The sequence below is a fragment of the Panicum virgatum genome, chromosome 4K, assembly GCF_016808335.1.
Source record: "Panicum virgatum strain AP13 chromosome 4K, P.virgatum_v5, whole genome shotgun sequence".
Taxonomy (NCBI): Eukaryota; Viridiplantae; Streptophyta; class Magnoliopsida; order Poales; family Poaceae; genus Panicum; species Panicum virgatum.
Window position 1 is genome coordinate 36,142,188 of NC_053139.1, and position 60,948 is coordinate 36,203,135.

General features: G+C 47.8%; 3 protein-coding genes and 1 non-coding gene across 7 annotated transcripts in view; 1 reads left to right on the top strand and 3 right to left on the bottom strand.

Annotated features, from left to right (window-relative positions):
- Positions 1-4,265, top strand: part of LOC120703754 — a 4,999-nt gene extending 734 nt beyond the window's left edge. For 2 of the 3 annotated variants that reach the window (XM_039987921.1, XM_039987923.1), the window contains exon 2: positions 3,562-4,265. In XM_039987921.1, the coding sequence (XP_039843855.1) occupies positions 3,600-4,076 (477 nt within the window). In that variant the 5' untranslated portion in view covers positions 3,562-3,599 and the 3' untranslated portion in view covers positions 4,077-4,265. Of the gene's footprint in view, positions 1-2,237 lie in introns of all 3 variants that reach the window. The other variant, XM_039987922.1, reaches the window with a different exon arrangement.
- A 28,838-nt stretch (positions 4,266-33,103) lies between these two features.
- Positions 33,104-33,242, bottom strand: LOC120705317. The gene has a single exon (XR_005687904.1). It is a non-coding gene; the product is annotated as a small nucleolar RNA Z247 (small nucleolar RNA).
- Positions 33,243-45,656: 12,414 nt separating this feature from the next.
- LOC120703755 (probable glutathione S-transferase GSTU1) lies at positions 45,657-47,120 on the bottom strand. Of its 2 annotated transcripts, none has more exons than XM_039987925.1 (2): positions 46,230-47,120; positions 45,657-45,960 (listed from the first exon to the last, which is right to left on the bottom strand). In XM_039987925.1, exons 1-2 carry the CDS (start codon positions 46,906-46,908, stop codon positions 45,956-45,958), a joined length of 684 nt encoding a protein of 227 aa, XP_039843859.1. In that variant the 5' UTR covers positions 46,909-47,120; the 3' UTR covers positions 45,657-45,955. The 2 variants fall into 2 exon arrangements, with proteins under 2 accessions (XP_039843859.1, XP_039843858.1); XM_039987924.1 differs by having other exon boundaries at positions 45,657-45,973; positions 46,240-47,117.
- Positions 47,121-58,913: 11,793 nt separating this feature from the next.
- LOC120703756 lies at positions 58,914-60,462 on the bottom strand. Its single transcript, XM_039987926.1, has 2 exons — positions 59,720-60,462; positions 58,914-59,603 (listed from the first exon to the last, which is right to left on the bottom strand). The coding sequence occupies exons 1-2, from the start codon at positions 60,041-60,043 to the stop codon at positions 59,232-59,234; spliced, it is 696 nt and encodes a 231-aa protein (XP_039843860.1). The 5' UTR covers positions 60,044-60,462; the 3' UTR covers positions 58,914-59,231.
- Between the last annotated feature and the right edge of the window lie 486 nt (positions 60,463-60,948).

Genomic DNA, 60,948 nt, shown 5'->3' on the forward strand with positions numbered 1-60,948 from the left:
GAACGTACTTGATTTATTATTTTATTTTGTTAAACATTAATAAGTATAGTAGGTAATTGATTTTCAAAATATAATTAGCTAATTTATTTGTCCCAAGGGCCATATTTTTTAAATGGGGTGTTATATGTACTATCACCCTCCTTCATTATAGATCTTATGAGACACCGAGAGATATCCTTGCTAGCGCCACTAGCTGCGGTAAGAGGCCTCAAATTTTAGTCAGACAATCTAAATGCCAGACTCTAAAAAGTTCAGACTTTTGTTTTATAAAATTTTAAGCTAAAAATATATAAGTATTAAGTAGGAGTGTGAAGAGATCACTAGAACTACGATCCATTATCACCCTTAAAGTGCCATACTCTAATGATCCAAAAATACAATTTTGTTGATTGAACAATATATATATATATATATATATATATATACACACACACATATACACACATACACACATATACACACATATATATATATGACTTGAGAGCAGGGATGCAAGTTATATTTATTTTGGGTCAGTGGGTCGACCCAAAAATTTGATAAAATAAACTAAAATAGCATTGTGCGTAATTAATTTTGGAAGAGAAATGAATTAGAATGGCTTGCTATCGTAATTATTTAGTTGATCCAAAAAAATTCTTGGATACCTACTTGTATCCCTACCTGAGAGCTTTGGGCAGGATGCAGCGTCTGTCTCTAAGCACAATTCTTGGGAACCAAGACACCTAATAAGGCGGATTTATTATGCACCGTCTCCGGTTCGGTGCATGATAAACCGTGCATAGGCTGTCCTGGTAATCTTAGAGCACGTCTCCAGCTCAAACACCTTAATCAAGCGCTCGCGCTCACTCTCTATATATCTTCCTGTACATTGGTCAGAACGAACGATTCCAAGTCATCTTCCATCACTCGTTCACCAAGGATTGAAGCTTCCTGATTAAAAAGAGGAGAAATTCCCTATCTAACACCAAAAAAAGTTGCTTTTCCTTATTTAACACCTAAACTTTAGAACTTCCCTATCTAGCTCCAACTGAAAAATTTGTTCCCTATCTAGGACTACTGTTGCTTCCGTTGGTCTCTACCGTTAACTGACGTGTGGACCCGACCTGTCATCTCTTTCCTCCTTCCTCCGCCCTTTCTTCCCCAACCCATCCATTGTCTGCCCTTGCCGCTGCCGACTCCTCTCTTCCCCTCCCCTCTTCTACCGCCGGCGACTCCTTCCCTCCCCTCCCTTCCCTTCTGCGGCGCCGCCTCCCCTTCTCTCTGCGGCGGCAGTACGGCGCGGCCTCGCGGGCGGCACGGAGGCCCGAATAGTGGCGCTAGCGCGGGCCTCGCAGGTGCGGCGCGCGCGGGGCACGGAGTAGGGGTGGCGGTGTGTTCGGGCCACGGAGGTGCGACCACGCGGGCGAGGCACGGCGGCGCTGGTGCGGGCCTCGCAGGGGCGGCGGCTCGTTCGGGGCACGGCAGTGCGGGCGCAAAGCAGGGGCAGCGCGGAGGCGTGGCCTCGCGGCCGCAGCACGGAGCAGGGGCGGCAACGCGTTTGGGGCACGGCAGTGTGGGCGCGGCGTGGGGGCGTGGCACGGCGGCGCTAGTGCAGGCCCCAGATCAGCGTGAGCTTCTCGACGGATGGGAGGCGGAGTTTATGGCCTGGTGGCAAGTCGAGGAAGCACGAGCCGAGGCACAGCGTCCGCACGCCGGCGCCGGCAGCGAAGGAGGAGTAGAGCCACCTCCGGACGTGGTACGCGCGGTCATGGGTCTCGGGGTTGCGGAAGTCATCGGCGGCGTCGCCGTCGGACTCCGGTGAAGGCGACGGTGTGGACGCCGGTGAAGGCGTGGCGGTAGCGGCAGGCGAGCACGGCCAACTTGGGGCTCAGGAACGAGAGGATGTGGCTGAGGACGAGGTCGGGGATGTCGCTCAGGTCAGGTGGTCCTCCAGCGGGCAGCGGCTCGTGGTAGTTCTAGTCTTCTGGACCCACACGTCTGTTAACAGTAGAGACCAACGGAAGCAACGGTAGTGCTAGATAGGTAGTGCTAGATAGGGAATAAATTTTTCAGTTGGAGCTAGATTTAAAGTTTGGGTGCTAAATAAGAAAGAGCAACTTTTTTTGGTGCTAAATAGGGATTTTTCTCTAAAAAGAGCTTGAAGCCTCCAGCTTGCACTTGTACAGAACTGGTATTTGGTTTTGCATATTTATCTCAGCTGTTGTTGGGTCTGGAACTGATAAAATCTTTAATCTTAGGTTCAACAGCTAGCCGGGCGGCTGGGGGTGCAGTGACTATTAGTTCCGGTTGGACCCACCAACCGAGATAAAAAAAATTTCTTATTTGTTCTGGTTGGTGACTCCAACTCGAATAAAAAGTCTCTAGGCCCATTGGTCCCGTTGGTGTTACCAACCGGAAAAAAATTATTTTTATCCTGATTGCCTGACCCGGAACTAAAGACCTAGTTCCGGATTGGCTATTTGGGTTGGGAGGGGTTTTAGTCTTGGATTGGCGGTCCCGATTGCGAAATCGGGACAACAAAAGTTTCCCAATAGGTAGAAATCAAGCTTTCTTTACTATTGTTGTATTCAACAACTGGGCAACACATATACTTGGACTTTGGTACAAATTGTTGAGCAAGTTACAGCATAACGTGAAAATTCAGTATGGAAACATTAGCTGGCAAGACACCAGAGTACAAGACGAAACTTCAGGAAAGATATGGCACCGTATCTGTCCAACAAGGCCTTCAGTTGACCTGAGAGCTTTGGACAGGATGCAGCGTCTGTCTCTAAGCACAATTCTCGAAAACCAAGACACCTAACAAGGCGGATTTATACGAAGCAAAACCATAATGAACGCTGTGACGAAGAAGAAAAATTACATTTTTTTAGATAAGGGATTGAACCAGCCGCTTTCGAGACTCACGGGCTTTCGAGACTAATTTCACAAACTCGCAGGCATGGCCGGCCGTATTGTCCACGGCTCGAGCTTGCTAGGCCCACGGGCTCAACGAGGACAAAATTAACCAGATCGGGCTTGCTCACGAGTTCACGAGCCTCAAACCTTTTTATCATTTTTCACCATGCATGTTTTATACCACCCACTCGAGCAAGAGTAAAGGATTTCGCAATATGGAATTTTATTACTAGAATATTTTGAGCTATTACTATAACTTATAACCTTAAGTCAATCCATCAAAAGTTATTGAGGGATTATGAAGCCCGTACACATAAGATTAATAATGAGAGAAAATGTTCATTAGATATTTTTCTCATAAAAGAAATTATATTAAGAACTTGAAATTGGTGGAAATGATCAAGTTATACTTCCTATGGATAAATTCCAGCCTAGAGTATATTCCCATTCACTTGCTAAGGAATGGTTATCAACAAGAAGTTAACTCTTCATTCTTTTTCCGATTTAAGTATACCCACTGCCTAGTTATATAGTACAACTTGTGGGGCAATTGTATATAGCCCATGTTCCTGTAGTTCATGGCGACGTTATTACTATTTTAAACAAGTAATATCCCTGAACGCACATGAACGCGGTTGTTTGACATGTGAGGTCGCATAGCAGATCTTGTCTGGCATTCTGGCGCTGTTGTTAGCACGGTTATGTCTTCGGTCTCCCCAAAGAAGACGCCACTTTTGGACGAGGAGGAATCGAGGAACCGAGGCATGAACCGAGGCCTCGACGACGGCGCCGGCGGCGGGTTCTCATGGCTGACGGCGCTGGGGTTCGCGTTCCTGACGTTCAACTCGGGCATGGCGATCTACCGGTCGGACGGCGACCGCGGCGCGGTGGCGTTCGTGGTGGCGTCGTACCTGGACCTGGTGCTGCTCTTCGCGTGCCTCCGCATCTTCGAGAGGACGCCGCGGGAGTCGCCTCGCCGGGGCGTGCTCAAGGCCTGCGTGTGGGGGCTCACCACGCTGCTCACCGTCATGTTCTCGCACAAGGTCGCCGCCATCATGCCGCCGCTGGTGGCGCTCGTGGTCTGGGCCATGGCCTTCGCCACCATCGGCGGAGGCTTCTACGCCTTCTTCATCCACCGGGACAAGGCCGCCCAACTGGAGGAGGCGGGGAACCTGTGAACGCTGGTGCCGCCTTGCAGGGTGGCGCCTGCGTACACGTTATGAAGCGCTGTAATAAGAGTACTACTAGCTGTGTGTGGGTGTCTGATGCTGGCGTCCAAGTGTAGTGTGCGTGGTACTGTCTCTGTCTAAGGTTTTTGCAATCGTTTCTACTACCTGTGATGGTAATTTTCTGTCTGCTTGCAACAACTCGATCTTCTCTCGGTTCTCTGCATGTCTGTGTATACCGTGAACTGGGTCCCGGCCACCAAACGGATCTGTGTGTTCGCTAGCGTGACACAATCAAATGTGATGGCCATAGCGTTGGCGTGCACTGACAATTGGTAACTACTACTAAGAGGTAACGTCACGCCACCATGAGCCATTCCTTGCACTCGATCGTGCGTCGTCGATGTAGATATAACATATATACAAGTCACGTACGTGTATATCCAAAGCAGACAAATTAAGCACCAGCGTGCACGAATATGCCCCGCAGAGCCACGTAGGCATTGAAAGCGCTGATGGCTTCAGCTAAGCAAAGGAACAACAAAGGAAGAAGCTAAGAAAGCTGTCGATAGTCCTGCCACGTACTAATAATGACCGGGAGCTATGATCCCGTCGTAGGCCATGCATGCTGAGATGAGAACTTTCGTTTCTGACCAAACTTATTTTCTATGGCCCTTGGAGCTACTTTTTCTCTGATTGAACTTCATTAGAAGAAAAAATGTTGAAGTAGTATTTGTGAAGAATAATTATTTCACAAAGAAGAGAGAATGTTTCGTCAAAAAAAAGATATATAGGTACTAGGTCCTCACCGTGGACGGAACGCAAAATGTTGTTGTTTTCTTTTCTAATGTAATAAAACAATCAAACACCTATGTGAACTAAGAGACAAACGAACAACATGCGTGGAATTCTGTTACAGAGTCCGACATTGTTCGTGTCGTCACACTCACAGGACGCTGTAAGTGATTCAACTTGACCAATGGACGAGACATACGCTGTAAGTGATTCTCAGCTCTAGGGGACAGAGACGCCACGCCACCTTACACACGGCATTGGACGCTTCCCGCTTTCAATTCATTGCGTAACTATCCATGTTTGCAAGCCTGCGAGTAGGGATGCAAGTTTCACATTTTCTGGGTCATTGGGTCGACTCAAAATTTGATAAAATGCACTAGAATAACATGCTACGTAATTAATTTAAGAAAAAAAATAAAATAAAGTAAAAATTTCAAAAACACCAATGAATACCCACTTAATCCCTGTAATACAGGCAACGTACCACATTGACACGGCCACCAGATCAAACCAAAGGTTAAGTTATCGTGAACTTTCTACAGAATAGTCTATATAGACTCGACTCGCCTTGTTCACGTCCAACGCGTGGACGTAGATTATTTCCCTAGACTAGGTGCGCTGTGAGCTTCACGGCAATTGCGCGGCGCGCCCAATCTGAAATGCTGATGACAACGAACGAAATGGATGGAGATGCTTGGAGCAATTTAAGAGCATCTCGAACAGTCTATGTGTCTAGGTGTAATCCTAACTAAATTTAAAGTTTAAAAGCTATGTAAAAAAATTTCTAAATAATAATAACTCCAACAGACTCTCTATATTCTGAGTGCCACTTTCGTCGTTCGTCATCACTTCTCTGCCTCCTCTCTAGGGATGCAAGTGTGTACCCAATGATGTTTTATGGATCAACTAAATAATTACAATGACATGTCATCCTAGTTCATTTCTCCTCCTAAATTAATTACACACAATGCTATTCTAGTTTATTTTATCAAAATTTTAGATCGACCCAATAACCCAAAATAAATATAACTTGCATCCCTACTCCTCTCCCGTGGAGCATGGTGAGCAGCAGCTCCTCTGCCTCCCAGTGCCAGGCGCCCCTTCCACCATCTCCCCAACGCCACCCTGGCCCGGCAGGAGCAGCAATCGGCGAGCACGGCCGGCAGCGGCAAGAACGGCGCACGGCCGCCTGCGGCCCTGCCAGCAACCCACCAGCCAATGCGGCCACGGCAAGGCGGGCTAGGCTGTCGTGGCAGCTGTGGGCCACCACGACTAGATCCAGCGGTAGGCGGCTAGATCCGATATGGCTAGGCGGGCGCGGCCACACACAGGCACCTCCGCCACGGCAGGAGGCGGGGAAGGATAGGGAGATTGTGGCGGAACCACTCGAAAAATAAGAATTTGGGTGCGCTCATTATTGTTGCAAGGCAATGCTGATACAACTCGTAACGCCATGGTGGTTCCTCGAGTAAAGTCACGAAAAATCGGGATCAAACAAGCATAACTCACACGAAGGCGAGCCCAGAGAGTACAACAACACGCATTTCATACATCACAGAGTTCTACAGCGAAATTTAAATTATTACAAATCAGTTCTGAAAATAAGACAAGTACTACATAAGTCTTATATACAATAGTTCATCAGAGTTCATTTATTGAAGCGAAAAGGTAAAACACGACAACTAACGATCACTTGACATCTCGATAAAGCCCATACGAGACATCACCCGGGAGGAGTGGTGTCAGCACCAGAGGATCCATCCCACTCAACAGACCAATCCGGAGGCAAAGTACCAGGCCAAGATAAACCAGCAATCATTTTCTCAAAGTCAGTACCTGAAAAATAGTGCCACAAGAAAGGCTAAGTATACTAATACTCAGCAAGACTTACCCGTCATCGGATATATCTTAGTCCGTTATCTAGACATGCAAGGCTGTGTAAGACTCTAGGTTTATTTTGCTTAAAAGCAACAAAGAGTAGGTCTTTATATTCAAGTTTTAGCTTTCAGATTCTACTTTGATTACCCATTCTAGGTAAGCATCTTACTTCTAAACATGCATAGTGGATAAAACATTATATCATACAACAAGATTAATCATCATCATCATATTCCACTTGTTACTCTATGTGACAGAAATTGTTAAGCAGTCTCATGCCGTGAGAGGCGGACGATTCGAATCGAGTTTGTTAACCTAGCCAGGGGAACCTAACACACACGTATGGGGAACGACGTCACCCACACAACTTTTTTCTTTTCTTTCTGGTCCGTGGATCTGGGTCACCCTCCCCGACTACACAGTCCGACCACTCTGCACCCATACATCGTGACAAAAATAAACCCTACTTCTACAAAGAGGGTGAATGATCGTTCCTCTAACCGGTCCAATCAGGTACTTTAGCTTACCGATTACCATATTCCTCGGCATGTGGCTAGTACTTTCAAAAGCTTAACGAAATATGCCACACACCGCGACCTTAACATTTTTGCCACTACACAGACAGGGAATCACAAATACCACATCCCTGCCCCGTGGTCCTTATATTCTTACAGAATATAAAAGCATTTCAACTTCTATAATCTCGCGAGTAGCAGAAAACTACTCGACTTTTACCGGTCCTATTAGCCATGCATCTAGTCGAGGTAAACCGGGTAAACAATACATCGGAAACTAGGAACATACATCTAAGGTTACAAATAACGCCTGAAACTTAAATGCGCAAATAAATAAACTATTACAACACATATACATGAATGAATAGACGAAAATATAGGATTAAATGCACCGGGGCTTGCCTTCTTGAGTACTATTAGCCTTGGGCTCTTCTGGGTCAGGTCTTGATTCAAGTCAATATTATTAAGAGAGCCACTCTCCAGAGTGGCAGTGTTCGCGGGAACCAACTCATAATCACCGTCGATCAGATATACCAGTTCTATATGCATGCAGAGATGATATGTTACAACATGATATAACTTGTTCTTTCCTTCACTATAAAGTTGTAATCCAACAAAAGATACTTTGTTGTGGTGAAATCAGTTAACATTATTTACTGGGCAATTGTTAATGGAATAGTTATTAACTTATCTTTACTTCATAAAATGAGCTGGGTTGTAGTTTTAAATTTCTGGACTAGAAACATAAGGTTATTTACAAATTCACAACAGAAGCTGTAGACATAAAATGGTGCTGCAAATTTTACATCTAATAGATCATATACTCAAGAATGTTCAGTAAAATTTTCAGCAAATAACAGTAATGTATCTAATCATGAAAAATCATTAACTCAGCATATACTAGGAAAAAACTAAATTTGTACAGACTGTTGTCCATGGATTCTGGAGCTCAAAATTTAACAACAACAACAATTCATGATCTCCTTCGTACTATAATTTTTCCAGAATTAATCTAAGCATATAACAGGAGATATAAAATTGATAAGTTTGACAAGTAGCTAACAACTTTTATTTCTCCAGGGAGTTCTACAAGTATTCTGGGTGTCAAATTTTTACCAGGACTTAGTTTCTACCTAAGCATGCTTTAGTAAAAAAATATGAAGCATTTTCATTACCAATAAATTTAACAGGGAATAAAGCTAGGTATACACATGCATTATTATTCGAACAATAAACTTGTAGTAAAGCATGTCAAACTTTTTCTGTAGTATCTTGACACACTGATTAGTCATGGACGAAAATGTAATGAGCATTCAAGCATGATTGTTACCAGAACAAAAATAACAATTCTAGTCATGGCATAACATGCATAACTTGCATCTACAGTTCTATGCATCTTGAGGTTCTCAAACTTTGCAAACATGTATATATGACTGAAATGAAGTACTACAATTATTTTCAAATTTTTCTAAGCAAAGGAACTATTTATCACAATTAAAGCCTACTTAACAAGCATTAAATCAAATATATAGTAAAGCAGATCTAAAATTTCTCAAACTTACGCTATAGTAAGGTTTTAGTGACATGTATGTATATACAGAACTCTAATATTTCTATCAGCATTAATATATGAAGCATACTAGTAGATCTAGGAATCTTGAAGTTTTGACCTAGTTATTGATGTCAAAAAGTGTTCAAATTTTTACCAGATACTAGTAGCATTACGAGACACAGTCTAGCCAAAAACTAGCTATAGTTACTGAGCACAACTCCTAGAACATTTTTTCTCCATTTAAACTTCCATTTAACCTAGAGATAAAAATATCCAGAATTTGTCCATGGGTTTGTGAACAAACTTGTAGATCTTGTTACAAGGATTCCAAAACATTTGGATTTGTATTTTTTTATTTTCTACAAATTTCTAGGCATTTTCAAAGTTCACTAATTTGAGTTCATATGGTTCATGCACTTTTGCAGACTAAGCCCTGGAATCCAAGTTTTTATTTACAAGGAGGCCCTTGGCCGTCAGAGCAGAGCAGAGCACGGCTTGTCGGCGGGGTTCCGGCGAGGGCCGGCCTCGGCGGCGGGGGCTAGGTGGGACAAAAGCTAGAGGGAAGCCGTGCACACCTTTTGGTGCTAGGAATCGAGGTCGGGGCCATCGGGAAACGGCTCGTCGGCGGCGAGGGGCGGAGCTCGGGCTCGATCGACGCCGGCGAGGGGGCTCCGGTGGTTCTGGGCGTCGGGCTTCGAACTCCTGAGCACCACCGGACAACGAGGAAGGCGATGCTAGGGTTGGTGGAGGCAATGTGGGGCTGGGTTGGCCGCTCCACGGCGAGCTCGAGCTCGCCAGGCTAATGGCGACGACGGAGAGGAAAGTGGAGGGGGACGCGCGCGGCTCAGCCTGGGGTTCTATTTGTAGGCCTAGAAGGCTTCGTTTGCTTCGCCTGGGATGCAAAGGCGGCACTGGGGAAGGGCGAGGCTGGCCTGGACGCGCTCGACGGTGAGGAGCAACGGCATGGCGCGGCGGCACTGCAGCAGGGGGGGGCGTGGCAGCAGTCCGAAGGGCGCGTGGCGATGGGAGAGTTGGACAGGGAGGTAGCGGGGTGACCAAAACCGTGGGCGGCCAGGCCCACATGGCCGAAACCGGGGCGGATTTGCTGTCGCCGGCGTACGGTGCGCCGTGAGGGGAGAGAGAGATTGGGTCAATGTCAATTCCGTAAATAACTCGAAGTTCAAGATTCAGTTCTGTAAACTCCATTTTTCTCCCTCTTTTTGGCCTCAAACGAAAACTTTTGAATACCATTTTTGTTCAGTTTTTTGAGATCTACAACTTTCGTTTCAGGCACTTTTTCATTTGAGCAGTGGTTTGTGAGTTATTTTAAAGAGTTCAAAAACTCCATAAAAGGATTCTTATTTCTTGTACTTTTGGGTTGAAATTGGGCCCACCTCCAATTTAGCACATGTTACTAAAGGTACCAGATTTTTGTGTACAAAATTGTGGTGAGGTGATTTAGACATGAAATATAGTTGGAACTAGTTTTATTTTCCAATATAAGGTGAGTGCACAACTTGAATTTGAATTTAATTTACCTTTTTGTTGTCTTTTATAGAGGTTTATTCTCACATTATCCACTATTTGCTCTCTTCTTGTTATGATTAACTTTTAAACACCTAGGCTGTCAGAGGTGGCCGACGAAGCGACGCAAGGCGCGAGCGCGGAGGGAGCCGCACGTGTGGGAGGGCGATGGCCAGTCCGATTCGCTCGGCAACTTTACCGAGGGAAGAGGAGTCTTTGCCAAGCCGGATAGCTTGGCGAAGAGGATGCCAAGGCCGTTGGACGCTGATTTTCTGCGGTGATTTGCTTTTTTCTCTGAGGCGAGCAGGGTGACAGAGCCACCTAGAGATGCTAGTCAGCATACTAGACAGATCGATCCAACATGCATTCAAAGAAGGTAGGCCAACTGTATGCCGACCAACCGCTATTTCGCTGCTATTTCGCCGTGTACGTAGCGCTTTTGTGCATGTATACTTTTTGTCCATTATCCTCCACTGTCATCTCTAGCTGACGCGCGGCGTCCACACGCGCGCGCTAACTTGGCGCCAACTAATTCGTTGCATTGCTTTCGTGTTCACAACTAAACCCTTCCAGAGTCATCCCGTTGGATGTGCATCTGGATTCAGGAACCATCGAGAGGCCCGATTCGTCGTGGAGCTGGACTCGAGCAGTAGAAAGTTACGGTGTGTTTAGTTGGTGAACTGGACTCGAGCGGTAGAAAGATCAATCCACCAACGCCGTTTCTTTTCTTTTTTCTTTTTTTTGAAAGGGAAGACTGTATTAAACAGAAAAATGACAGTACGTCTGTACATCCCTGCCTTTTTGCAGAGACCATCCTGCAAGAAAGAAAAATTACGCACGCAGTCCGGAATGTCCTCAGGTCCATCTTCACACGGCGCCTCCGGAGAGCCACCAGAGTCCGGCCATCTCCATCCACCTCGTCGAGGAACACGAAAGCTTTGGTATTGCTGCATGAGCTTGCGTTGTGACACCACAATGCTTCGATTTCATTGAAAGAATATCAGCAATTCCACAATAAGAAGGAAAGAGGACCGAATCCGCCACCGACAATCTCGCCGACCGAAAGCGAGCTCCATAGCTGCCGCGACCATTAGCAACCCAGAAGGAAAACTCACCACAGGGAAAACTTGCTGCCTTCCTTTTGCAAGGAGGACAGAAATAACAAAACACCAAAACGCTAACCTCCACCAAAGCCTAAGCACAAATGCGTCGTCCCCCGCATCACCGCCACCATAAGCAGAGACCCCCTGGAGAAGCAAGCTCGTCGCCCAGGCACCAGGGACAGCCTGCGACCTTATTCGCTGGCGGCGTGGCAGCGAAGCCACCCCCGGAGGCCGTTCCTCCACCCTCATCATCAACGGTGAGGAAAACGTAGATCTAGATACTAAACTACCTAGTCTATTAAGAGCCGCACGACGATTCTCCATTCCTCTGCTTCCATCTCTGGTGCGGGACAAGCAACCGAAGACGGAAGGGACTGGCGGAATCATTGCCGGAAACTCGTTCCACCTCCTTTTCGCCCTTGTGTACTGTAACGAGGGAATAAGGATGGCAGGAAACCCACACCAACGGCGCCGTTTCTTACCACATATTCTTGGGTTATTGCTAGTTTACGGTCAACCGTACGAGAGGCTCCCATACGGTCGATTTTCAGACAGTATTTTTTTTCTTTTTTTAGAAATTTTTTTGTCGTTTTTTGAGAAAAATAAATTCAGATATTTTTTTATGAGTCAAATAATTTTTCAAGTGAAAAATTGGCGGGTAGAAAAAATTTCAAGAAATCAATTGGTGAGATAAAAAAAAATTTACGAGAAAAATTTTGACAGAGAGAAATTTATCAAATGGAAGAAACAAAAAATGTACATCCAAATAAAAAAACTCGGCTATTATTTTTTATAAAAAAAATTGTATGCAAAGAAAAAAAACTGGATCTGGGCAGGGGGCGGCGCTGGTGGCGAGCGCCGCCGCCTCTGCCGGCGCACCGCGCCTCCCGCCGCGCCCCGCCGCCGCTCACGCCGCCGGACCCGCCGCGGGTCGGGCCGCCGCCGCCGCTCCCCTGGAGGTGCACGGAGACGGCCTCCCAGAGCGCCTTGTTGCGCTTGGTGGTGAGGAAGGAGTGCTCGAGCTCGGCGCGGACGGCGAGGAACGCCGCCGTCTCGGCATGCGACCACTGCGGCAGGCGCTCCCGGTCGAGGCTCGCGGCGGAGGACTGCGGCGCGGCCTCGGCGGGCGGGTGAAGCGGCGGGGGCGGGAGGGTAGGGAAGTGGGGGTGGTGGGGCGGGGAGGGGGGAGAGCAGGGAAGGGGAAAGGGAATGGAGAGTTGCTGCTGCGGTAGAAGATAAACATGTAAGCGTTGGGCCCACCACGTGGATGAGTCAGTCGACCGTGAGATGCCCCACTTCCGGTCGACCGTAGATCCAGTATTCCGATATTCTTGCAGCATTATTAACTCTGCTTCGGTTGTACGACGATTGTGCCGGTTTTTCGTTGTGTGACCGAGCATTCGGGTACTGAACATACTCGCTCCAAAATAGCTAGAGGAGTATGGCCCCGTTTAGTTCGCGAAAAAGTTTGGGTTTTGACACTGTAGCATTTTCGTTGTTATTTGCCAATTAATGTCCAATCATGAATTAATTAACGTCGTTAGATTCATCTCGTGAAAATCAGTCAGACTGTATAATTAGTTATTTTTTTTCAACTATATTTAATGCTTCATGCATGTGTCGAAAGATTCGATGTGATGGGTATTGTAGGAAAAATTTTGGGAATAAACGGGGCCTATTTTCAGATTTTTCCTATATCAAACTATCTAAGACACCAAAATAAGCACGCCATGATAATTTATTTTATGATTGATCTGATATGATAGGTATTGTTATTTTTTCACATAAATTCGGTCATTATGATAGTTTAATATATAGAATAGATCTAAAAATTACTATATGCAAGGACGGATGGAGAAGAACCTAAACGAATCCTTAACTTTTTTAAGGTACGAAGCCGCGATTGGAGCGTGACGGGTTTGCTGGGGCGCGGTTAGGCATCGCTAAAAGCGGTGGAATTTGTCGCGATCACATGAAGGACTGAGTTAATTGGCCTGCTTTTAGCCCAATTAACTAGACCTAAGTTAATTGGACCGCTTTCAGCCTAATTAACTAATTCTGCTTTAACGATTGTTTGGATGTATATGAAGCGTGTTTGGTTTTGTTGAAATGATTAGTTGGATCCACGTGCGATTTTTATGGCAGTATCTTAACAGGAAGCAGAGAGACTGCATGTCTGCGGATAAGTTAAAGACAGAATTATTGATATCATCACGCATGCATACAAATGCAAAACTAAAAAGCTATAAATATTAAACCACATTTTCAAATTAAATTTAGATTGCACCATTACCTTTCTTATATATGATAAAAAGATCCAATGTTTGTTGTATGGTCCACGAGCGTCCATTGATTCGATACACAAAATGCAAGTTTTATGGTACGCAAAGTCAGTGGCGGATGTACACCCCGGGCCACCCGTGCCATGGCCCGGGGTTCGGCCCAAAAAATTGCTGAAGAAGAATAAATATACTACTTCGCGATGACACTTATTGTATGTTTTCTATCTTTCCATTATGTTCTCGTGTATCTTTTGAACTTCCATTATGTTCTCGTGTATCTTTTGAACTATGAGTTTGTCGACGTCTGGTTTTTGTCACAACTATATTTAAAACTCGGCCCGGGGTTCAACTCAATCCTTGTTCCGCCACTGCGCAAAGTGTATAGCCCAAGAGATGTGACTGGGCCGTCAGTAGAGATCCTTTTGTTTTCTATTTAGCATCAGATTTCTTCTTCTGCTCTGATTCATCTTCACATTTATTCCACTGTCCTGATCTGGAAACCTTCTCTTTTACATTCACGCGACAATTTTCATCTTTGTCCCTAGGCTCCAAACCAAGCATTCACATATTGAAACAGCATCACGAGCAGAAACCATCCAATATGGTGATTCCCCCGGTATCGATCTCGATCCTGCACACAGGCATTGGAGTTGCGGCCAACGTAGGTTAAAATTCACACGGGGATTGAGCCAAAAATTGCGTAACTTAAAGATTGATTGGGCAGCGCGTAAGGAAAACAACGAGTGCAACGTGGGTCAGTTTACATCTCCTGGCCGATGAAATTCTTCACTGGCCCGATTGCGCTCCGACCGCAGCGCGTGAACCAGACCGCAGGCCAATACCATAAATTTCGGCCCACTTGCATGAAAATGAAACGATGATTCGTTTCTTTTCGGTCTTCTTTTATTTCCTTTTATTTTCATTGATCCTCTAAAACAAAATTGTCAGCAAGAATAACAATAATTTCACCGGAGGAACCACTATATACAGATAATTTTCAACAAAGACGTAGATTTTAGAAAAAAATTAACTGTAATGAAATATCTGGCCCATTCCTTTCTCGGTAATTGAAAATATGCATAGTTATTTGAAAATATTAAAAGGACATAAAATGTGAAAAATATAGCATGGAACATTTGGAATTTTAGATTTTTTTTTTGACTGGAACTATGGCGGACCCATTAAGGATCAGCCTGAGCAATATATTGAACCTCTGTTTTTCGCGACCGTGTCTGAGCACGTTTTTCATTAAGAGGAGAAGAAAGCAAAGTACAATACAGAGATGGTTTTGGAAGGTGAAACCAACTCAGAATAAAACAAGCTGGACTATTACACCGCAGGCAAAGCGCGACCTGGAGCTCTTCCTAAAGCGCAAACTACCGGTCCAAGCCGGCTAAATCCAGCTTGGAACCAAGCAACGATCTCATCAAAAATCCAGACTAGGACCTCAACTACCGTTCTAATCCGTCGGTCAAAAACTCTGTTGTTCCTCTCCTTTCAAAGCATCCAGCAAACCAGGATCACTATAGAGTCAAAACAATGACGATCACTCTTTTCTATGCTCTTCCTAGCCACATTCCACCAATCGACCAACCAAAGATTTTGGACAGCAGGAGATACAGTATGCCAACCAATCCTGCGGAACAAGTTGAACCATATTTCTCTCGAGAATGGGCACTGAATTAGTAGATGGTCAATTGATTCAGGAGCTTGGGCACATAAGGCGCATGAATCATCATCCTGTAATCCATGTTTTTTCTCCTAGCAGCAGCATCTGTCATGTATGACTAGCCAAATAAAAAACTTACATTTGGCCGGTGCGCGTGCCTTGTGTAGTAACCTCGCTCCATCAACAGGGTGCTGCCCAATGAAGAAAGCTTTGTATGTAGAAGAGGTGGAAAAAATTTTGTCAGCGGTCCATTTCCAGCACAATTTGTCTTCACGCACAGTGTCAAGCTGAACATTCCTTGTCATGTTCCAAATAAGCAAGTAATCAAGAATGACTTGCACTGTCAGCGCCCCGGATATATCATTGATCCAAGCATCCCCCTGAAGTGCTTGAGCCACCGTTCTTGTTTTTTTAGTTCGAGGACCAACAGCAGTATAAAGGTTGGGGGCAATGTCGGACAGGGCTCTTCCTTCAAGCCACCGATCCTCCCAAAATAGCGCTTTATGTCCATCACCCAATTCGAAGTATGTTGAAGCCCGGAACATGGCTTCCACCACTGGCTCGTGTGTGTCAGGTAGCTGGTGCCAGGGCCAGTTATCTTCAGAGCGTCTCATCCACAACCATCTCATGCGTAAAGCATAACCGAAGCATTGCAAATCCATAATCCCAAGACCGCCCAATTCCGGGGGGTGACAAACTCTCGTCCAGGCAAGAAGACAGTGCCCACCCCTAGCTGACTTGGCGCCCTTCCAGAGAACCCTCGTCTGACATTGTCAATGCATTTGATGACCCAAGGAGAGAGACATACTGCCAAGGCCGTGTGTGTAGGAATGGCGGAAAGGGTACTCTTGATGAGGACGGCTCTCCCAGCTCGGTTTAGGAGGCCGGCCTTCCAGGACGGTAGCCTGTCAGTGACCCTGTCCACCAGCGGCAGCATCGCCGCCTTGCTCAACCTCTTCAAACCCAACGGAATGCCATGATACTGGATAGGAAAAGGGTCGATCTTACCAGGAAAATGAGTGAGAAGCGACACCGTTGCCTCAAGATCACACTGAATCGGTGAGATCAGACACTTGGCCACATTTGTTTTGAGACCAGAAGCACCAGCGAAAATCTCCAGAATTGCCCTGGTGAGTGCGAGGTCCTGCTGAACCGGAGAGAGAAAAATCACGACATCATCAGCATACATAAAAGTTCTCTCCTTTATCTTGTGGTGTAGAGGCGTCAAAAGCCTTCTGCTTTCAGCCACACGTAAAAGTGCATTTAGACCTTCCATCACCAAAACAAATAGAAGAGGAGATAGTGGATCTCCCTGCCATAAACCCCTTGCATGACAAATTCTCCTCCCTGGTGATCCATTTAGGATGACCTTTGTGCTGGCCGAGGACAGGATCAGTGAAATCCAATCACACCATCTCCTAGAGAACCCAATGTGCTGGAGCAGGCTCAGTAAAAAACGACAGTCAACTGTGTCAAAAGTGAGGGACCGAAAGGGCGACCAGAGGGGGGGTGAATGGGAGCCGATTAAAAATTCTTGCAATCGGAAAGATCGGCTTAGTTCCGAAGTACACGCCCAACCCTAGAGTCCTAGGCACAGTGTGGAGTAGCTATGGAGAAGCTACACCAGCACAAGAAAGCCCTAGGAACAACCAAGATCCAATGCGGAAGCAAACACCGAAAAGCAGCACAAGAATCAGCACGGTATAACACACCGGTTGATCCGACGCACAATTTGAAAAGCGTCGGTTCAACCGATGAGCAGAGCCGGTAGCAGAGAGAAACGAGCATCGGTTGATCCGACGTGGATATTGACACGGCGTCGGTTCAACCGGTGTTAGCACACACCGGATGATCCGACAAAATCAAATCCTATCGCCGGTGCAGTTGTCCAGAGGGACTGCAAAACGCTCTTAACGAGCACCAGTTTAACCGACGTCTAGAAAAATCTATACGCCGGTCGAAGGAGCGAAAACGCAAATCCAGCAGTAACACTGGTTGATCCTATGCATGTCGATTTTGATGCACCGGTGCAACCACAGAAAATCCCAAAAACCCTAACCCGTGAAAACTTCACTCACCGATTGATCCGACGTGAAAGAAAGTGATCGTCGGTTCAACCGGCGATAACGAAAAATCCTGCCCGAGCAGAACAGGGTTTTTCCAGCCCGCGAACTTTGAAAAACTTGACGATTGTACGATCAAATCAAGTCCAAAGGAACTCAAATTTTGGAGTGATGAACATGATGACTTCAAAAACACATCCCCAAAAGATTTCTACGAAAGTCCTCACGGATTGAGAGGAATCGAAAGAAATCGGAGCAAAAGCGGGGTTTTCTCTAGAACGCAAAAACTTCGATTCAAAGGTGCTCATGAATCCCAGGGTTTTAGCACTAGGTTAGAAGGATTAGGAACATCCCAAGGAGTCACGTAAACAACAAGAACCAACTCCTCACCTCATGCACAAGAATCGACAACGAAAATCGAAATTCAACCAAACAAGGCACGAAACGAAAAGGATTGAGACGAGATCAAAACCCCGGAGGGCACAAGGAGGGAAGGGCCTCCTTTCCGGATCAATTCACGTACAAAGTCTTGACCAATCCATGGTTAAAATCCCTAACTCTAGAGAGGAAAGGAGAGGAGAGGGACAGGGAGGAGGAGAAGAGCGCCAGCAGGAGAGGTGGCGTGCTGCTCTGGGCGCCAGAGGAAAAGAGAGAGAGAGAGAGGAGAGAGTGGGTGAAGGGGTAATTAACCCACTAACTCTAGACTAAATGACTAAACTACCCCTATACTCAATTAGACACTAGAAAGCCCGTAGGGGCAAAACCGGAAAAAGATACAAGGACTCATCCGACGGTCGAGGTTCTTTCTTCGAGTCGAAGTCTTCTCCGCGATGCCGCCGTGTAGATGAAGATCCGGTTCACGGTTTTGGGGGGTCCGCGAAACCCGGGTAGGAGGTCGATTTTGAGAAAACCGCCAAAACTCCACGCGTGGGAAGATTCCTGCCTCCACGCCGTGGCCCTAGACGCCATTCCTGCCTTGGCCTTCTGACGGCCCTAGACGCCGCCCGACGCCCGTCACCTCCTCGCCCGCAGCGAGGCCCTAGACGCCGTCGACGCTCGTCGCCTCCATCAGTCCCGAGACCAACACCCGTGCCTCCACGACTTGGCGTCTTCAACCGCCGTCCGCCTCCTTGGTTTTGTGGCACAAACCAAGAAACCCGCCTTCCGTCGCCGCTTGCTCCCTCGATCCAGGAGTGGATGCCACAGCTGCCGCCCGGCCTGAGCTCCTCCACGGCAACTCTCTGTCGACACTCGACGCCCGTGTACCTGCAATCCAAAGACCAAGCGCACGATCACACCGCACGATTGACAATTCACTCATCACAAGCAGGATAGAGTACTCCACATTCCTCAATCTCCCCCTTGATGAGTGCATTGTCAACACACCACAAACGAACCAAGATTGAAACAAAAACAGTGAAGAACAAAGAAGAAGCAGAACTCCAACAAGTGACAAAAGCTCGAAAGAAGTAAGAACAAGTCACTTGACCAAGCAAAGATCGATCCCCTAAGACAAGGGCAACGGCTCGACGCAATCAATCAAACACAAGCATGACTCCTCAAAGACAGAGGTAGGGCTCGACATAGTCATGCCAGAAGCAGAGGGAATACCCGGAGCTAATCAAAGCAGAAACTCCCACTGAAATGCATTTCCCCCTTACCAGTGCAACTCTCAACAAATGTATGCACTTTCAAAGCCCTATGCACAACAAGTTTTTGGAACTCTCAAAAATCAAACAATTTTCCCTTTGTTCGATCACTAAACTTCTCCCCCTTGTTGACACATGCACACAACAAGACTAAAAATGACCTAAAGCTCCCCCTGAAACTGGGACTCCCCCTGAACATATGCTATGCAATGAATGCAATGCAGGAGGTGTAAGTGAAAGCATTCAGGGATACAAAGATATGAGCAACATCTAGTCACAAGCACGTGTGCATCCATAAACAAGACCTGCATCTAGCTCAACAGAGTATATCAAATCAATCCAGAGCTAGGCAAGTTCAGTTTAGGAGAAATAAAAGCATCACCCATGATCTAGCACTAACAAGTAGGGAAAGGAAAACAGTGCTAATCAAACTCATACAGGTGAGCTAATCTCAGTCAAAACATGTTGTAAACATTCATTCTATAATCAAATCATATCAAGCAATTAAATGCCAGGGGTTGAAAGCTTGTCATGCTTTACTTAGCAACGAGGCCAAGCCTATGCCAAAGGCAATCAGAAGCTTAAAGCACTCGTTTCAGTCATGCACAGCTTTGCCCGGGTTCTCACAAGTGCAAGGTGAGCCGTCCCGAAAGCTCGATCAGTGCGACAAGCAATCCCACCTGGATCTTTCCAATCCATTTCAAGCACAATTCGAGCAATTTTATCAATTTTAGATCATATCAAGTATTAATTGCTGAACGAAAGGCTACACTAGTATGAATGAGAGATAGCAAAGCATATCAACACGCCCTAACATGCTAGTAGCCAAGACAGGGTGACCATGTTTTCAAAATTTTCAAATCAAAATAGCTTAACTCAGATGATGTCATATACACAGTGGAGCAAGCTATACATGATCACGTTTATAAACTCACACTAGCAAGCACTAGGAGATCATAGCAATGTATACAAGAATGCTAGTGCTAGTGAGGCAATGCAAAATGCAGAAATGTACAATGCATATGCACAATGCAACTACCAAACCTAGAAAACCAAGAGAAGAACAAATAAACCCTACAAAGCTAACCAAAGAAAAGTCAGCGATCAAAAGGGGTAACAAACCCCAAGCTCCCCTCGCAAGTGAGCAAAGGTGTCCTGCTCAAGAGGTTCGGTTAGGATATCTGCGGTTTGCCTGTCTGAAGGAACATGGATCAAGTCTATGTGGCCTCTCTTATGATTGTCTCGCAGGATGTGGAACCGGATATTTATGTGTTTGGTTCTGGAGTGTAGGACAGGGTTCTTTGCAATGCTAATAGCAGACATGTTGTCTATAAAAATGGGAACCCTATCAAAACTCAGTCCATAATCCTGCAAGGTTTGTTTCATCCATAGGATCTAGGAGCAACAACTAGCAGCGGTAACATACTCAGCTTTTGTGGAAGAAAGCGCTACGCTAGCCTGCTTGCGAGAGGACCAAGACACCAAAGATGTACCGAGAAATTGACAAGTGCCGGATGTCGACTTGCGATCCAACCAACACCCACCGAAATCGGCATCAGAAAAATCAACCAGAACCAGAGACCAAACTCAGGGGTGAATTTCAGATACTTGAAGATGCGTTTCACCACATGCCTGTCGGAGGTGCGCGGCGAAGCCTGATACCGTGCACAGAGGCCGACGCCGAACTGAATGTCCGGCCGCGTCGCCGTTAGGTATAGGAGAGAGCCGATCATGCTCCTGTTCTCCTTCTGGTCCACCGCCTCGCCGTCCAAGTCCTCATCAAGCGCCGTCGATGTGCTGATCGGAGTCGGCTGAAGAGACAAGTCACTCATGTCGAACTTCCGCAGCAAGTCCATGGTGTACTTCGCTTGATGGACAAACGTGCCCTGAGGAGTTTGCTTGATCTGTAGCCCGAGGAGGAACTGCAGCTCACCCATCGTGCTCATCTCGAACTCCCTGGACATCTGCTCAGAAAACTTGGAGACAAGAGCGTGAGAAGAGCCACCAAAGATAATATCATCCACGTATATCTGAACTAATAGAAAATCAGTGCCAGACCGCATGAGGAACAAAGTTTTATCCACATCCCATTTTAAAACCCTGAGCCAGCAAAAATGTTTTCAGTCTATCATACCAAGCTCTAGGTGCCTGTTTCAAACCATAAAGTGCTTTCTGAAGTTTATAAACACGGTTTGGAATTTGGGATTTTGGAAACCAGGGGGTTGTTTCACATAAACCACTTCTTCGATAAAACCATTTAAGAAGGCAGATTTAACATCCATTTGGAAAACTTTAAAACCCTTAGAAGCAGCAAATGCAAGAAAGATTCGAATCGCTTCGAAACGAGCAATAGTGGCAAAAGTTTCCTCAAAATCAATCCTTTCTTTTTGGCAAAACACCTGGGCAACAAGACGAGCCTTGTTTCGAACAACCAACCCATCCTCACCCTGCTTGTTTTTGAAAACCCACTTCGTTCCGATGGGATTACAAGCAGGTGGAGGCTCGACTAAAACCCAAACTTGGTTTCTTTCAAAATTTTCAAGTTCCTCATGCATGGCATTGACCCAATTAGAATCAGAAAGAGCGTGTCCAATATCTTTGGGCTCAAAAGAGGCGACAAACGCTGAATGAGCAAAGCCAGCGATACTTATTACCTTGGACCGTGTGACTCGCTCGTTGAGGTCACCTAGCATTTGTTGAGGTGGATGACGACGCTGAATGTGTCGCGGTGCTTCCCTTGTCGAAGTCGCCTCCTCCTCAACCAAAGCTGGTGCCTCCTCAGGAGCAGCTGGGGAAGGCTGAGTCACCTGCTCGATCGGCCCCCGTGAAGTAGATGTAGTTGGATCGGGGCCGTCGTCATCGTCCGAGCTCGTGGCGGATGCTGCTTGGTCCACAGCATGCGTGGTAGCCTCAGCATCACCCTCCGTAGCTTCTTCCTCCTCATCTTCAAAGATGGAGGTGCCGAGCTCATCATCTCCTGCAACTTCAAAGACAGAACCATTGCACGGTGCAGTCTCATCGAAAGTGACTTCACAAGTCTCTCTGACGATGTTAGAATCAATAAGCAACACACGGTATGCTCTGGAATGAGATGCATAACCGAGAAAAATGCCGTCAGATGAGCGAGACTCAAACTTATCAAGATTTCCTTCTTTCAGCACAAAACACCGGCAACCGAAAATTCTGAGATGGTCAACATGGGGCTGGCGTCTAAATCGCAACTCATAAGAAGTCTTGTGCATGAAAGCACACAGGAAAATACGATTGGACACATAGCAAGCGGTATTAACCGCCTCAGCCCAGTACTTTCGAAGAGTCCTATGCTCATCGCGCATCGTCCTCGCCATCTCAACCAGCGTCCGATTCTTCCGTTTTACAACTCCATTCTGCTGTGGAGTGTAGGGAGAAGAGTACTGGTGTTCAAGAACTTGATCACAGCAAAAGGTGTCAAAACGAGCGTTTTTTAATTCTATGCCATTATCACTGCGAATTGCTCTCATGGCCTGGGGTAGCTCGTTTTTCAACCTCAAGATCAAGTCTCAAACAAACTCGAAAGCCTCATCCTTGGTTCTCATGAAAAAGACCCAAGAATAGCGAGAAAAATCGTCCACGATCACAAGAACGTACCACTTCCCACCAACTGACATCACCCTAGAAGGACCAACTGTGTCCATGTGTAGCAACTCTCCAGGGTGAGTGGTCATCACCTGATTAACAGGCGGATGAGAAGTAGCAATCATCTTCCCGTGACGACATGGATGGCAAACAAGGTCCTTTTCAAACTTCAATTTGGGCAATCCTTATATTAGGCCAAGTGAGCTAAGTCTCGACAACAAATCAAAGCTCAAATGTCCAAGTCTCCTATGCCACTTCCACAGATCGGAAGAAGGACCAGCCAACAAGCAACGAGAAGGGCCAAGAGAAGTTACAGAGAAGTCAGTCAAGAAAACCCGATCGCGAGGTAAAATCCGGCAAACCAAATCTCCTCTGGAATCCAAAATACGATAACAACCCTCCTTGAAGCGAACTTCAAACCCCTCATCAAGAAGTTGCGAAACAGAGAGCAAATTGAACCCAAGGTTCGAAACCGAAGCAACTTCTCTCAGGATAAAGCGATTAAAAACTCTAACAGTGCCAACACCACATACCTTACCCTTACCATTATCCCCAAATATGATGTATTCTTTGTGGCGCGTTGGGGTGAGGATGGAGAACCATTTGTCATTCCCGGTCATATGGCGCGAACAACCGGAGTCCATGATCCACCTGTTCTCCAAGCCTCCAACCTGCACATCAGTAGTGAGACAAAGGGTGAGCAAATGTCTCAACTAGCAAAGTGAGAAGCAAACCAGTGTCGAGCCATTTGCTCTACAGAAGTGTTAGCAAGATCAAAAGCGTGTCCCCTGTCCCGTCTACCGCGAGGCTGACGACCACCATCATGAGGAAAACGTGGTGCATCGTAACCTCCTTCAAAGCCTCGGTCGTGTGGTCCATAGCCGTACTGAGGACGACCAGGAGCACGACCAGCAAAGCGACCACCCGCTGGAGCATGGTAAACACCACCGTCTCCCTGTCCTCCACTACACGGTGCGCCCTAGCATCTTCCTACCACCACGCCGAGGAGGACCATGCACCCGAGCAGAGTACATGTCCGAGTTACGTCTCTCCTGCTCATGCCTCACAGCCCGCTTCCTCCTGAAGCAAAACTCCTCCAAGTGACCCTCTCTGTCACAGTACTCGCAGTGGTAGCTCACCTCTCTCTTGGGAGGTGGAGGCCTCGCCTGCGGACGGGGAGGAGCAGCCCCCTTCTTCTGGGCAACCTGGACTGTGGAAACAGGGAGCGTATCGAGGGGATTCCTTAGCTCATTGGGCTTTGGAACCCAACCCTGCTTCTGTGGAGGTGCTTTCGATGGTTCTTTAAGCACACCATCCACGGGGTCAACAAGCGAAGGATGTGTGCTCGTGCTAGCAGTGTTTAGAGCACTTGGAGCTCCAACAGCCTTGCCGATCTTACCATATAGCTTGTTGAAGTCTGACTTCGTGTATGTGTAACCGACCCCAAAACCATCACCACGCTTAAACTTCTTGATCATCATGCCCAACTGTGGCTCACTGCTAGAAACCCAACTCAGAATCGCCCTAAGATAGGTATTCTCATTCTCCAAGTTGGCTTTCTCTACCGCAAGATTATCCAAATCAGAGATCAAACCAGGGCAAACATGACAATCAATACGTGGGCTAGACTCCCCGACCTTAGTCTTCCCTAAAGACTTAATCAAGGCGTTCTTCTCATCTAACTCCGACCTAAGCGTGGGACAAAGCTTACAGGCACCAAGCAGAACAGGCCTAGATCTAAACTCCTCTAGCTCACAAACAACAGTGGCAAACTTAGACTGCAAAGAAGCTAGATCAGACTTAAAGATGGGACACTCATCGCATTCAAGCACATCACTTAGTATGGAGGCGTCCTTGACAAGTTCAAGCTCATGCTTGACCTTGGCTAGCTCGTGAGACACATCAGCAAGCGAAGTCTTAGCAACATCTAAGTTCACGACGTTCTCATCATGCTTCGCACGGAGAGCAACAAGATCATTCATGTGAGATATGCAGCCAGCGCACTCATCCTCACCAGATTTCTCTCTAGCGCAAGCCAGCTCAGGCCTAAGCTTTCTACGCTCTCTAGCTGCTTCCTTAAGCAGCCTCTTCTGATTGTCGAGAGCGGCGTACAACTCCCTAACCTCCGTATCAAGCAGGTCAATCGTGGAGTTTACCTCTGAATCACTCTCGGATCCAGGAGAAGAGCCATCGTGTGTCGGTGTAGCATGTCCACCTGGAGACGAACGAGCACCATTGGCCTCACCCGCCTTGGTGCAGAAACCCTTGCGCCGACCGGCCGCCAAGGAAAGGCCGATGAAGCCAGTGGCATCCTTGTCCCGCTTCTTCTTCTCCTTGTCGTCGTCGTGTGTCGGAGCTCTTGTCGAGATCGCTGAGCTGTGCCAGGAAAGCCTTCTCCCGCTTCTTGGCCTTGTACTGGAAGCGCTTCTTGAACGACTCGTTGTCGAAGCGTCCTCCCCGGTCACGACTGCGGTGCATGTGGCACCGATGCTCTTTGTTGGAGCCTCCCTCATCGCGGTCGCGGTGGCGGTAGTAGGCGAAGTTGTTGTTCTGGCCACCGCCGGACTTCTTGGGGCAGTCGGCGATGAAGTGGTTCAGATTGCCGCAGTGGTAGCACCCGGGGTTCTTCTTCGTCTGCCTGTTGTGGTAGACACGCTGAAACTTGTTGATGAGGAGGCACAAGTCGTCATCGCCCAGTGTCTCTAGCTGCTCATCTGTAACAGAAGGTAAAGAGGCAAGAGAAAAACCAAGAGCGGAGTTAGCGTTAGAGCTTGATCCTCCTGGGCCAGTCACAAGAGCGATACTCTTGGAAGGAGGGGCACCATTGAGCTTGGCTCGTGTCTGGTTATCCACCTCCGTGGCCTTGAGCTTGCTGAAAAGCTCATTCATGGTCAGAGTCTCATATCCTGCAGACTCGATGATCGTGTTCACCTTGAGATCCCACACAGAGCGGTCAAGTGCGTAGAGTAACTTGAGAGACTTCTCATGCTCTGTGTAGTCAAGGGTATCAGCAGATCTGTTAGCATTGACTTAGTTCCCAATCGATTGAAACCGACTGAACATGTCGCCAATACTCTCACCCGACCCCTGTGGGAAGTTCTCATATTCACGCCGGTGAGTCTCGAAAAGCCTGGCCTTAACCTGAGGTGTGCCCTCGTGGTACTTCTCAAGGCACGTCCAAACCTTGTGGGCTTCCTAAAAACCCTGGACGCGTGAGAACTCCGCATGAGATACGCCAGCGAACAAGGCATTGACAGCCTTGGCGTTAGCTTCGTGCTCGGACACCTGAAGAGGAGAGGTCCAAACAGCAAGCACCTCGTATGCCTGGTTCTTGGTGATATACCAGACCTCGGCTCCAATGCTTTGCAAGAAGGCACGCATGCGAACCTTCCAATAAGCATAGTTCTCGCCGGAAAACACTGGGATCTTACCAAGACTCGCCATTGTCGCCAAGTAGTTTTCGAACCGGTTAAGATACTGAAAACCTCAACCAGGCTTTGATACCAATTGAGGGACCCAAACTGGTGACCAGAGGGGGAGGGGTGAATGGGAGCCGATAAAATATTCTTGCAAACAAAAGTTCAGCCTTTGATCCCAAGTACGCACCTAACCCAAGAGTCCTAGGTAAAGTGCAGAGTAGCTATAGAGGAGCTACACCGACATAAAACAGCCCTAGGAACAAGTGTGAACAAGTACGGAAGCAAACACGAGAAAACAACACAAGAACCAGCACGGTATAACTCACCGGTTGATCCGACGTGATCAAATTTGTTCACGTCGGTTCATCCGATGAGACTAAACCGTCAGCACGAGAAAAACAATGCACTGGTTAAACCGACAAAATCAAAACCCAACGCCGGTGCAGTTGTCCAGAGAGACCCCAAAATGGACGTTGTGAACGCCGGTTAAACCGACGCTACGAAAATCCTATACGTCGGTGCAATGGGCCAAGAGGCAAAACCCTAACAGTTGAAAAACCTACTCACCGGTTGAACCGACGTGTACAACTTCAAAGCGTCGGTTCATCTGGTGCTAGGAAGAACGGAGTCCAGAAACTCTTTTCAGCCTGCATCCTTTGGAATCTTTGAAGATTGGAGGGTCAAATCAAGTCCAAAGGAGCTCAAATTTTGCAGGCATGATCATAAAGGACTCGTGAACATGTCCACGGAAGGAATCGACGAATCACTCCATGGTTTGGGAGGAATCGAAGAATTTCGAGCTAAAACGGGGGTTTTCTTTAGAACGCCAAGAACTTCGATTCGAGCGAACTCGTGATTCCAGGGGAATTAGCACTAGGTTAGATGTCTTAGAATCACTACAAAGAGTCACTCGATTCTCAGAAAACCACTCGTCATCTCGTGCTCAAGATTCGTTGAAGGAAAATCGAATTCATCCGAAACAAAGCACAAATCGTACTAGATTGAGTTGAATTCAAAACCCCGGAGGGCACAAGGAGGATTGGGCCTCCTTTCCCGATGAATCTCAGTACAAAGTCTTCACAAATCCATGGTTAAAAATCCCTAATTCTAGAGAGAAGAGGAGAGGGACAGGGAGGAGACGGGTGCTCGGCCCAGGGAGAGGAGCGGCAGTTTCTTGCGCCAGGGGAAAAGAAGGAGCGGGAGAGAGAGAGAGAGGGGGGGTGAGGGGGTTTTTTAACCCCAACAACTCTCAACCCAAAAGACTAAACTACCCCTAGACTCAAATAGACACTAGAAAGCCCGTAGGGGCAAAATTCTCAAAATAGAAACACAGACAGTGTGGAAGCGAGCAGTCAGTTCTGAGAAGGAGTGGCGCATGATCTGAACATTCGGATGCAAGCGCAGATAACTCATGATTAGGGAAGGCGAGAAGCCAATCTTCATAGGTAAATACCCAGTCAAGCCGCTCCAACGTCGGACTGTCCCGTTCATTGGACCAAGTGTAGCGCCTCCCTTTAAGAAAGAGCTCCTGGAGCTCCGCTTCCTCGATGAACTGCCGGAACCGGTTCATCATACGTCTGTTGAGGCGGGAATTATTTGTATCCTCGGCACGATAGATGAGGTTAAAGTCACCCCAGATTAACCAAACGCCAGTGCAAGAGGAACGCACACCCCTGAGTTCGTCCAAAAAGATGATTTTGTCCTGATCGGTTTGTGGTCCATAAACAGACGTAACCCACCATGTCTCATCATTCTGCAGCATGGTAACTTTAGCCATTAAGCTATGCGACTTTAAGATTGGGTTGGTTACAGTCCATGTGTTGCTCCTCCATGCAAGAATAATACCTCCACAAGTGTTAGTTGCAGGCAGATAAAAATAATCAAAGCCAGCCCCACATATCTCCAGAATTAAACTATGCGGGCACACATCAAGCTTAGTCACTTGTAAAGATAACATGGAGATGTTCTCCTGAGCGACCAATTCACGAACAACATTGCGATGTGCCCTGGAATTGAGGCCCCTTACATTCCACACAAGTTGAACCTCTGTTGAAGAACAAAAACTCAATACAAAGACCCGTCGGTCAGAGAGAAAAGAAAGAAAGAAGTAGGTTAGAGGGGGGAGGTGTACACTGAAGTTGAAAGTAAAAGGAAACCTGGAAGGGGATAATTACATCAATAAAAGAAAAGAACTCCAACTATCTAAGCTGAACTTTAACAAGGATGAAGAAGTTCTGTTCGCCCACAAGAGAAGGTCAGCCGCACAGCGCCTTAAGATGTCCCCGTCTGAATCATCAATCTGGTTGAAGACCTTGGAGTTCCTGCATTTCCAAATATTCCACAGCAAGCAGGTGAAAATGGTTGAGCATGCTTTTTGGTTAGGCAAAGTTGGTCCCGGGAGAGAGAGGTTCCAAAGGAGCTCTATATTTGTGATGGAGATGGACGACACACCCAAGCGCGACCAGAAACTCTGAGCACGGGCACAGTGAAGGAAGAGGTGAGTTACATTTTCAGGAGAACCACAGAAGTGGCAGTAGCCCGTGTTGTTCGCTCTGCGAGAGCGCAACCAAAGATGAGTGTAAAGTTTATGGTGGTGGGTCAACCACAGAAAAGATTTGCAGCGTGATGGAGCCAAGTTGTGCCAGATGCAAGATGGGAAAGGATCATCATTAAGGTGGCTGAAGGCCAAAGAGTAGCTGGTAGCAGTGGAGAAACAAAGTTTGGGAGAGCCTCTGATCAAACGCGAGTCTGGGGCAGGCAGATCAATCAGGACCGATAAGTTCAGAGGCTGCAACAGTAGAGAGGTGATTGCGCAGATGTAGCAAGGGGCTGTTCGCAGAGAAGACAGTGGTTACAGAAATATCCTTGCGCAGGGAGTGTGAGAACAAGGCTGGGAAGCGTTGTTCCAGGGTGCAGTCACCAAGCCAAAGATCAGACCAAAGGAGGTAGTAGAGCCACTACCAATAGAAACTGTGGTGTGTTAAGAATCAGAGGTGCGGAAGTTGTAGATGGGAACGCCGTACCTCACGCTGGCCGGCGGCTTCGTGTTATATAGAGTGAGGAAGATCCCCTCACGTGGATTTACATCACAAGATATGTTGGTCAGCCGTTGGTTGTTGTTACAACAAAACCTACCAAATCTAAACAACTCTACAGCTGACCAATGATCTATACTCAAGTACAACTTAAGTAACAAGTTACAAACGACCTTATCTAACACCCCTCCTCAATCACACCTGTCTAAGGTTGAGACTGTGCTTGAAATTTTCCAACTGCCGAACAGTGATGGGTTTAGTAAAACCATCTGCTACTTGATCACCTGTAGGTACAAAATCTATGTGCAATAAATTCCTCATGACTCGTTCTCTGACAAAATGATAGTCAACCTCAATGTGTTTAGTTCTAGCATGAAACACTGGATTGGAAGATAAATACTTGGCTCCCAAATTATCACACCACAATTTAGCAGCCTTAGGTACTCGTATACCAATCTCTTTCAACAGGATCTGAACCCACATTTTTTCTGCCATTGCATTTGCAACAGCCTTGTATTCTGCCTCTGTACTCGACCTGGATACAGTGGCCTGTTTTCGTGCACTCCAGGAAATCAGATTTGACCCAAGGAAAATCGCAAACCCTCCTGTAGACCTCCTGTCATCAAGAGAGCCTGCCCAATCGGCATCTGAAAAACCACTGACTAGCAAAGAGTTACACCGGCTTATCTCTAATCCTATCCTTGTATTTGCCCTCACGTACCTTAGTATCCTTTTGACTGCAAACCAATGCACTTCAGTTGGGGCATGAAGGAACTGACACACTTTATTAACAGCAAATGATATATCAGGTCTTGTGAGAGTCAAATATTGGAGAGCACCAACAACACTTCTATAGTTTGTAGCATCATTTGGACCCAAAGGAGTTCCTATAAAAGCAAATAACTTCTCACTGGTTGAAATAGGCGTGGAAACAGGTTTGCAGCTTGACATGTTTACTCTCTTAAGTAAATCAGATGCATATTTATCTTGTGACAGAACTATACCATCACGTACCTTGGTTACTTCCATGCCAAGAAAATAATGCAGCTCACCTAAGTCCTTGAGGGCAAAATCTTTCTTTAGGTCATGCAGCAAACCTGTAGTAGCTTCAAGAGTCGAACTGACAACTATATTATCATCAACATAAACCAACACAAATACTGTAACTGACCCCTTGTTAAAATAGAAGAGAGAAGTATCTGCTTTAGATGTATGAAAACCAAGTGCAATTAATTTGGTGCTAAGTCTGGCATACCACGCTCTTGGCGCCTGTTTTAACCCATACAGAGCTTTGTCAAGTTTGCACACAAAATTTGGTCTTGTCTTGTCTACATATCCCGGAGGTTGTCTCATGTACACCTCCTCATCCAAAACCCCATGAAGAAAGGCATTTTGCACATCAAGTTGTCTCATACTCCATCCCTTTGAGACAGCAATGGACAAAATAATTCGGATTGTAGACATTTTCACAACCGGACTAAAGGTATCCTCATAATCTATTCCGTACCTTTGCTTGTAGCCCTTTGCTACCAACCGACCCTTGTATTTATCCAGGGACCCATCTACCTTGAGCTTAGTTTTAAAAACCCATTTACAATCTATAATGTTGATACCCTTCCTCGGTGGAACCAAGTGCCATGTCTTATTTTTCATTAAGGCAACATACTCTATATCCATAGCTTCTTTCCAATGTTTGCTAGCTAACGCCTCTTCTACATTACGTGGTTCTCCAGTAGATGCAAAAAATCCATAACGAACATGGCCATCAGTGTATACCTTTAGCTTCCGGATGCCACCCAGAAGTCTTGTGCGAGGGCGTGCAGGTGATGGTGCAGGCTGCAATGTAGAGGATCCAGGGGCAGGAGATCCTGCCGACGCAGGTGTCGTCGGTGTCGTCGCGGCGTCAGTCGCTACCCCCCTGGCGCCGACACTTGCATGGTAGTCACGGGTTGGCGAGGCGGAGAATCTGGTGAGGCGACGACGGGAGGCTGCCACGCGCTGTCCACTGAGTGGTGCGGAGGACATGCCGCGGTTGCAGAGGTAGATGCGCCTGCAGCGCTTGCTGCTGCACTTGGAGGCAGCGATCCCGGGGCAGATTGTCGAGGAATAAAGGGCAGATTAGCTCCGGATTCCGTGCCTGTGCTGTTATTTGATGCTTCAGCCTGTAAATCTCCTGTTTCTTCACAGAAAGTATTAGTGATTGCACCATTAGACCTATGGTCATCTACCAATTCGTCCCTGGATGAAGGATTGCGCAAAGAGGAAGGTAAAAGAAGGATTTCAGCTCTAAGACGAGCCCCTGCATTCTCGTGCAATTTGGAGAACGGAAAGACATTCTCATCAAACGTGACATCACGTGAGATATATATCCGGCCGGTAGGAATATCTAGGCACTTAAATCCCTTGTGGAGATTACTATAACCAAGAAAGGCACACTCTTTGGATCGAAAAGCAAGTTTGTGTTTGTTGTAGGGGCGTAGGTTTGGCCAACACGCACAACCAAAGACTCTTAGGGATGCATAATCTGGCTTGGTATGATATAGGCGCTCAAGGGGTGTTTCAAAATTAATAACTTTACTAGGAGTTCTATTTATGAGAAAGGTGGCAGCAAGGAAAGCTTCATCCCAAAATTTTAGAGGCATATGTGCGTGTGCCAGCAAAGATAGGCCTACTTCCACGATGTGTCTATGCTTCCTTTCAGCAGATCCATTCTGTTGATGTGCATGGGGACAGGAGACTAGATGAGAGATCCCAATCTTTGTAAAAAAAAGGGTTTAGCTTTTCATATTCACCTCCCCAATCCGTCTGAACAGCAATAATCTTACGGTTAAAAGATCTCTCAACTAGATTTTGGAAATCTCGAAATTTCTCAAAGACCTCAAATTTATATTTTAAAAGATATATCTATGTGAACTTACTATAATCATCTATGAAGCTCACATAGTATTTGTATCTACCAGCCGATTCAGGTGCAGCCCCCCAAACATCAGAAAAAATAAGCTCAAGAGGATGAGAGGAGACACTTATTGATGTGGGGTAAGGAAGTTGATGACTCTTGGCTCTTTGGCACGCATCACACACACAGCATCTTTATTCAAATCAAAAGAACATGGAAGTTTATGATCTCTAAGAACTCTCTCAACAATGCGAAAAGAAGGATGTCCTAAACAATGATGTCATCTATCAAGTGGCACTTTATTGACACTACAAGCTTGCTTGGATGCTAGTGCAGAAGGGAGAGGGTACATCCCTCTTCGACATGGCCCCCTAAGAAGAGTGCTCCTCGTGTCCCGATCCTTAATGAGAAAGAAATCAGGGTGAAACTCAAGATACACATTGTTATCAGATGCAAAACGATGAACTGAAATTAGATTCTTTGTAGTGGATGGCACATGCAAGATATCTCGAAGTTCAAGGGTTTTATCTAGGGTACGAATAGTAGATTGACCAATATGTCTAATGTTCATACCTGCACCATTAGCGGCGTGGATCTGATCAGTACCATTGTACTTCTCACGGACGGCCAGCTTGTCAAGTTCTCCTGTGATGTGATCGGTCGCACCAGTGTCGGTGTACCAACTGTTGTTGACGGTGTAGGAGTTCATGGCTGCACCGGCGTGCCTTTCTTCAGGGACATAGTCCTCCTCAAACCTGTGCCAACACCTGTCCGCAGTGTGACCGGCTTTGAGGCAGACTTGGCACACCGGCTTGGAGTTGCTTGAGTTGCCACGGCCCTGGTTGCCACGACCAGCACCTCCTCCATTGTTGTTCTGGCGCTGGTTGGAGTTGTTGGTGTAGCCGAGGTTGCGCCCCCGTCCTCGTCCTTGACCACGGCGGCAGCTAGAATTGTCGTGACCACGACCAAAGCCTCCATGACCTCCTCGATTGGCCATGTTGGCCGAAGATCCAGAGTGGCCACTGCCCATAATCTCCATACGAGTTTCAAAAGCAAGAAGCTGAGAATATGCTTCACTTACAGTTACCGGTTCCTTCCTTGCTAGGAGGGAGGTGACGACCGGATTGAACTCCACGTCGAGGCCGGTGAGGATGTACGTCAGGAGATCATCATCTTCAACTGGCCTTCCTGCAGCTGCCATCTCATCACCTAGAGTACGCATCTTGCCAACGTACTCGGTGATGGTTTGATTCCCCTTCTGTGCGGTGGCGAGCGCGAGCCGTGTGTTCACGACTCTCGCCCTATTCTGCGACGCATACATCGCTTCAATCGCAGCCCACAGATTTGCTGCGGTGTCTTGTGCAGCAGCTTGAGCGAGCACTTCACGCCCTAGGGACCCCAGGACGAAACTCAGCACTTGCTGGTCCCTGGAGTACCATTCTTCAAACGCCGGATTGGGAACAAGGGTATCCTTGCCGGCGTTGTCCTTGCCGTTGACCTCTTCGGCAGGAGCTGGTGAGGTTCCGGTGAGATGCCCCACCAGGCGCGACCCGCGGACGGCGGCGAGGATCTGCGCCTTCCACATTGCGTGGTTGGACTTGCCTAGCTTCTCCGTAATGGCGATCCCCACCAGAGGGTTGATGATGGCGGTGGAGGAGGAAGCCATGGCAGGAGATGGTTGGTGTTTAGTTTGTGGCTCTGATTACCATGTTAAGAATCGGAGGTGCGGAAGTTGTAGATGGGAACGCCGTACCTCACGCTGGCCAGCGGCTTCGTGTTATATAGAGTGAGGAAGATCCCCTCACGTGGATTTACATCACAAGATCTGTTGGTCAGCCGTTGGTTGTTGTTACAACAAATCCTACCAAATCTAAACAACTCTACAGCTAACCAATGATCTATACTCAAGTACAACTTAAGTAACAAGTTACAAACGACCTTATCTAACATGGTGATATCTCAAAAATTTTGGAGACCGTCCAGGATAGCCTGCCAAACAGGGGTATCACTACGACGCGAGTCACCGAGATCTCTAGTATCGTTCTAGCCATATTTAGATAGGAACCAGAATTGCCACGGAGCTGAAGGAGGTTCATGTAGTTTGGAGAGGAATTTTTGTAACAGACAACGATTTTGAATGTGTAGGTCTTTGATTCCAAGACCGCCTTTATCTTTAGGGATGCACACAAGATCCCAAGGCGCCTTACAATGGCCACCAGAGCAAGATTTGTCACCAGTCCACAAGAAAGCACGCCGTTTTGCATCAATCACATCTATGGCGCCTTTGGGAAGTAGAAGGGAGCACATTGCATAGATAGAGAAGTTTGACTCGACAGCTTGCACTAAGACTTCCCGACCTCCTTGACTCAGGAGTCGCCCAGGCCAGCCCGCAAAGTAAGAGTCAAAACGATCAAGGAGGGGTTGAAGGTCTGAAATACGGACTTTTGAAGGAGATAGGGGTAACCCAAGATAAGGTTGTGGGAAGGAAGAGATCGAGCATCCAAGAATGGAAGCCATATGGGTCGCTACTTCCTCACTGATGTGCATTGGGAGAAAAGTACTTTTATCAAAGTTAATGTGTAGGCCAGAGAAGGCAGAGAAGGAGACGAGGATATCCTTTAGAAGCTGAAGTTGTGCAGTTTCCCCTTTAAGTATAATCAACGTGTCATCGGCATATTGGAGGACCGGGCAGGGGAGGTTTGCTGATAGGGGGTGCTGAAGATCACCGTCACTGGAAGCTTTAAGTAAAAGTCGCTGAAGAGTATCAGCTAAAAGGATGAAAAGGTAGGGCGATAAGGGATCACCCTGCCTTAAACCCTTCCTGCATTGGATCCATTTTCTATGTTTCCCATTGAGGAGGGCAGCAGATTGGCTAGTAGAGAGGAGGTCTTGCACCCAAAGTCTCCAACTGATAGGAAAACCCTTGGCCTCTAAAACGGCGTCCAAGGCCGACTAGCTCACAGAGTCAAAGGCCTTGCGAAAGTCAAGTTTGAGGACAACGGTAGGGGCTTTCCTTTTGTGGCAAGTTTGAATGATGTCGGCCGCATACACGAAGTTTTCAGAGATGCTACGACCTTTTATGAAGCCCGTTTGATCGGCGTGAACCAGGGCTGGGATAAGAGGTTGAAGCCTTGAAGTTAGAGCTTTGGAGATGATTTTTGTCAGAGTGTTTTGGAGGGTTATTGGGCAAAAGTCCTTGGCGTGATTGGCTCCAAGTTTTTTAGGGATAAGGATGATGAAGGACTTATTCACTCTCACCAAGTCAGACTGTCCCGAGTGAAAACCATGGAGGAAGGATAAATGGTTTGGTTTGGTCAGGTCCCAAAATTTTTGGAAGAAAGCGGGATCAAAGCCATCAGGGCCTGGGCTAGCGTTAGAGTTCATACCAATAAGCGCTAGACGGACTTCAGAGTCATCAAAAGGACGGATTAGGGAATCAGCTTGGAAGGAATCAAGGGAGTTCTATTGAAAGAGAGAAGAGAGGTCAAAAGAAGAGGAGAAAATTTCTGAAATACCAATCAAACTGGAGTAGTAGTCATGAAGAATTTGTTCTTTCCCAGAGTGGCTGAACACTGGGATTCCGTCACAGGACAGGGATTTGATTTTATTACTCTGGAGGCGAATAGTTGCACATTGATGGTGATAGGCCGTGTTTTCATCACCAAGAATGCACTGCCGAACTTTGCCCCGCTGCCTCCAGTAAGCGGCACGTTGTTCGCAGAAACGAGAGGAGGAGAGTTTGATTAGCTTGCGTAGGTAAAATTCCGGTCTGCTTAGGGAACGCTTCTCTTCTTGGAGGTCAAGGAAGGAAATCAACAACTGGCAGTTGGCAATGAGCACCTCTAAAGGGCGTTGTAGTTTGGCCCAGGAGCGGGCGGCAGATCTGATGCACTTCAGCTTGAGGGAAAGCGAGGCGGCTGGGGTCTGAGCGCGTTTGTGTTGAGAGTGCACGCTCATCCAGTTATTGGAGACTAGCGAAGTAAAGGAGGGTACTAACAGCCAATTATTGTTTAGTCTGAAGATCGAAGGTCGTGGAATTTGTGATGAAGCCGTGAGCACCGAAGGGACATAATCGGAAGTCGTCCGGGAAAAGGAGTTAAGAGAGGAGTCAGGGAGGAGAGTATTCCAGCAAGTATTGACAAGCGCTCGGTCTAAGCGAACCAGAGTGGGGATGAACTGGTTATTGGTCCAGGTAAAGCGCCTGTCCAGCAGGGGTAGTTCAATGAGGCCAGAATTATTGATAAAGTCGTTAAAAAACAAAGCTTCACGAGCATCAAAGTTGGTGTTTGATTTGTCTTCAGGGAAACGAGTTAGGTTGAAGTCGCCAACTATGGCCCAGGCACCCGTTAAATTGGAAGCTATGTCAGACAGCTCTTCCAGGAAAGAAGGTTTGAGGGCATCATCACAGGGGCCATAAACATTAGTAATAGTGAAGGTGAGATCGGAGGCAGTAGCTCGGAAGGTGGTCGTGAGAGAGAACAGCCCAAGAGAATGATTGACCAATTCGAGGTCAGACTGAGCCCAAGCAGTGATGATTCCACCCGAGGCTCCCACAGAGGGGAGAAAAACCAGCGAATGTAAGCAAGGAGAGAGGAAAGAAGTTTTCTTAAAGGAGGACACATCAGATAGTTTTGATTCTTGAAAGCAGACTAGCATCGGTGATACAGAGGAAAGAGTTCACTTGATTTCGGAACATTTCTCGGCTTGACCTAGGCCACGAACATTCCAAAACAGAGTACGAAGTGGGCGATTACTCATGAGCACAGAGGTTATCATCCAGAAGAAAAATGAACGAAGAAAGGCCTCGCTTGGAAGCAAACGAGTGCAGGCAGCTTAGCCGAACAGACGGCTTACAAACATTCGCTAAACAAGAGTACAAGAGGATTACAAAAGGAAGCTTCTGTGCTTCAAAAAAAGAGATGTTCCTGTAGGGACACTATCGAACAGGCGGAAGGTCAAACGCCCAGGGCTGACGAGCATCAAAGAAGGGATGAAGGTGGGCCGGCGCACCACGCTGCCGAAGCAAGCAGAAGCAAGTAGGAGTGCAGATCATGGGGACGTTTAGGCCGCGCCAAGCGCGTCCTCCTCATCCAGCTCAGAGACCGGATCACTGTCAGTAAGCAAGTCCAGATCTTGTTGAGGCACTCCGCAGGCATCCCCCATGAGGCGGAGGTCAGATACAGAGAAGTGACCAATATCAGCTGGGATGGTCTCGAGGAGCTCGGTGGGGAGCGCAGAGGGGTGGGCAGGGGTAGAAGCAGGAGCGCGTTTACCCTCCAGCTTCCTCTTCTTGAGTCCCGTGGCTTTGTCCAGCATAGTGATAAAGCAAGGCGCTTCAGACGCCGCGAGGCGCGGGCTCCGTCGAGGAACGGGATCAGCGATCACCGGCGGATCGGAGGAGCCTGCAAGGGAGCCGGCGGGTCGCAAATCATCTCAGGGGCCAGCTCAGGAAACTCGGCGCCCGCAGCAGAGGCTCATGACCAACCGGAGGAAGAACAGGAGCAGGATCATGGGCTATAAGAGCAGTAGCAGGCCGGACCAGCCCAGCAGCACTCGGGTCCAAAGGAAGAGGAGCACCACGGCAGATTGGCCAAGTAGAGAGCATGGTCGCACGCTGAGGGCCAACAGTCGAGATCCCGTGCAGTAGTCCCATGGAGGCAGTAGCGAAGTTGACCACATAAAGCCCACGAGAGCCACCACGTGGCGAGAAAGGAGTCAAGGGGACATGGTAGGAACCAGAATCCCCATCGCGGCCATGAACCGTGATGTTCGCCTAGCCCGGAGTAAGCAGAACCTGAACGGCAGTGGGGCGATGGAGAAGAGGCGCAGCTTGAACAGATGGAGCACCACTAGGGCGCTGTTGAAGGAAGGAGGGGGTGGTATTGTTAGGTGGTGTGAGGGAGTTGTGCGAGGCTGGAGGTGGGGAGGGGTTAGGAGAATCAGCATTCAGTGAGACGGACTCCCCCCCGTCAAGTTCCCCATCAGAATCTCCATCGGAGTCAGGGTCTGAATCAGAATCTGGACCATCAATGTCCTTCACATGGACCACATAAACCCGACCAACAGATCCAAAGCTGTCATGGTTTTTGAAGTTGACATGATGGGGAATGTCGGCAAGTTGTTCAGCTTTGACCACTGTGATCACAGCAGAGTAGTCCATCCCAGAGAGGCAGATAGGATCAATGTAGTGGGGGTTGGCGAAAGGGGCAACACAGTGGATAATATGGTCCCTGTTCCAGTGCTCCAAGGGGTAATCTTCAATGGAAAGAGCAGCACAAATTTCATGCTGGAAGAGGAAGCGATTGTTTATTTCATTATGTCGCTCGAGCATGATAGTATGATCGAGGAAAGGGAGGGGTGCTCGCATCATGGTGTTCTCGCGGTCATGAACATCCCCAAAGATCAGCAGCTGTGAGCCGCGAGAGGAGGGAGCAAGCCGGACACGTGGGTTGACGCCATGGGTCTGCAGTGTGCGACGTACCACATGGGCCGGGGCGGTAGCAGGGGGCTCAGTGAAGGCAAAGGCGAGATGGTCGAAATGTGGCATGTCAACATGGGGCATGTAAGAGTTGACATAATCAGGGCGAGCAGGTGGTTCGAGATCTTCAGCGTCAGGGATCGTGGCAGAAGAGGAAAGGTGGGTGGACGAGTGAGTGGAAGCTGGCGGGAGACGGGAGGGGAGAAGGGAAGCCGTAGACAGAGCGAGGAACCTCCAAATTAATCCAGTTTAAGTGTGCGAATCATCACCATAAAAATAATTCCGGCTAACACACACTTCAAACAGAGTAATCCGACAGTCCAGTCAGGTAAAGTCCCGATGAAACCACTTGAGCGGCATTCGAAATCCAAAGCTTACATGCAACCCACGCGAAGGTGAGTCCAGAGAGTACAATATTTCACAAATATATTACATTACAGAGTATTAACTTAATTATTACAAACCAAATTCGAAATCTCAGAAAGGTACTTGAAATTCAAATTGAAAGTAGTTCAGAGTTCAACTGCAGCGGAAAGAAAGCGAGTTCTAAACGACGATACAAGATGTCATGATGAAGCCCGCACATGATATCACTCGGCATTATCATCGTTGGCCGGAGTCGGATCGCACTCCACCGACCAACCAGGAGGTAAAGTACACGGCCAAGTCAAACTAGCTATCTAATCTTCAAACATATCACCTGAAAACAAATTTGAGCCACAAACAAGACTGAATATACTAATACTCAGCAAGGCTTACTCGACTATGGGTATACTTAGCCCACTACCTAGACATGCGAGGCTTTTGGCTGGACTGGTTTGTTTCACCGAAAAGCAACTAAGAATAAATCTTTAATTTTCGATTTTAGCTTCAATTCTAGTTCAATTAACCCTTCTAAGTGAGCATCTATCCAATAGCATACATGGTGGAAAACAATTATTTTTCATCATTAAACCATATTCATCATCATCATTGTTCCACTTCTTACTCTATGTGGCAAAAGGGTTAACCAGTCTCAATAACCGCGAGAAACAGACGATTTGAATCGAATTTGTTAACCTGGCCAGGCAGACCTAAACACACACATGGGAACCGAGTCCCCACGCAACATTTCCCCTTTTTTTTCCGGGTTGTGGATCAGGGTCACCATCCTCGACTACAGAGTACACAGACTCTGTACCCGCATGCGCGCGCATGAGAACCAGTTCAAAGAGGGTGAAAGTAAAGTCCACTCGTCGGTCCGATCAGGTACTTAAACTTACTAATTACCATATTTCTCGGCATGTGGTTAGTACGTTCAAACGCTTAACCACCACTGTCACATACTGCGGCCTTAACATTTTTCACTAAACAGACGGTGCATCAACAAGTACCATAGCTCCGCCCATGAACCTTATGATTGCAGCATGTAGTATACATTCAACTCCTATAAGGTCGCGAGTGACAGGAAGTCACTCGAGTTCTACCGAATCATTAGCTTAGCTGTCTAGCGACCTAAACCTACTAGTGTTCAAACATAAGTACCTAGGATCATGCAACTAAGGTTTCAATCAACTCCTGTAAACTTAAATGCACAAGTATATAGAAACAATAAGTTGCATAAAGTTGAAAGTAATAGGTCATATTCCGGGGCTTGCCTTCCTGAGCGTAGTCAGCCTTGGGCTCTTCCGAACTTTGGTTCGGGTCTTGTGCAGCTTCAGTTAGATTAATTTGAGCTTCACGCTGCTCACTCTCGGACTCCGGCACCAGATCGTACGTACCGTCAGCGAGAGTAGTCGAATCTATATGAAATGCACATGCATGAGCTGTTGTGATGATAACAAGTTATCATTTACTTCACTATAAAGTTGTAAAATATTTTATTTACATCTCCTTGGGCAATCGTTTATAGAGTATTATCTAGATTAACCATTTCACATTGAATAAGTGAGGGTTTTGCCTTTTCATAAAAGCTATTTTTCAAGAATAAACATGGATTATTCATAACTGCTGTTAAATATAGTTTCTGGTGCTGAGATTTTTATATAGAGTACTTTGCTTATACACAAACCTACTGTCAAAAATTTTCATCAAGCAGATTAATCATTAAAAATAGCGTAAGCTGCTACTACTAGAATCAAGATTAAATTGTACAGGCAAAACCATACGAGTACTAGTAACAAAACTTTAACTGAGTGTTGAGGATCTGATAATTAACCTATTGTGAATTTTTCAGCTTTAAAAGAGAAACATACAAGGCATGAAAAATAAAGCAAGATATAGTGGCATAGATCAAGATTAATTTATACAGACTATTATACTGAGATACTGAGCCTCAAATTTTTACAAAGTAATTAGGTAAACATAATAGACCTATGGTCAAAATATTATGTTTTTCCAGGCATAGGAACTATTTTCCTTGATTTAATGTATTTCTACTTACTAAAAATCATTTGGTCCAGTTGGGGTTAACTAAAAATTCTCAAACCTTTTCTGTAGAATCTAGGAACCAAACTAAAGGTACTGTAAAAGTTTGAATCCATCAATCTTAGCAGAACAAATTGGATAGATAAAACTATTTATCCTAGGCATACATCAAGTCCTAAATAAAATATATAGCTAGGAGTGTCAACTAGCTACCAAACTTTTACACAAGTCTAACCTTTTAACATGTAACATACTGACCATAAATGATAGACATTCAATGGATACAACTTGAGATACAATAAAGGCTACATTTTCTTTGTATTTTAAATAGAGCAAAAACTATTCAGCAAAAGAAAAAGTACATGTAACAAAAGTTGTATATCTAGCCACAAGGATTCCAGAACACTTGAGTTTGTGTTTTTATGATTTTTCTACAAATTTATATCGATTTTACAAATTTGCTGTTTTTGAAAATAAAGGAAAAAGAAAATGAAACTTTGCAGTTAGACCCCTGGATGTTTTTGTTTCCAAGCAATCGGGCCCTTGGCCGGACCTGGAACAGGGGAGGGTCGGGCGGCCGGATTCTGGCGAGGAAACTAGCCGGCGGCGTGGGGTAGGTGGGGGAAAAGGAAGAGGGCGTCGAGGCGCACCTGTGGGTGATCTCAGGGCTCGTGGGGATGGCCGGACGGGGTTCGCCGGCGTGAAGCAAGGGGCGGCGGTGGGTCTGGCCGGCGGCGACGGCGCTCCGACGGCCATGGGCGGAGGTGGTTGGGCTTGGGAGCTCCGTTGGGGCGAGGTGAAGCCGTTCCCGAGGTCAGTTGGAGCCGAGGAGGGCGAAGGAGGGGTCTCCATGGCGGGGTGGCATTCAGCGGCGGCAATGGCGAGCGGCGGCCGTGGCTAGCCGCGTTCCCGGCAAGCTGGTGGGTTGGGTGGTTGCCTAGTGGCTTGGAGAGGTGGAGTGGGTGGTAGCAAAAGCGCCTAGGTGGTTGGTCGAGGTCGGGGCGGTGCGGGAGTGGGTGCTCGGTGTGGAGGGCGAGCTCGGCGGCGCATGGCTTGGCAGCGGCTCGGCCATGCCGCGGGGAGGAAGAAAGCAGGGGGAAGAGAGGAGGGGGCTCGGGCGGGCGTGGGGAGGCGATGCCGGGATGATGGGTTGGCTCGGCGCGGTAGCAGGGGCATAGGGGGCTCGACGGCCGTGGGCGGGCGTCGCGATGTGCGCGCGCCGGGTGCGTGTGTCGTCGAGCGGCCGTCGGGGCGTGGCGTGCTCGCTGAGCACAGCGTCAGCGGCAGTGCAAGCGCGGTGGCAGCAGCGGCGATGCAACATGGCTGCGCTGCCCTGGCTGAGGAAGCGAGCAGGCGCGCGTGCAGCTGCGACATGATGGGCTCGGCTCTGCTCCGCACTCGAGTGCAGGGAAGGAAGAGAGAGAGGAGGAGAGAAGAAAGGAGAGACAGCCGGCTTCAAATCAAATTTTCACAAGATTGTGTGAAAACTCAAAACAACATTTTCAAAAATTTCAATTTTTGTTTCAGTCAAAACTTCATCTGAGTTACGGTTTGGAAGAAAATTTAAAATTTCAAAAGCTAGGACTTGAAGGACTTGTCATTGTTTGAAATGTCCTATTTTCATCATGACTCAACATATGTTTTTGTAGGTTAGGTGAAATGAGTAGTGTGCTCCTATTTGCGAGGCTGGTTTGTGTTGATTTGAAAGCTATAAAGAGGTACTCTGTGAATACACACATATACTCACACATGCATACATAAATACAAGAAATGCATTATTTTAATTTAATCTTGGTTATTATGCATGATGTCCTGTTTAATTCCTCATTTTAATGTTTTTAAAATACCCGGGGTGTCACACCTGTGGGAGAACTAGTGGCAGCAGGACCCATGGGCGATTGAGGTAGAGGCAGGGCATCCAGGTCATACGACAAGCCAGAGGCAAGGGGGACAGCGATGAAAGATGGTGCAGGTCCAAACTCCGGCGAGGAATGCTCCCCACTATTCACCTGGCAAGCGGAGGAAGCGGAGGTTTGCATCTCCGAGCTGCACAAGTCGGTGGGGTTAGGCGATAAAGACAGAGAGGGAGAAGAAGAGGAGGGGGAGGTGGAGGGCGCGAGGCCTGTGCCTTGGATCTGCAATACCTTTCAGTGTGCCCAAAACACCAGCACCGCCGGCAGCGAATAGGATCCCGACAGCGGTCGATCTTGTAGTCGAGGGCTAAACACTGGAAGCAGTGCCTCCAAAGATCTAAAGGAGGGGGACGGGAGGGAGATGGAGAGGGGGGTGGTTAAAGGTTGGAGCCGCAGCCACTGCCCGAGCAAAGGTTAGGGCAGTCGTCGCCAAAGCATCGTCGGCGTCGGCAAAAGCTTGCGGCATTTGGCGCGGAGCACTCTTTGGCTTAGAGTTCTGGTGCTCGGTGTGGCGCACAGCTGGGGGAGAGGTGGGAGGGTTGCTTGATTCGCTGGACTCGGTGCAGGGTGAAAACCCAAGTATACCTCTGGCGAGTGGGCCAGACAAACAAAGGCAACGAGCTCCTTTGGAAGGACCGGGTTTAGGGGTAGAGTGCGGTCGTAAAGAAGGGGATCCGTCCTCACCAGCACTGAGGTAATCACCACTTTGGGCAAAAGAAGGCCAACCTTGTCCAACCCCGGCGACCACCTGCGAGCTTGGGCGCGGCCGTGGACCCAGGATCGAGGGGAAAGCGGGGCGAAAGAGGTCTGAGTTTGAATTTTGAATGCAACGGACAGCGTCCTCCAGAACGGGATGGAAAAGGAGCACCACCCCATCATGGAGGAGGTCGGTGAGGGAGACGATGAAGGCAGCTACCAAGGGGGAGGAGACGACGGAGGAGAAGATGTACGGTTGAATTTCACTAACCCGAAGATGATCCGGACCATTACCCAGCCAAAAAAGCAACGCATCAAGCACAAACATCAGGGGGGAGGAGGTGGAAGCAGGGGTTACCGAGAACCAGATTGTAGTCGCGAGGGCAGCCGTTGGGGACGACGGGGAGAGTAGATCCGCGCACACAGGAGAGTGGAACAGCTCCAGAACCAGGTCGATGAAGAGAGAGCTCGGGGTCGTCGCTCGGCGCCAGGCAGTCGCAAGTAGCGATCGCAGCTTGGGGAAAACAGCCACGGAGAGGAAACAAGGTGAGGTGATTGGGACGGGGAGGTGTGGGCATGGGAGCAGGGTCGCCGGAGAGGGGGACGACGAGGCCGCGCTCGGCCGGAGGTAGGAGGAAGTGGCGGCGGCGGGTTCTGGTGGGGGCGCCGGAGGAGGGGTCGCTGAGGGGGCGGCCATCATGCCGAACCTCTGAGTCTGTAATTTGGAATTTTAGATTAATGATCTAATTATACTACTGGAATAATAAGATTTTACCATTACAACAATCATTTTTTTGGACGAACAACAATAAAAATATAACTTAGCATATTTAAATTCCATGGCACAATCCAATTAGTTTGTTCGAATAACAAAATAAAAGAAGAAAAATTACTAATGTAACAACCCAAAGATATATCAACAGTTTTAATTGGGATTTGGGATTATTGGTTTAATTTGTTTACCCCACGTTGCTACGCTGCTCCGCAGCAATGCAGTGCACCCGGCGCGCTTCCCTGCTCGATCACAAGCTTGCGGGGCAGCTGGGCTGAACCTGGGCTGCAGCGCACCCAACTCCTGATCCACCGCTGCAGGAGCAGAGAGAGTGTGACAGTGAAGTGGGCCACTCGGGGAGTGAACACGACTTCGGGTGTGTTTAGTTGGTGAAAAGTTTAGATTTAAGTACTGTAGTATTTTTCGTTGTTACTTGATAAATAATATCTAATTATAAACTAATTAGATTTAAAAAATTCATTTCGTGCTAATCAGTTAGGCTGTGTAATTAGCTATTTTTTCAACTATATTTAATACTCTATGTATATATCTAAAAAGTTGATGTGATAGGTACTGTAAGAATTTTTTTTAGAAACTAACTAAACAGTGCCTTCCTATTTTTCTCGCCAAGCCAAACACGGCGTAGACGCAACACGTCTCAACGAACCCAATCCCCACCACCATTGTCGCCGCAAAAACTCCTCTACTGCTAACATTCATTCATTCTCGGGTCGTGTTTGGTTAGAGTGAAAAAAATTTCACGAAAAAAAAATCTTGTGTGCATGTAGTGTTAAATAAATCTGTTTATAAAATTTTTTTATAGATAGGTGTAATTTTACGAGCCGAACAAATAAGTCTAATTAATCTATAATTAGATACAGTAATACTACAGTAAGCTCGTTAGATTCGTCTCACGATTTACAGCCCATCCATGAAAAAAAAATTTATAAATAGACTTCATTTAATACTCTATAAATGTGTCAAAATATTTGATGTGATTTTTTTTTTCGTTTACGAGATTTACGGATAAAGGCCGTGTTTGGTTGCTTGGTTGCGCGTTTTAAAAATTTTGAAAAATCATCTTTTTACGTTTGAAGTACTAAACATAAACTAATCATAAAAATAATTACAGAACTCGTCTGTAAATCACGAGACGAATCTAATGAGCCTAACCAATCCGGCATTATAGGTTGTTACTGTAGCATTACTGTAACAATTTAGCATCTAATTACAGCCTAATTATGTTCATTAGATTCGTCTCACCATTTACAAACAGCAGTCGTAATGCGTTTTTTATTTCGTCTAGATTTAAATTTCCATACAAATGCCGGAAAAAAAATTTGAAATTTAAAATTTTGCATCCAAACACGGCCAAAGATTAGAGCCTTACAACCAAACCATACGAACAGTTGGTGACACCGACGACCAAACAATGCAGCAGCAGCTTTATTTGCAGCCACGTCGCACGCATCAGACAACCACACGCAACAGTTGATCCACCCACTGGACTGGAGAGAACAAGAACAGCTGCGCGCATGGCAGCCACACGTCTGAGTCTCACCCACCCGCAGCAGCATCTATCCGCGGAGCCGATCGATGATGGATCCGTGGTCCGTGGATCCGCTCCCCTACTACTACTCGATGCCGTACGAACGGGATTCTCTGAAGTAGTGAAGCAAAGTCAGCCAGTACTGTAGCGGCGACTTTCGGTGCATTTCCGGCCGTCAGATGGACAGGATTGATCGCTACAGTACCCATGCTACAATGCAAAACAGTACCTTTTCGAACAGTGCTCTCGTGAACAGTGACTGCTACAGTGATTTACGGTAGGGAACACTGTTCATCCAGACTCATAATACTGTTTATCTTCGTGACTTTGCTTCGTCAAGTCAGTGAAGTTGAACCCGATGCCGTAGTGCTTCTTGAGCATGGTGATGAACTCGTCCACCTTCCCCGGCGGGTGGAGGCTCCCGGCGACGCTCTCCCTCCCCTCGCACCGCCGCGCCCACGCCGCCAGCCTCGGCACGGCCGCCTCCACGCTGAACTCCCCGTACCTCTCGTAGCTGGGCAGCCACGGCACGAAGGGAGCGACCGCGACGTCCACGAACCCGAACTCCTCGCCGCCGAAGAACGGCTTGCCCCCGAGCTCGCTGTCGAGGTTGGCGAGCACCTGCAGCAGCTCGGCGCGCGCCTGCGCCCGCGCCTCGCCCTTGAGCTTCCAGAGCCGCGTACCGAGCTCGTAGACCTTGTCGGAGTAGGCGGCCCAGAAGCGGGCCTGCGCGCGCGCGTAGGGGTCGGCGGGGAGGAGGAGCTTGCCGGAGGAGCCTTGATTCGGGAAGGCCTCGTCGAGGTAGTTGAGGATGACGAGGGACTCGCAGACGGGGCGGCCGTCGTGGAGGAGGACGGGGATCTTTTTGTGGATGGGGTTGGAGCGGAGGAGGAGGTCGCTCTTGGCGCCGAGGAGTTCCTGCTCGGAGTAGTCGTAGGGGATGCCCTTCTCCGCCAGCGCGATGCGGCAGCGCTGCCCGAACGGGCTCACCCAGAAGTCCAGCAGCACCAGGCCCTCGTTCTTCTCCTCCGCCATTGCTGCCAGCGGCTGGATCGGCTAGCAAATGGCAATAGCTGCTCTCTTTCTTTTTCTTGGATTGGATGCTGTGGAGAGTGCGAGGACGCAGGGTCTTCTTTATAGGGGAGGAGAGCTAGGTAGATTGATGGCACTTTATTTGTGACGGAGGGGTCGATGCGCATTGCATTATTGAGGGCAGCCGCAAAGGGCCGATAGTGCTCACGTCGGAGAGAGAATAGAGAGAGAGAGAAAATTGTCGCTACATGTGGCTAGAGTCGGCAGCACGCCGCCCCCGGTCCCTTTTCTTGCCCCGAGCCAGCTTCCGTGAGGAAGAGAGATGAGGCTGAAAATATTAAATAATTTCTGACTAATATGTTTTACATTAATTTATTATTTCTGACTAATATGTTGTCTATAATATTTACTATATTCTATATGAACACTGCTGCTATAGAAAGCAACTTACTATAATTATTGCGGGTGAGAGCTCAAAAACTCGACCTGTTAGGGCCTAGGCGTCCGAGCATTATTATAAGAAGGAGATCTTCTAACGCAGATCGAGAAATCTTCCGAATCCCGGCTCTTTCTAATTTTGAGTCTGGTACCATCTCCTGAAACTGTTACCCGGACCGGGACCGTTACCCACTGGGTCAGGAAACCGTGACGCCAGGCTGGGCCAGACTGACTACACAACTCAAGCTATCAGAAGCACAGCGAGGAAGATTTTTTCCCACAGGCGAAGAAATTCGACCCAGTGGAAATTCGAACCCCCAGCTATGGAATGCCGCCGGTTGCTTCGCACCACTCGGACTAACAACCTTACGCATTGCGGGTGAGAGCTAGATCAGCGGCCTCGTCGGGTACCGACGTGTCCGTGAGCGATCGAGCGAGGAGGCAAGCGCCGTGCCACGTGGTAGAAGGTGGGTGGCGAGCGAGCTGACATGGCGTCCATGCCGCGCGCGAAGGGACGCGACGACGCCGAGCAACGAGGACGGAGCAGCTCATCTGTCGGAGCAAGAACTAGTATAGTACTAGCTGCTAGCAGCCTAGCACATGATAGTTGTCCATCTTGTTCCGACCAATAATAACCGGTACCGATAGAGAATTTTGACTATTAATAACTGGCCTCCCGAGCCGCCGGTGCGTAATGAGTTTTTTGAGTGGGTCGATAATGTGAAGAGTGGTAGAGGTAGACCTAAACTGATGTGGGATGAGTCGGTTAAAAAAGACCTTAAGGATTGGAATATCTCTAAAGAGATAGTTTTGGATATGAGCGCTTGGAGACTAGCTATCAATGTGCCTGAACTTTGAACTTATTTCTTTCGGGTTTCATCTCTAACCTACCCCAATTTGCTTGGGAAAAAAAACTATGTTGTTGTTGTAAATTAAAATAGTTTACAAAACTAATTTTTCTATAATTTTTTTTAAATAAACTTCGTTTAGACCTTCATACGTAAAAGATTCTTCGAGTACTGAATGTAGCACAAAACAACCAAACAGGACTTAGGAAAAGCATCTTTTTTTTGGCCTACTGGTCTTAGGCCAAATTCAGTGGAAGTGTCATAAGAGTGTCATGAATATTAAATTTGATAATATATACCAATAGTATGAAAAGAAAGAAGAGATAAATGTTATAAAACGTGAGAGGAATGTCATCACTGTAATACTTCACTGAGACAGTTCTTAAGATTCTAATTTCCATAACTATGTCGATGATACTCTCGACCTTAGAAAACATCTACCGCGTGTGTATGTATCCGCCCTGCGAATCAGAATAACCAACAATCGAATGCCATGCCCATGGCCATGAGCACCTCACCTGTACGTTAGTATACTGATGTTATTATATGTTATAGTTATAGTATAGTTTGTTGCTGATGATGACGTACTTTTGAGATCCACGACCACGCACGCACGGCCAATAATGCCGGCCAGCCGGGCAGCACAAACCTGCATTATGTGGTGACGCTGTAGACCAGTGCAAGTTATTATGGCCCGTTTGATAGAGCTCCGGCTCTTTAAAAAATAGCTCCAGTTCCGACTCCTTTAGTGAAGTGGCTTCTCAAATGGAGCTGAAGTCGTTTTGAAAAAACATTTGACAAAACAGACATCAGTTGGGGGTGAAATTGTAAAATGTCTAAATTGTTCTTTCTTATTTTTTTCTTTTTCTTTTTTCTCTTTGATTTCTTTTATTTTTTCGTCTTTTTTTCTTTTCCTCTCCTTTTTCTTTTTTTTCCCTCCTCCTTATCCATTCGGCTCCCTCCCCCGGCGCCCGCCTTGCTCTCGTCGCCAGTGGCCCCCGTCCCCCGCCTCGAGCTCCCACCGCCGACGGCCCCCTCCCTGGCCTCGATCTCCCGCCGCCGGCGGCCCCCTCCTCCGCCTCGAGCTCCCGCCCCCCCCCCCTCCACAGCCTCGAGCTCCCCTTCGATGGCCTGCCCACCTCCCTGTCGCGTCGCCGCCCCTATCCCGGCCTCATGCTTGCTCGCGCCGCCGCCTCAGTCTCGATCTCGATCTCCGGCTGCCTGCACCACCTGCTCCGCCTCAGTTTCCTGCCAGTGGCCGCCGGCCCGCCGGCCCCTCCTCCGCCTCGGGCTCGCGCCACAGCCGTCTGCTCGCGCCATCTAGGGGTCAAAAAAAAGGTAACTGAGAGGAGGCTACACGCGGAGCCGGACGGAGCCACGTTTTCGTGGCTCCGCCTCGTGCGTGGAAGCCGCTAAGGGCTCCAGCTGCGGCTCCTGGCTTGGAGGTGCTCCATTTTGCCTCTTTTGGCAGGGCTCCGGCCGGAGCCGGTGTTGAAGCCCGTTTTGGAGCCCTGCTCCAGCCGGAGCCGGTGTTGGAGCCTGTTTAGGAGCTCTGCCGAAAAGCCCTATATTAATAGCATATGCCTCGATCATATTATGCACTAAGATGTGTGCTATATTGTTTTATCTGAGTGTATTTGTTTGTATTTGTATTTTTTCTTCTAACGTATTTGGGACAGCGTTGCTGTGTTTGTCAGGTGATGGAACATAAAATTCTGCGGAATCGAGAAAAAGCAAAGGTGGGATAGACAGAAAGCCTGCCGCGCGCCCCCACTTCTTGCTTTTCTTACCGTTATCTCTCCACCACTCATTTTTTTACCGTTTCTTCACACATATAGATGCACAATCGTACACCGCAGCGGCATAAGCTTGTATCGATACGTGGTAAGAATACATGCTAGTACCTTGCTAATAAATATTTACTTGTAGTAACATATTTACACTATTTTTCCAACTTGCTCTAGCCAACAATAATATTCTGTTGGTAGTGGAATAAACATGTTCCAGTACATAAATATTTACTTGTAGTGTTATATTTATACTATTTTTCTAACTTTATGTACATACTGGTACTGAATACACTAGTGTCAGTTATACAAGTACTCATTTATATTGTTGTATATCAATGTTTACTATCCGCTGATGTTATCCTTTTAGAGCATGTGTGCAGTTATTTATGTACCATGATGTAGATGCTACGTATTAACCAATTCACACATCATTCCATGCACAAAATTAACTGAAAATAGCATCATACAAGGATGTATAAAGATCCAACGAAATTGCAAGATAAAAAAATTAACGTGCTATAATGCTCTCTGTACTTTGTTATCATCACCAAACTGATCATAGCAACGGAAAAAGAATGATACACAATTAATCTCATCTGTCTCCTCCCTTTAATTGGAGGTATAGCTGCCAGAAAAGAAAACAAATAGGGATTGTCAAAGAGAAGAAAGCGGCAGCACACAGATCGGATGCAAGAACCACAAAGTACACTAGAAAAATCTTTTGCTCTCTCATCTCATCCTGCGCGCTCATGCGTGTACATGTGCGGGTGTGCCGATCGACCAAGCATGCCAATGCCATTGATGCCCATGCCGTGGTGCTCCTCGTACGACGCCCTGAGCTGGCGGAGGATGGCCAGCGTGTCGTCCTCGCCCGGCTCCGCGACGTGCACCTTCTGGAACCGCCGCTCCGGCGCCTTGTCGGACGCGAAGCATTGAGCCGGCACCTCGCCAGAGCCGGCTTAAGCATGTCGGCCCCGTCCGTCTTCTTGCCCATGGTGCGCCCGGCATCTGTTGGAGTAATGGGCTTGCCCATCCATTCTAAAGCATTAAAAAAATTTAAAGTCCACTATTAATACTATGGAATCAATGTTTAATTCCGTACCGGGAATTAAGGAGGATCTCAACCGACTTAAAAGGTGGACTTCGTGTACAACACTTGTGAAGCCGGTAAGAGGAGGACGGTGAACCACACGCGCGCGCGCTCGCTCGCCTCGCCGGGCCGTGGCCGAGACGAGGCGAGGCGAGGGCGGGCGGTGCGCGGCCGGACGTGCAGGTGCAGGTGCAGGTGCCGATGTGACGTGATGTGCTGAGATGAGAAGGATGTTTTGCAGTAAAGAGTATTAAAACAGAGGGTTAATGTTGTCACTAATGACCGGACATTGAAGGCTCTTTACGACATCCAGGTTCGTTGAACCTGAGGCACATTAACTGCCGCTCATCAAAGCCATTCATGACGTCCAGGTTCGTTGAACCTGAGGCATATCGTGATTATATAAACCAGCACCCTCTCCTCTCATCCTCACTCATCCAGGTACTCCTCTTCAGGAGACCTCTCCCTTCTCCCTCAGCTGCTTTCTGCCTTCCCCACCGTGAGCACTGCGCGCACAGGTTTAGCGAGAGCAGGGCCTCCGGAACCTCTGCTCGCTGAAGGTTCTGCACGGGACGCGGGCAATTAGGTTTTTGGGGAGCGTCTTGACGCGACTGCTCGCTCCCTGAACGACTCCTTCGTCTACTTCCCGGCGTAACCGCTCGTGCGAACGACTACTTCTTCTACTTCCCGGCGTGACCGTTCGTGGGACGACTACTTCCCGGCGTAACCGTTCGTGGGACTGCACTGCGAACATCTTCCTGCATCGACATAGTTCGGCTACTTCGAGCAAGACCAGTCGAATAGCATGTCTATTCCAGCTGGTAACGGCGCAACCGGTGCCTCCGGCACTGGTCCCGCCTTGGGGTACTTACTAAACCTACTCTGGTTTAATTCTTTGTTCATGCTTATTAGTGAGAATAACATGAACACATGCACATATCTTGTACACACATTATCACTCATCTATATCATGAAATTGATATTAATATTTGGACTTAAAATATACCGAAAATTGCCTAGATATCTAACAATCCAAAAACCTAATTGTGTTAATAGGCTTTCGGTATCTAGCTTTGCTGCATCAATCAAACCACCACCTTTTGATGGTTCAAATTACAAACGTTGGCAAGAGCGGCTTATACTGTGGTTAACACTATCGAGAGTGATCCATGTGAAAGAGGGTAAGCCTGAACAATTCTCTCCAGAGGAAGGGAGTGCGTTCGATGAGGCTGATATCCTCTTTCGAGGCTTGATCATTAGTGTTCTCGGTGATAACCTGGTGGATTCTTATATCCGGCTGCCAACTGGTAAAGCATTGTGGGATGCTCTTGAGGCTCAATATGGAGTATCTGACGCCGGGAGTGAGTTGTATATCATGGAGCAGTTCCTTGAGTACAGGATGGTCGAAGACCGTTCTGTAATGGAACAGGCTCATGAAATACATACTCTGGCAAAAGATCTCAAAAATTGCAGCAAAGAGTCCCCATGTGTGTTACCCAATAAGTTTGTGGCCGGAGGTATAATCTCTAAGCTGCCACCTTCTTGGAGGGACTTTGCTACTTATCTAAAACACAAGAGACAGGAGTTCAAATAGATGGACTCATAGGGACTCTTGATGTTGAGGAGAAGGCGAGAGCAAAGGACATACGTGGGAAAGGAGTTGTTGGTGCTTCAAGTGTCAATCTTGTTCAGAAGAACAACTCCCACAAGAACAAGAAAAAGCCACCGCAGAACCAACCAAAGACTAAGAAGACAACCACTTTTAAAAAGAAGAAGAAGACGGGAGCTTGCTATGTGTGCGCTAGTACGGATCACTTTGCTGCAAAGTGTCCGAACCGTAAAGGCAACGACTCCGCCAACATGGTTATTAGCGAGCCTGGAGGAACTTCGGGGTACGGTAATTTATTACCTACTGTTCCTTTAGTTTTTGGTTCACCCGAGTGGTTGTAAGGATCACCGGGGTGTCCGACCCTAGAGGGGGAGGGGGTGAATAGGGTCGCTAATCGCTTTTCTATCCTAGGGCTCAATCTAATTGCATAAGATAAACCTAACACGTCCTACACAAGCTAGTTATGACTAAGGTTTATCTATGTTACCCTCTACTTACCCCAAAAGACTTGCAACCTATAGCCAATCCTAATCAAACTAACTAGGAAAGTAAAGGTAAGCAAGAAAGAGTAAATGCGGAAACGTAATGCGGTAAGTAAAGCGGTAAGGGAGAGGATATGCAAACTCCCGAGTAGACACGGTCATGTAACGTGGTTCGGCACAAACGCCTACGTCCACGGGACACCGAGGCTCTTCCGATCACCGTCTTGCACTACGCCACCAAGGCGATGCCGGTAAGCAAAGACAAGTGCGCACAAGACACCGAGTCTAGTGCACCGCCACCGTCTCTCTCGGTCACCCGGCCGAAATCCACTACGGAGCTTCTCCACCAAGGAGGGGGCCTCCTCTTCCCCCGCACAAAGTGTCGTTGCCACTCCACACCTAGACGGAGGGTCACACGACGGATCACAAGTTGCTTGCCGCAGCAAGACTTCTCTCAAGAGAGCTCTTGCAAGAACTAATCCCTAAACAAGCACTAAGCACTCTCACAAGTGTGCTTAAGCCTATATGATGTACAATGAAGCTCTATGGTGGTTGGAGATGTTCTTGGGTGTGTTTGGGATGTTCAGCAACTCCAGCACACTTCAAATGGACGGGGTGAGGTATATATATAGGCCACCAAGTCTTGTAGCCGTTGCTCCAACGGTTAGCTGAAAATCTGCGTATCACCGGAAGAACCGATGCCTCTTGGTGGGGTAGCGTCGGTTCATCCGGTCACTCACAACATGAAGTAACCATTGAAGTCCTGACAGCTGACGCAGAGACCACCGGTTGAACCGATGCAATGCACCGATGCCTCACCGGTTCAACCGGTGCTGAAAGAATCTTCTCCTGGATGCTGACGTCATTACACCGGTGGTATGCACCGATGCACCGTCGGTTAAACCGGTGCTGAAGAAACTTCTTCTGGGCACTTGACATCGTCTCTGGTACAAAGGACGGCCATTGCACCGATGCCCTATTTTAGACCGTCGGTTCAACCGGTGCCTATAGGCTGACTTGGCTTCGATTCCCTTCTGCACCAAAGTATCAAGGCGTCGGTTCTTCCGACTACCATCGGATGCTCCGATGCCCTGGCGTCGGTTCTTCCGGTGCTCCTGAATCGAAGAGCTTTCAGGGCGCTGCCCTGAGACCCGCGAGGGGCGGCTCCCCCTCTTCCCCCGTCCGCTAATCGGGTAGCGGAACCCCCGTAGGGGCAGTCCATCGGGCCTTGCTACGCCTATCTTCTCTTTCTCTTTGTCATCACTTGAACCTAAAAGCCTGAGAATGATCATCTTAACAATCATATTAGTCCAAGTGTTGTGTTGTCATTCGATCACCAAAATCACTCGAAATGGCATCAATGGTGCCATGTTCGTTACAGTGGTGGGTTGACACTGGTGCTAATATTCATGTTTGTGCTGATGCTTCTTTATTCTCTTCTTACCAGACCGGCGGGACTTCCTCCTTGCTGATGGGGAACGGATCACATGCGCGTGTTCTTGGTGTTGGTACGGTAAATCTGAAGTTTACTTCGGGGAAGACCGTGCAGCTGAAGAACGTGCAGCATGTCCCCACCATCAAGAAGAATTTAGTCAGCGGCTCTTTACTGTGTAGAGATGGTTTCAAATTAGTTTTTGAGTCCAATAAATGTATCTTGTCTAAGTTTGGTACTTTTGTTGGAAAAGGTTATGAAAGCGGAGGCTTGTTCCGTCTTTTTTTGTCAGATGTTTGTAATAAAATTGCATACAATGTTATTAACGTTGATGAAACAAATGTTTGGCATTCGAGGCTTTGTCACGTTAATTTTGGTTGTATGATGCGCTTAGCTAATTTGAGCTTAATTCCAAAGTTCACTTTTGTCAAAAATTCTAAGTGTCATGTATGTGTTGAATCAAAACAAACTCGTAAGCCTCATAAGACCGCGGAGGCAAGGAGCTTGGCACCCTTAGAATTAATTCATTCCGATTCGTGCGAAATGAATGGAGTGTTGACAAAAGGTGGTAAAAAATATTTCATGACTTTGATTGATGATAGTACTAGATTTTGTTACATCTATTTGTTGAAGTCAAAAGATGAAGCTTTACACTACTTTAAAATCTATAAAGCTGAAGTAGAAAACCAACTTGAGAGAAAGATCAAAAGAGTTAGGTCAGATCGTGGTGGCGAGTATTTCTCAAATTTATTTACTTTATTCTGCGAGGAACATGGTATTATTCATGAGAGGACGCCTCCCTATTCACCTCAGTCAAATGGGGTTGCCGAAAGAAAGAACCGCACTCTAATGGATTTGGTTAACGCCATGTTAGATACAGCGGGACTTTCCAAGGAATGGTGGGGTGAGGCTATATTGACTGCATGTCATGTCCTAAACCGTGTTCCTACAAAGAATAAAGAGATAACTCCATTCGAGGAATGGAAGAAGAAAATGCCAACACTGTCATACTTACGTACATGGGGTTGTTTGGCAAAAGTGAGTGTGCCAATAACCAAGAAACGTAAGTTTGGACCTAAAACTGTGGATTGTATCTTTCTAGGTTATGCTATTCACAGCGTTGGATATAGATTTTTAATAGTGAAATCTGGAGTACCTGACATGCATGTTGGTACTATAATGGAGTCCAGAGATGCTACATTTTTTGAAAACATTTTTCCCATGAGAGATGAAACAAGTTCATCTAGACAAGAGTTCATCGAGGATGATGGCTCTGCTGAGCCGATAGAACACAATGAACATACACTTGTAAAAAATCCTAAGGAGGATAACAATGATGCTCCGAGAAAGAGCAAGAGACAAAGGATTGTAAAGTATTTTGGTGATGATTTCATTGTATACCTCATAGATGATACACCCAGAACAATTGAAGAGGCATATTCATCTCCTGATGCTGACTATTGGAAGGAAGCAGTAAGGAGTGAGATGGATTCTATTATGTCTAATGGAACCTGGGAGGTCGTTGAACGTCCTTATGGATGTAAACCGGTTGGATGCAAGTGGGTGTTCAAGAAAAAGCTTAGGCCAGATGGTACTATTGAAAAGTACAAGGCTAGACTTGTGGCCAAGGGTTATACCCAAAAAGAAGGAGAAGATTTCTTTGACACTTATTCACCAGTTGCCTGATTGACCACAATTCGAGTGTTACTTTCCCTGGCAGCCTCTTATGGTCTTCTCGTTCATCAGATGGATGTTAAGACGGCTTTCCTCAATGAAAAGTTAGAAGAGGAGATCTATATGGATCAGCCGGATGGGTTTGTATCAAAGGGTCAAGAAGGAATGGTTTGTAAGTTGTTAAAATCTTTATATGGTCTCAAGCAAGCGCCTAAGCAGTGGCATGAAAAGTTTGATAGAACTTTGACCTCTGCCGGCTTTGTTGTGAACAAAACTGACAGATGTGTGTACTATCGCTATGGTGGGGCTGAAGGAGTGATTTTGTGCTTGTATGTGGATAACATACTGATCTTTGGCACTAGCCTTAATGTGATTAAGGAAGTCAAAGAGTTTTTATCTCAAAATTTTGAGATGAAGGATCTGGGAGAAGCTGATGTTATCCTTAATATAAAACTGGTAAAAGAGATCAATGGTGGGGTGATTCTTACACAGTCTCACTATGTGGAGAAGGTGTTAAGTCGCTTTGGTTATAGCGACTATAAACCTGTCTCAACACCATGTGATGCCAGTTTAATTCTTAGAAAGAACAAAAGAATAATGCGAGATCAGCTGAGATATTCTCAGATCATTGGTTCATTAATGTATTTAGCGAGCGCTACAAGACCTGACATCTCGTTTGCTGTAAGCAAACTGAGCCGGTTTGTTTCAAACCCGGGAGATGAGCATTGGAAGGCTCTTGAAAGAGTAATGCGCTATCTGAAGGGGACAATGAACTATGGAATTCACTACACCGGGTACCCAAGGGTACTAGAAGGGTATAGTGATTCAAATTGGATTTCTGATGCTGATGAGATAAAGGCCACAAGTGGATATGTGTTTACACTTGGTGGTGGAGCTGTTTCCTGGAAGTCTTGCAAGCAGACCATCTTAATGAGGTCAACTATGGAAGCAGAACTCACAGCATTAGATACCGCCACTGTTGAGGCTGAGTGGCTTCGTGAGCTCCTTATGGACTTGCCGATAGTTGAAAAACCGTTACCGGCAATCCTAATGAACTGTGACAATCAAACGGTAATTGTCAAGGTGAATAGTTCAAAGGATAACATGAAGTCATCTAGACATGTGAAAAGGCGGTTGAAATCTGTCAGAAAATTGAGAAACTCCGGAGTTATAGCCCTGGACTATGTTCAGACGGCTAAAAATCTGGCAGATCAGTTTACAAAGGGTCTTTCACGAAATGTGATAGACAATGCATCTAGAAACTCACGAAGGGCCTGGAGTATGACTTATAAGCTCCAAACCGCGGGAATGCTTTTGCAGCCTAGTACCAGTGTAGGGCTCTGGTCAAACTTGTTTGCACAAAACTGACAATTCAAGGCATAGTCCATTGCACAGTTGTGAATAAGTGTAGCCTTTGTCCTATATGGAAGTTCAACTTAACAGTCTCTGTCGAATACTGGTATATCAATGAGGGAATGAGGGTATTTCTAGTGTGGCTTGAATTTCTTGGTGGGGATTGTTGGAGTAATGGGCTTGGCCCATTCATTCTAAAGCATTAAAAGAATTTAAAACCCACTATTAATGCTAGGGAATCAATGGTTAATTCCGTACCGGGAATTGAGGAGGATCTCAACCGACTTAAAAGGTGGACTTCGTGTACACCACTTGGGAAGCCGGTAAGAGGAGGACGGTGAACCACACGCGCGCGCGCTCGCTCGCCTCGCCGAGCCGGGCCGGGCCGTGGCCGTGGCCGTGGCCGAGGCCGAGACGAGGCGCGGCGCGGCGCGGCCGGCCGGCCGGACGGGCGGTGCGGTGCGCGTGCGCGGCCGGACGTGACGTGCATGTGCCGGTGCGGTGCGACGTGATGTGCTGAGATGAGAAGGATGTTTTGCAGTAAAGAGTATTAAAACAGAGGGTTAATGTCGTCACTAATGACCGGACATTGAAGGCTCTTTACGACGTCCAGGTTCGTTGAACCTAAGGCACATTAACTATGGCTCATCAAAGCCATTCATGACGTCCAGGTTCGTTGAACCTGAGGCATATCGTGCCTATATAAACCAGCACCCTCTCCTCTCATCCTCACTCATCTCAAGCACTCATCCAGGTACTCCTCTTCAGGAGACCTCTCTCTTCTCCCTCAGCTGCTTTCTGCCTTCCCCACCTCTAGCACTGCGCGCACAGGTCTAGCGAGAGCAGGGCCTCCGGAACCTCTGCTCGCTGAAGGTCCTGCACGGGACGCGGGCAATTAGGTTTTTGGGGAGCGTCTTGACGCGACTGCTCGCTCCCTGAACGACTCCTTCGTCTACTTCCCGGCGTAACCGCTCGTGCGAACGACTACTTCGTCTACTTCCCGGCGTGACCGTTCGTGGGACGACTACTTCGACTACTTCCCGGCGTAACCGTTCGTGGGACTGCACTGCGAACATCTTCCTGCATCGACATAGTTCGGCTACTTCGAGCAAGACCAGTCGAATAGCATGTCTATTCCAGCTGGTAACGGCGCAACCGGTGCCTCCAGCACTGGTCCCGTCTTGGGGTACTTATTAAACCTACTCTAGTTTAATTCTTTGTTCATACTTATTAGTGAGAATAACATGAACACATGCACATATCTTATACACACATTATCACTCATCTATATCATGAAATTGATATTAATATTTAGAATTAAAATATACCGAAAATTGCCTAGATATCTAACAGCATCGACGAACAGCACCACCGTCCCCCTTCCCGGGCTCGGCCACCTCCGCCTCCCGGAGCACGCCCGTCACGCGCTCCTCCAGCATGCCTATGTACTTGGTGCCGGCGAGCATCGACGGGATGTCCAGCTCCACGAGGCACAACAGCACGTGGCGAGCAGCGCGAGGAGGCCGACCTCGCCGTGACGCGTGGGAGGCTCCCATGCGAGCTTGCAGCAGGGGTCGCACGCGCGGCACAGCCGCAGGTGCTAGCACGGATTAGCACGCACGCGTCACGGCCGCCGCAGGACCTGCAGGGCGGCGCCGGGTCCCGGGACGCTGCGCCGGCGGCGGCCGGGGATGTCTCGAAGCAGCAGGACCGCGCCTCCTCCGTGTCGCCGTCGGCGGCACCGGCCCCAATGAGGGCGCCGCAGCGGGCTGCTGGAGGAGCTGGTCCAGCGTGACGCGGAGCCCCACGGCGACGATCTCGTGTCGCGGGTCACGCCCAACCACGCTTGGCCCTCCAGCTCGGCGTTCCGGCAGCGGGCGTGGTCCAGCTCGGCCTCCGCCGCGGCGCGCTCGACGGCGGTGACCACCGCGCGCGTGCCGGCGCCGCCGTGCCTGCTGGAGCCCCACGCACATCCTCTCAATCTGCGGCGCAACCACAGGAGCGAACAATCAGACGCAATGTCCACTACGAATCAGAGGCCGACCGCCTGATTGATGGCGAGGAGGGCAAGGGACGATCTGGACGGAACAGACCGTACCTCGTGTCTCAAGAGCGCATCGATCTCCACGCCCCGGTGGTAGAGCTGCGAAAGGACGCCATTGGCCGCCGCCTGCCGTTGGTGGACGCCTTGCCGCACCCAATGGCCCAGCCGGAAGAGGAAGCTGCCGGCCGGAGGCGCCGTGTGGGAGGCGGAGGACGGGAAACGGAGGCGGTCGCGCCCCCTGCCGCGCGCTTCCCCGCGGGCCGACGGCCGCGCCCCGCTGCCAAGCCCCGCCCCCTCGCGCGGCCCCGCAGCCGCACCCGGCGACCAGGCGCGTCTCCGCAGGCCGCGGTCGCGCGTCGCCGCCGCGCGCAGCACCATGGGCAGGGGGTGGAGAGGCGGGGACCGACGCGAGTCGACGTAGATTTGGTCCACGGCGAGGCGGCAGAGATTTAGTCCGCGGCGAGGCGGCGGGTGAGCACCGCGCGGTGGAGGCGTGGGGTCGGGTCGGCCGCGTCATACGCGGCACCTTCTCGCCGCCTCAGCAGGGAGGGGCGGCCGTTAGTGCTGCTCCCTCCACGGCAAGGCTGCCGTGCGGCCCGCTGCGCCGTGCTGCCGCGGCGCCTCCAGATCTGGTGTTAGGCTGCCCGGATCTGCCCATCTATGCCTGGGTCTGGTCCCGAAAATAGCGGATCTGGCCCGGAGGCAACCGCCGCCGCCGCCGCCACCGCCACCATCACCGGGAGCGACATGGAGGAAAGGAGAGAGACGGGTGCTGTAGTGGTTATTTCAAATAATTTTGAATTTCTGGGAGAGACGGGCCGTGTGCGCTATTTATTAGCCTACCCAATGTATGTATCACGAATTAAATTATTAATCGAGTACACAACGGAGCATCTCCATCTGGACCGGCATCCCATTAGATGCATGTCACATCGTATGGAATACGTATCTGCACCCTTCACTGTTGACGGCTTGAGTACATGATAGGCGGCCAGATTAGTTACTGACAATAGCACAAATCTCGGAGCACATATCAATGGTACAGATACCGTCTACCTGGGTACCCTAGTACATGGATCGATTAGGAGGAGCAGTCGCTCCGTCCTTGATTCGTTTTAGTTTTCTATACATTACTTTTGCTACATATAGACAATATATATATAGATGTATAGTAAAATATATATATCTAAAAAAAACTAAAATAAAACGAATTATAATCAAGGACAGAGGTAGTACTGGCTAGCTAGATCTATCTAGAAAAGTCAAAATGAAACAAATCTTAA

What these genes read in the sequence shown, in the direction of transcription:
- LOC120703755 (XM_039987925.1), bottom strand. Translation starts at nt 46,908, where the DNA reads ATGGCGGAGGAGAAGAACGAGGGCCTGGTGCTGCTGGACTTCTGGGTG.
- LOC120703756 (XM_039987926.1), bottom strand. Translation starts at nt 60,043, where the DNA reads ATGGTGCTGCGCGCGGCGGCGACGCGCGACCGCGGCCTGCGGAGACGC. An exon ending in ATGCGCTCTTGAGACACGAG is followed by an intron (nt 59,604 to 59,719) that starts GTACGGTCTGTT and finishes GTTGCGCCGCAG; the next exon opens with ATTGAGAGGATGTGCGTGGG.